General features: G+C 39.4%; 1 protein-coding gene across 2 annotated transcripts; it reads left to right on the top strand.

Moving 5' to 3' along the window:
• Window positions 1-43383: 43383 nt before the first annotated feature.
• On the top strand, window positions 43384-69310 carry PI4K2B (phosphatidylinositol 4-kinase type 2 beta). 2 transcript variants are annotated; one of them, XM_084894064.1, is made up of 10 exons: window positions 43384-43895; window positions 50914-51050; window positions 53391-53591; window positions 54177-54308; window positions 55817-55970; window positions 57363-57424; window positions 61067-61166; window positions 64560-64693; window positions 65231-65290; window positions 68792-69310. In XM_084894064.1, exons 1-10 carry the CDS (start codon window positions 43592-43594, stop codon window positions 68963-68965), a joined length of 1458 nt encoding a protein of 485 aa, XP_084750190.1. In that variant the 5' UTR covers window positions 43384-43591; the 3' UTR covers window positions 68966-69310. The 2 variants fall into 2 exon arrangements, with proteins under 2 accessions (XP_084750190.1, XP_084750191.1); XM_084894065.1 differs by lacking the exon at window positions 65231-65290.
• Window positions 69311-72089: the final 2779 nt, after the last annotated feature.

The raw sequence follows: 72089 nt of genomic DNA, 5'->3' as shown, positions 1-72089 counted from the left end.
TTGTTAGGCATCCTTGGTGGAATCATTCTATTCCTTTTCACCCTGGTTGGCTCCCTTTTGTACTTCTGTTTTGTATCGTTCTGCCTACAACTGTGGTTTGTCGTAGGAAACGGAATCACAGGGTGGAACACAGGCCCAGGCCCTTTAAGCCTGTTGCTAGAGCAGCCTTAGAGACCAATGAGTTTGCAGTTCTCTCCGGATTGGCATTCATTTGGACAAACTTTGTCAGGGTAACCCATAGCACCTTTGCCTGAACTAAAACACCTGTCGGAACATTTTGAGAGGGGTTTGGAATAAAAGTGAGAAGAATCCAAAATAAACTGTGATCATGCAGATCAAAAGTTTAAGGTGGCCCACTTCCCAAGCCACCATTTTTGACAAGGGCAGCATAGATAGTGTAAACAGAAGGGACACTGGAAAAAAGAATGTCCAGTTTTAGAAAAACCAAGACAAAGAAAAGCCCTCAATTCTGATCAATGTAGGTGCTCTGGAGAAGGAAAAAGCTCCCAGTACTCTGAGTTTTACCCTAAACACTCAAGTTTAACAAATATATATGGTGACACTCATCAATTCCTGGTAGGTAAGGGTGCTCCTCTTACTATATTAAACCTCTCATCTTTGCTCTACCTCTTCCTACCTTTCAAATCACCCACATATTTTTCCTGTCTCCCAGCTCTTAACTATAACCCTTGGACTCTTGAATGAGAAACATTTCTTCCTACTCTATGGGTCTTCACCCCTGCAGATTTAATAAAGAGAGACTTACTCTGCAAGTGGAATTGTAATATTAAATGCTCAACAGAGGAACTACTTCTTAAAGTTCCAGAGAAGTTTTCTATTCATAACCAAGTTGTGTCTGCCCTGTTATACCTTTGCCTTCCCCGTTATATTCGATACATACCCAGATGATGGTCTTAACATTGAACCTGACATTTATGACCTTCAAAGTCCACTGGCATAGGGGAAAAAAATAATTGTGGTAGAACCGAGCAAGTAGATAGATCCTATCAAACTGTTGACCAAACACCCCAATATCCCTTGAAGTCAGAAGCAAAGCAAGGGCTCCAAGCTATAGTTGAAGGCCTTATATCCTTCAACTATATGGGTTTTCTCAGACCCTGCACTAGCCCTTCTAATGCTTATCTTGCAAGGAAAGAAACCAGATGGATAAGGATATCGATTTTTTTCAAGACCTAAGGACAATTAACAAAATTTTTGTTTCTCACTTGCCGTTAGTACTGATCTTGGCATCAGTTCTACCTAAAGCTACTTGCGCCACTGTACTGGACTTTTGCTTGCTTTTTTTGATGTGCCCATCAGGATACCACATTGCTTTCAGTCATCATGTCTCCCTAGTGTCCTTGGTTTATGACAATTTCCCAGTTTCTTCTTATTTTCCATAACTATGACAATTTTGAGGCATACTGGTTAGGTATTTTCTAGAATGTTTCATCATTGATCTTACTAATGATCTTTTTGTTCTCTATTTCCCTAAATTTCCAGTCTCATTTTTATTATTTCTTTCCTTCTATTTTCCTTGGGTTTATTTTCTGTTCTTTTACTAACTCTTAAGATGAAATCTTAGCCCAGAAAGGTCTAGCAATTCTTTTCTTTTCAAGCTCCCCCCTCTCCCCACCCCATTCACCCCCCCATATACACACACTATTAGCAAAACCAATTACGGTTTCCATGAAAAAACTAAGGGTGAGGTGAGAGGGAGAATCCAAGTCCAGTGGCCAGGAAAACTGCAAGAAGGAAGGGGGATGGGTAGATATGCAGCAAGTGCCCAGGGAGGGAGAGAAGAGGCCAGATTTTCAATCGGGTTTTGAAATGAAATGTTGTACACTCTAGAGCAGGGGTCTTCAAACTACGGCCCGCGGGCCACATGCGGCCCGCAGAGGAGTCTGATCTGGCCCTCCAGGTTTTTTGGACAGTGAGCACAGCCGAGGTGTTACAGTAGGAATTAGTAGTTCATATAGTCCGGCCCTCCAGCTCTCTGAGGAACCGTGATCTGGCCCCCACTTTAAAAAGTTTGAGGACCCCTGCTCTAGAGGAAATTCCCATCCCCCATGTCCCTATGAAATACTTAGTAAAATCATTTTTTCTTGTTAACCCGCTGTGGGATTATTAGCTCTATTTGGGGGATGCCTCAAAGCACTAAATCCTGCAGTAAAGGTGGGTGTAGAAGGAAGGCAGATCAAAAGCATCTGATCCCTCTGACTTACACTAATATGAGCTAACTCTGAGCCTGTATGCCAGGTGCTGCTCTGAGGACTTTACCTGCAATAGCTCTTCCAATTCTCCCAGCCACCCTATGGGCTAAACCTGGAGAAGCCAGGTGAGATTGCACCATTAGTCAAGGGAAACAGCCAGGATTCACACCAGGCTGTCTGGCCCTGGGGGCTATGCACTTAGCCATTTCCCCCCACTGTCAGAGCCAAGAGGCATCTCGGGCTGTAGGCTCTCGGCAGGTAATTAAGCAGCCTGAAAGTTCTGTCCACTGGGATGTGGATGGACTAACAAGAATATAGCCAGAAATGTAGAGAAGACAGGTTGCCAAAAGTATATTACTACGTCAGCAAACCCACTAAATCCCGTGGGCAGAAAAGATCACTGCCATACTGGTGTCAGGATTCCTTGATTCTGAAAACCCAAAAATCATCACAGACATCTCTGCTCTGCCACCACTCAGATCTCATCTATTGGCAGTCTTGTCTGGCCTCACCTCCCCCCTTTCTCTCCATCTCCCTCACCACCACTAATCCAGGTCTCTGTCATCTCCCCAGGGCAGAGGACAACCTCAGCGGCCTGGCTGCTTCCACTTTTGGGTATCATCTTCCATCCCCCCATCCCTGTCCCATCCCACTCCGCAGAGAAAATTATCTTTTAAGTATCCATCAGATCACATCCTTCACCTGCTTAGAATCCTTCAACTCTTTCCCATCACACTGAGCATACAATCCAGACTCTGCACCTTGACTTAAAAGGCCCTGTAAGGACTGGCCCTCATTGATACTGAGCACTATCCTCCCTTGAGCTGGTGGGCTCCCAGGCATTGACCTCCTTGCAGACTATGAAAACACACCACATGTTCATTTTCCCACCTCCATGCTGTGCTTGCTGCCTTAAATGATCTTTCCCTTCTCATCTTGCATGGTGGCTCCTGCTTTTCCTGCATTGTAAATGTCACCTCCTCTGGGAAGCCTTCCCTGACCACATTATTGAAGTAGGAACCTAGTTTGAAGTAAAAACGTATTCTCCCCCAAGTTATGTTGTGAGTAGTTTACTTGTGTAAGTAACTGGATTAGAAGCTTCTGGAAGACAAAAGCTTGACTTTTTTCCTACTCTTCCTAGCACCGAGCATGTGCCTAGGACCTGGCATGCATTCAGAAACATGTTTAAGTGAATAAATGATAAGAATGGGTCCCAGTGATGGCTTATCACATAATGGTTGCTGAGTAAACCCAGATGTGGAGAGAAGAAAGAGGGCAGGAACCAGGGGCGAAGAGGTGACACCTCATATGATGAGGCTACTCTGAGGAGATGGTTTACAATGGCAGATGCAAATACACAAAGAATGACCACATGCCTTTGTCATTCCGTTCACACGTGTTCTATTATAGAATGTTTGGGGCAGGAAATGACAAGTCTTTTAAGAAGCATGGCAGGATCTGGCTGTCATCAACCTCATTAATGCGGCCGCTCAAGCAATTGGAAGCAAAATAACTTCCCAGCCAAGGCCAAGCTTCAAAGAGCAGTTGGAAGGAGGAAGTGAGGGAGCCGTAGAATCAGTAACTAGGTTGTTCAGAGAAGTCTCCTGTGATTAGGAAAAGAAAAAAATATATATAGTAATTACATTTTGCTGAGACTCAGAGAATCCCGAAAGCCTGGTCTCGCCTTCATCTTCTCTACTTCAGATGGAGAGAGATGAAATAGAGGTAGATGTGGATGTAGCAGAAAGTAATTTCAGACCTTCCCTGGGATGAGCAAAGAAATTCTCTCTCCAGTGGGAGGACAGGTAGGGAGAGAAAGCTTCCTCTAAGCAGTGAAACTGCTGAGATAGTTGCAAAGTTACAATACCCAGGGAAGAGCAGGAGCCAGAGAAAAGCTGCAGGAGACCTGTCAGGAGTCTGTGAACTGGCCCAGAGCCTAGGCTTGCTGACATCTGAAAGAGAGTGAGAAAGAGGCTTTGGACTTAGAGCGATGGCAGGTGGTAGAGCAGTGATGACAGGACGTGGTCCAGGCGTGGCGGTGATCAGGCAGGTGGAGTTCAGAGCCTGGTTCCTCTTCTTCCTCCAGCATAAATTTGCACAAATGACCCCATCTCTGTTGCCCCCAGCTCACTCCACTGTGAAAGGAGCATAGTAATGGCAAAGGGGTGGCAATGAGGGATGTTAAGGGGTCAGCGCAGCATGTGCCACAGAGGGAGCACTCAGCACGTGTGAGACCATGATCTCTGCTGTTGCAGCCGGTCGTTGCCAGGAAGGTGAGTAAGCCACTAGAGCCTGGGTGTGGAGAGTGTGGCTGCTGGGTCAGTGTCGTTCTCTGGGCCTTACCAGAGACTGGACAGCTTCAAACTACATTTCCCAAACTCCCTCCCAACTAGCAATTCTTAATTCTAGAAGCAAGTTAAGTTTGACCAATTAGATGTACTTGCATGAGACTTGGAAAGTGTCCTGTTTGTTTTGACTGTGCGTCATCATTGGTGAGCTACGCAGTAGACATGAGACATGAACAGTGGTTTCAGCCTTTTGGAGTCCATTCCCCAGCCTCCTGGTGTCCAGACAGCTTCTCAATTCCAGAAACACAGCCTCAGCAATGAATTCTGGACATCAGTGGCCCTCGTGGTGGCCCTGGTGGGTCAGTTCTGCAGAATCCTGGGAGCCATTTCTAGAAGCCAGTCTAGAGCCCACACCCCTAGACTTCCCGGGGATTTTGTACACACATTACTCCTTACAATTAGTCCCTTCTAGAGTCATATCTACTTTCAGTCCTGACTGCTACACAAGGTGTTTACCTTTAGTTCCTTCACAATCTCAATTGTGTACCATAATTTTTAATGTGAAAACAAAATCTAAAGCATTATTTGTTTCGCCTGGTAATATTACTTTTCCTGCATTATTCTCACCTACAGAAAAGACTGACCAATGATCCCATCCCTCTGTCTTTAAGCCTTAGGCATTGTCATCCCCTGGTGCCAGCTGCCCAAATGCAGCTGTGACCCTGGGAAGTGAATTATCAGTCAGAATGGAGCAGACTTCGCAATCCAAACCAAGAGAGCAAAGCCAGTCAATATTGATGTCCTCCTGCAATATTGAACTTGGAGATGTTGAGAGAAGAGAATTTCTCCAAGTCCGCCCAAGAGAGAAGGAGCATTGATGACTCAATATGACTCTTCCCGTCAGGGTGGCAGATTCAGCATCTTAATTGAGAATGACTCACCCTGCCTCAATTGTGACTGTATTACTTAAAAATAGCCACTCCCTTTGCAATGGATTCAAATCTTTTTTGGAAGGAGGCAGAACGTATACATACTCTGCATCCTTCTCGTCTTAACTTCGTTTCCCTTTCGATAAAACATTATGCTGACCAGTCTGATATCTGTGCTGATATGGTTGTCACCACTTCATCAGCCGAGACACTAATAAGTAAGCTGGCTAGATTGTTGTTTTTTGGTTTGGGGTTTTCTGTGTTGTTGTTGTTGTTGTTGTTGTTGTTGGTTTTGGGTTTTTTTCCCTTCAGTTTTCTGTGAGTCTGAAATCATTTGATCAATGATTCAGTTCTATAGAGCCTGAACCTAGACTTGAGTAAAAATCTGAGCTCATCCATGTAAGAAGCCCATTAACCCTGACACCTTCTTTTACCCCCAAAGCCTGATTTGCATTCCCAACAAGTGAAAAAAAAACATACACGTTCCTTGGTTAGTTCTTAATTATGGGCATGAGGCTTATTCAAACTGTTCTTTTTGATCAATGAGAAGATTAGTTAAAAAGGCCAGGCTCTGAGTTCAATGGATAATGGGTTCAAATCCTGACTCTGCCACTTCCTGGCTCTGTGATCTTGGACAAGTTACTTCATTTCTCTGTGTTTCATCTCCTAGTCTATAAAAAAGGAGCCAATAAGAACACTTACTTTGTATGAGATAAAATATTTATACATTAACTACACTAAAAAAAAATAGCACTTAATAAATAGTAGCAATTGGTATTATTTGCTGGGTAATATAGGAATGCAAAAAGCAAGCCCCAGTCAAGACCCTTTAGAAATATCTCATTTGTAGGGGAGAATATAACCTGTCCATTAGTCAATATAAGAGTCTGAATGAGATGTGCCATATGACTGAAGAGCCCATCCAATGTAGACACTAAGCTTAAGTAGGAGGTACCATTGGAAAGCAGCCAAGGGCTCTGTTCAAAAGTAAATAGAAAGTGGCCCAGGAGAAATGAAGTGAAAAAGCAATAGTGTGGAGAGAACACAAGGCTGGTAGACCTCTTTGGGGAAGACCTTAAAGGCCAATTTACACTTGAATATTCAGATTGCAAAAGCAGCCACAAGTGCTTCCTCCTCCTAGTAGCCACACATCCCTCCTAGTAGCCACACCCTTAGGTAACTCGGCCCTGCACTGATGCTGAATTTGGTCATGCAACTTGCTTTGGTCAGTCTGATGGATGGTAGCACATAGGATTCAGGCAGAAGAGTGAAAAGGGCTGGCTTAATGCTGCACTTAGACCCTTCATGCCACCATAAAAACAAGCCTGCTGAAGCTGGTTAGATGTTCTTGAGAAACCTGCGGTCCAGTGCTCTCCACAGCACCAGCCATCAGTCAGCATTATCAGGAGAACAGCAATTAAGTGCAGCTGACCATACCCAACCCAATCACAATCCACAGAACTGTGCACAAAAGGAATAGTTGTTGTTTTAAGTCCCTATATTTTGGGGTGGTTTGTCAATGCAGCAAAAGCTTTTCTGATAATGGGGAGCCATTAAAAGGTGGGTCAGCCCAGCCGGTGTAGCTCAGTGGAGAGCATCCACCTATGAACCAGGAGGTCACAGTTTGATTCTCTGTCAGGGTACATGTCTCAGTTGTGGGCTTGATCCCCAGTATGGGGTGTGCAGGAGGCAGCCAATCAATGATTCTCTCTTATCATTATGTTTCTATCTCTCTATATCTCTCCCTTCTTCTCTCTCTAAAAAAATCAATAAAAATATTTTTTTTAAACTTTAAAAAAATAAAAGGTGGGGGCAGGTGAGCGACATGAGCATACGTGGTATGTGTGCTATCCCGGTGGATGTGCACTTCGGAAATTAGAGGTACATCACAAATACTAGACTAGGCAAAATAATTATTAATGTAAGTTTGCTTCAAAATAAAGAAGTTGATGAGTGATTATCAAGGGCAGATATCCTATACCTTTGCTACTCAAGGTGTTGTGTGTGGACCAAAGGCATCACCTGGAGCTTATGAAAATATGGAATTTGGACTCCACTCTAAACTCAGTGAATCTATATGAATGTCAACAACACCCTCAGGTGATCTTTGGGCACTATGAAAGTTTGAGAAGCACCATGTTATCCTAAAAATGAAAACCGAATCTACAATGAGCACTCACCTCGTCTTTCAAATTCTGGTCAGATACTTTTTTTTTTTTTTTTTTTTTTTACTTCTTTGGATGCTTCAGTATAGCTTCCTTCCTTATCATTGTTTTAGTAAAACAAAAGTGAAAGTCCACCTTGATCTTTATAAGTTGTATTTCCATTAAAGCATGGATTTGGTGCACGTGCGTGCACGTGTGTGTGTGTGTGTGTGTGTGTGTGTGTTTTCTTTGAGTAGATCCATAAATGAAAATGCTTCCTCATTCAGGTTTTGAACCACTTGAAAAATAAGACAAAGTATAAGGCAGATAGAGACGAAAATTCATCTCAGTGACTGATAAAGTGCAGGCTAGAGACATTGTCAAGTGGCTTCCAGAATTCACCAGGCTTATCCATAATCAGTGCTGGCACAGGGAAGTCTGGCTGCTGCCTTCCCCAAAGACAGGGAAGAAGAAAGACCTGGATGGGGAACAGTAGGAGTAAATGAGGGGCTGGAGAGAGCCACAGTTGCCTCTACAGAAAAGGAAACAGTAGGAACGGAGGCAGATATGTGTGTGGTAGTGGTGAGGGAGACATTCTATAAAATATGGTCATCATAATTGCTTAGAAGTTTCTTAAAAGCCAAATTCTTCAGAAATGATGTTTAATGGTGACTGATTAGTGATATGGTCTTCTACTAAAATGAAATAATGAAGATTAGAATTTGTGGTATTTTTTTAAATGAGATTAGAGATTAGGCTGAATGGTATTGATAGCAAAGAACATACTTGAAAGTTTATGAACAAGAATAGTGCAAAAACTGAGGTGAACAAAAAGCAATGGAGATTTGGAGGAAGAAAGCAGGGCTGTATTTATGAAGATTTATATTTGGCCCAGGAGAGGAGAGAATGTTCAAACACTTCCATGTCACCCCATGACCTTGAACAGTATTCTATTACTGTTAATAATGATCATGATAACAATGGCTAAGCTCTTGGAGCACTTACTGCGTACCAAGTCCTAAACTAGAGGAACAATATTTTAGTTAAGCCTCATAACAAGTCAGTGAGGTCGATATTTTTATTTCCAGTGTTCTCATTTTATGGATGAGGAATTCAAGACCTGGAAAGGTTGATAACTCATCCAAAGTAAAACAAGTCATAAATTGTAGAGCAAGGATTCAAACCCAGGTCACCAATTCCTTCTTTAACCTTGTGCCTTTTATCCTTGTTTTATGGTCACCAATATTCATTGCCTTATTTTTAAATTTTTATTCCCATTTCAAGTGTGATACATTTTTTGTATTTCCAAAGTCTTAGAAACTCCACATTTAAAAAAATAAGAATCACCTATAATTTCCCAGAGGGATAACCACAGTTGAAATTGTGATATACTGAATATCCATTTAGTCTCTCTTCTGTACACATATATATTGCTTTGTTGTTGTTTTACAAAAAGGGAACATACTATATATGTTAGTTTTGTTACCTTCTTTTTTTAAACCAACAGTGCATTATAAACATTTTCATAAAAATGATATACATCATTTTTAATCATGTTTATCATTATGTTTATCATAAAAATGATATACATCATTTTTAATCATGTATTCTTCTAAAACACCATTTGTAACATTGCATTTTATTCTGTTGTATAAACCCATCATGATATATTTAACCACTCTCCGATTATGGCTTCTTTAAGCTGTTAGAATATTCTATTCACTATTATAAATAATTTGGTAATGAAAATTTTTGCAGCCTCATTTCCATACTCATTCTTATTTCAGACACTTTTTTTTTTTTTTTTGCCTCGTCCAAAGTCATGTACTTCCCCCTTTTCCCTCCTAAGGAAACCTCCATTTTTATTTACTTTTTAATATGTGTTTGTTGATTTCAGAGAGGAAGGAAGAGGGAGAGTAAGAGAGAGAAATATCAATGATGTGAGAGAATCACTAATCAGCTGCCTCCTGCATGTCCCCTGCTGGGGATCGAGCCTACAACCTCAGCATGTGTCATGACCAGGAATCAGACTGTGACCTCCTGGTTCATAAGTCGATGCTCAACCATTGAGCCATTCTGGCCAGGTAGAACCTCCACTTTTTGAAAAGAGAGATATCCTTTTATCTCAAATTTTCTCAGGCCTTTTTGCAATTAGGAGTGGCCATGTGACTGAGTTCTAAATGAAGGGGACTTAAATGAAAGTTGTGTCATTTTCTAATCAACTTGAAGGAGCAGCTATGCTTCTTCCTTTCTCTCTATTCCCATCACCTACAACTATGTCATGGCCCGAGAGGGTGGTTGTGTTGGTCAGGGTCCATTAGGAACAGAACTAACAGGATGTATACATAGAGATTTACTATAAGGAATTGGCTCGCATGACTATGGAGACTGAGAAATCTGAGCTCTGCAGCTGGCAAGCTAGAAACCCAGGAGAGCCAATGGTTTGAGTCTGGAGGCCAGAGAACCAGCATAAAGTGTAAATTCTAGTCAGAATTGAAATCCAAAGATAGAAGACTAAGGTCCCAGCTCAAAGACAGTCAGGCAGAGAGCAAGAATTCTTTCTTACTCAGCCTTCTGTTTCATTCAGCTTTTCAACAGATTGGAAGAGGCCTGACCACATTGGGGAGCAGGGGGAGTGGAAAGAAGGCAATCTCCCCTATTCAGTCTACTGATTCAAATGTTAATCTCATCCAGAAACCCCCTACAGACACACTCAGAAATAATATTTTACCAGATCTCTGGGCATCCATGTCCCAGTCTATTTGACATGTAAAATTAACCATCAAAATGGCAGAATCAGAAAATGAAAGAAATTTGGGTTACTTGATTGCCAACTGGCAGAAAAATCTTGCCAGACATAATATCTTCCTTGGATTTGTCTGTGGGTAAAAGAAAAACCCTCCTATTATGTTGGAGCCATGATGCAGTTATTTCTGCTGTGACACAGAATAGACATTGTGAGATAAGCCACACAGTCAGCAAAATTGTCCATTCAGAATAATACTTTTAGGAATATTAGGATTCTGGTCAAAGCACTAATAATTTATGTAACTTTGCAACTAGAGCACTAACAAAAACAGTAATTGGTACCTTGAGAGGCAACTTGGTTTAGTCCAGGCAGGAAGCTCAGCATGGTTGGAGGTTGCCTCAAAGCTATTAAAATGCTATTAAAAAATAATTGTGGGAAATTATAGAGATAGGAAACAGATTAGCTGTTGCTAGCGTTTAGAGATGGTGAGATGGTGGTGGAAGGGGTGGGCATGGCTCTGGAGGGATAGCACGGGGAGCCTGGGTGACAGAATAGTTTTGTTGCTTACTTGTGGTAGAGGTTGTACTAATCTACACATGTGATACGATTCCATGGAATTACACACACACACACACACACTACACGTATAACTGGTGAAATCTGAGTACGCCCTGGGAAGTGTACCAGAGACCAGTTTCAATTTCCTGGCTGTGACATTGTACGATAATTGTGCAGGATGTTACCCCTGGGGAAACTGAGTGCAGGTATATGAAACGTCCCTGCGCATTTCTTGAAATTTCCTACAATCCTATAATTATTTCAAAATCAAAAGTTAAACACACACAATTGGGTAGAAATGCTGTCTGTAGTTGTAGAAACCATCAATAGAGATGGAGCCCCTGGTGGCCAGAGGAAGAAGTGCAGTCTGCCCTGAGCAGGGCTGGAAGGATAGTTGTCTGGGGAGGAAGCCCAAAGTGTTGTTGCACTTATTTTTATTTTCTTAACCAATACCTGTGAAAGGGCTTTTTTTTTTTGCTTATGGATCAGCCAAGCTGAGGGCTGTTTCCCTTCCCGTGGGAGGTTATAATCCTACTCCTGTTCTTCAAGCTCTTCTCCTTTCAAAGTATGTGACTGTTTTGAATTTGACTTGTTTTCTGCCTGGACATTTAGAAAAGTATACTTGATTACATGGGGATATTTTCAAAATATAAGCCATAAAATCTTTCAAGGAACAGAAAGTTTTCTTGGATGATTTGAATCATTTGAATAGACCTGTCCTTTGTAATATTTCCAGGTGTCTTTCTGGGAATGAGCTTCTAAGGTTTTTGATGTCCCTGAGTGTAAAGGAATAGAGAGGCTCAAGGTTGTGGGCTTGATCCCCAGTGTGGGGCATGCAGATATATATATTAACTTAATACAAGAGTAACATGCTAATTGACCGTACCTTCATGACACCCACCAGCCAATCAGGAGTGAGTAAACAAATTAACAAATTAAGTGACTGTAAAAGTCTTCAACTCAAAGGCCTTCACCACCAGTGCATAGGAATCCCTGGGCCAAATGCAGGTTACCTGATCTCCCACCCCTAGAGTCTCTGAATCCATTGGTTTGGGAATGAGGTCCAGGAATATGCAATGTAACAACCACCCCAGGCATGTGGATGATGCCTACCTGAAGATCACTCTTTGAAAAAGACAGGATTTTATCCTCAACACAGAGGAAGCGGGCCCACTATCTTTTAAGGATTTAGCCGAGTTCCTGCTGAAATAGTGTAATTTGGCTGAACAGTGAGCTGTGGAAGAGATGAGTAGAGGCAGTGCTTCAAAGACATGCTGAGCAAACTGAAAAGCAAGTTAAAGCACCGTGACATTGCTTCCAAAGCCCGGGATTGACAGCCGCTGACAGTCGTGCTTGTACCAGTGTCACCTCTGAATACAAAGAACATTGGGTATTTTGACTTATTTCAGCAGGAATAAAATGTTAGGGAGGAAAATAGTCCCCTAACTAGTTTCCTCCTCTGAAGCCTCACTGGGGAATAATAATGCCTTATATTCATGCATCAGCTTCCCAATCACCAGCGTATTTGAAGCCATCACAGAGAGATCTTTTAAATCATCTGCCCTGAGGCAAATGGTACATTTCTTAAACTTCCTTGAATGTTGAAAAAAAATGTACTTTTGAAAAACACATTCCAAGTTCTTTATAGCTTAGAAACAGTTCCTCCTCAGGATGTTAGGAGCTGTCCAACTGAAATAAAAGTGAGCACAAACCGAGGCAGAAAGCTGGTTAGCAGATGTTAAGGACATCAAGGGAAAGTCTATGCCCATGTGTCACTGTGTAGCATTTGAATCTATAAAGATTATGAGAACTGCAATTTGCCAAACACTGTCCTGAACATTCATTGAAGATCACCCCTCTTACACTCTTGGAGACTCTGAGGTCTGTCTGGTCCATTTTTAGAATGTGGGTTTGGAACCAGGATAAGAACCATGGCCTGTTGGTTTTGTATATGCCACATTTAGTACATGGCCCAATGTGTGAAAGATATTCAATAATGTTGAAAGAATAAAATATGGTGTCTAGAATGCACCAATCAAGAGGGTTCCAGGATGGAGTGGGAGGAGGGGAAGAGAATGATATCTCTTGGCCCCATCCTTCCTTTTCGCTAATAATTCATTCAGATCCAAAGAGTTAACCAAAGTAAATGAGGATGTTTGTAGGCCAGAGGAGGCAATGGTGAGTATGAACCTCAGAAAAGCTGGAGATCTTCAACAAATAAGACCAAGTTCCAAGGCAGGCTGCTCTAATTAGGCATTTAAATCAAATATAATTTAAAGTTAGCTTGCCCAGCGTGGCTCTGGTTTTGTGTCAACCTATGAACTAAGAAATCAGTTTGATTTCTGGTCAAGCCCAGGTTGTGGGCTTGATTCCCCAGTGTGGGGCATGCAGATATATATATATTAATATATATTTGCTTAATACAAGAGTAACATGCTAATTGACCATACCTTCATGATACCCACCAGCCAATCAGGAGTGAGTAAGCAAATTAACTAAACAAAGATGGTGGGATAATTTGCATATGCAGGCGCCAAGTGACGGGCAGGGCAGGACACTTGCAGGCATTTTGTACTACCCTAGTCACTCCAGGCCACTGGGCAGCATGGAAAAGTGGAAAGATGGTTCTGGCCAGAGTGAAGGCAGTGCTGGCAGCTAGGAAAAGGAAGGCCATTCTTGCATGACTCTTTGTCCATCAGGCCTCTAAATATATATATATATATATATATATATATATATATATATATATATATATATACACACACACACACACACACACACACATATATATATTTTCTTTTTAACAAAATATGATACATTGTGGAGATATGACAAGACACCATTACCTCAAGCCCATAGTGACCATTTTCAGGCTGGGCCACATTTTTCACCATGGGGTCTTGGCAGCATCGGCTGTGATTTGGTGGGGTGTCATTCCAGGGTGGTGGTGGGGCCTGTGTTGGGGGAAGCCAAGTGTTGCTTTGTGGACGTCAGGTCAATGGTGCCGTTCCTCTGTAAATGGCCAGTGCACATCAGGGCTGCTCCTGCATTATGCATCTGCCCCCTTGTGGTCAGTGAGCATCATAGTGACTAGTCAGATGGTTGGACACTTGGCATATTACCTTTTATATATAGATTTTAATTGCTCATTTCTGCTATTCTCTTTACTTTTGTAAGCTTGGTCAAGTTTCTGTATATTCATAACACTTCCTCTTTATTTTAGTCCCTAGTTTTCTGAAAGTTTTAGGCTTTGAAATTCCTCTGGTATTTATTTTTCCCTTTTTAACCTATATTTTTATGATTAAAAATACTTATTAATAAGCTGTCATGTGCCCATCCCTTTGTTAGGGACCATAAAGGATACTAGTACAAGGGAAGGACATCTCACTTCTGTAGGCTTCAGATGTGTACAATTTCATTACTTTATGGTAGTGGCTCCCAGTCAATTGCCACTTATCTTTGTACATATTAGTTCACAAAATTAGATTCCAGTCTTCTCTTTTCTTATTCTATTTCTTCTTGTGGATTCACAATTGTTTTTAAAAGCTATTTATTGTAGTTTTTAGTGAGGTATTTGTAGAGAACAGAGTAAAATTATGTGCTCAATTTTCTATCTTTAACCAGCAACTTTTATTTTTCAACTAACAGAGAAAAATTAAATAACATTTATGCACCTCTAATAAGCTATTTTCTTGCCTGCTTTTATAGGCTTTTAAAATTTTTTTTACTTATTTAGACAAAAATTGCTCACAAACTTGTTCAGAAAGACAACATTTCTGAAATATAGTGTTTCTGTAGATCAATTTCTCTAACTGCAAGCTAATAAAATTACGTCAACAACAAAATTATATCAAAAAATCTTAAATAATTGACAATTTTAAAACTATCTTTTGAAAATAAAACAAAATTGAACAGCCTGGATCAAAAAAAGAAATCAAAACTGTAACAGTTATATGGAAATCAACAAAAAAGGAAATATCTCATACCTAAGCCTATGCATACAAGTAGCATTTTACTCAAGTGGAATTGTATAAACTTAATTCTTTTATTATTTAAAAAATCTAAAAACGTAAGTGGTCAATTTAAGAAACTAGAAAAAGAATAAATAAAGCAAAATAAGAAAGTAATGAATGAAAGCTAAAATTAACAAAATATAAGAGACAATAGAAAGGAAATTCTCTAAGCTTTTTTTCTAAAGAACATTAAATAGGTTCAGGTTGAGAGGGTGACATGGCCTCTTCACTGGTCCACCTGCTTTCATCCTTTCCCCCATTCCAGTCAAAGTGATCTTTTAAAGATATAAATCATATCCTGTTGTTCTCCTGCTTAAAACCCTTTAATGCTTCCCATTGTGTTCAAAATACAAGACCCTTGTCTGGACCTTAGATATCACCTTCTATTATTTGCCATCTTGCCCACTCCACTCTACCAGGCTGGCCTTCCTGGTAAGCCTCAAAAACCCAATGTTTGTCCCTAAACTAGGACCTGCATTTTGCATTTCAGTTGACTCCACTGGCCTGCCCCTCTCCCAAGTCCTTGCATTGTTTTATTTTTATATATTTTTAAAATACGTTTTTATTGATTTCGGAGAGGAAGGGAGAGGGAGAGAGATAGAAACATCAATGATGAGAGAATATTACTAATCGGCTGCCTCCTGTATGCCCCCCTGAAACCCTGAGCATGTGCCCTTGACTGGAATCAAACCTGGGACCCTTCAGACCAGAGGCTAACGCTCTACCCACTGAACCAAGCCAGCTAAAGCCCAAATCCTTGCATTGCTGACTTCTTTCGGGTCTCTGATCAATGTCACTGCCTCAGGAAGGCCTTCCCTATGGCAGCCCCCAACCTCAACATTCTAACCCATTACCCCGCTTTGTTTTTCTTCAACTACCGTCTTTCCCCGAAAATAAGACATCCTCCGAAAATAAGACCTAGCGCGTGGAAAGATAAAACATCGCCTGAAAATAAGACCAAGCGCAACTTTGGGAGGAAAATTAATATAAGACACTGTCTTATTTTCGGGGAAACAGGGTATATATATCTCTGCCTGAGATATTAAATGATTTGTTTTTGTCTGACTTCCACACTAGAAAGTTGTCCAAGAAGACAGACTTTTCTTATTCACTGCTCCATTCTTAGAGCCTGGAAGGTACTTGGTTCATAAAACATGCTCAAGAAATAACTGTTGGGCGAATAAGTAGAGATTGAGTTCCTTATTGTCATTTCTATAGATTGGCAGTCCCTAATGGTGGGGTCTTCGATTTTGAGGTTTGAGTGGTACCACAGGTTGGGTCTCCCAGAAATCAGACCCTGAGATGGAGATTGGCATGCGGGCAGGGTGTCAGCCTCTGTGTGAGGAAGGGAAGGAAGCAGGATTGGGCAGAGGGACAGGTGGAGCTGTAGCACAATCTTAGTAGGAGCCTCAGCCCACTCCACTGGGAATTCTGGAAACAGGTTGAGCCTTTGAAACTGTTGGAGCTTAAAATTGGAGCAGTGGGACAAGGCAGCTCTCGAATGGGTGCAATGCCTTTAGACAGCTGAGGGCTGGCTGTCAGCAGCACACCCAACAGCTGGGGAGTGAATCCTTCGCTTCTGACTAGTACAGCAAGAATCACCCACAAATGGGAAGGCATGTGGTTTAATCGTAGAAATGCTAGGGAAGTCTATAGCTCTTCACCCAGGGCCCTCATCATGTGGCATCTATTTCCTTGGCAATGTTACAACACTCCAGGGACTGGTTCTTGGTCTGCCAAATCCAAAGCTCTGATGGTGTGTGAGCACAGAGAAAATAGACCAGACTCAGTGGTGGACTCACATGAATTCAGGTTCCCAGAGAGCATGCATGCAACTGGAGGCCAATTTATTTCACAACGAGTGACATAACTATCACTAAAACTACAGGTGCTGGCAAGACTAGTTCATTCTTTCCAGAGCCACCTGCTTATACCATCCCAACATGCACATTGCAGAACCCTAGGCCTGCCATTCCTGTGGACTACAATGTGAATGGTGCACCCCTCACCCCCACAATTGTTCAGTGCACCAGCGCTGAATAACTAGCAGTTTCATTGTTGAACATGGAACCTTTCGGTAAAGGGCCAGAAGGGAGGAGAGTCAGGTAGGGAGAGTTTTAGTAGTGATCCTCGGATAATATGGCTTGAAGCATTCTTCCCCACTGCAATGATAGTCTTGCCAATAGAACCACAGTGAAATGTGGTTCTATGTGAAATGTGGTTCTATGTGAAATCTGTTGGTCCAGTTTCCATCCCATGTGTAGCTTTTGAATGAGATCTTCATTTTAGTCATGCTTTTAACCTAGAGCAGAGGGCTCACTTCACATATGAATTCATTGTCTCTTTGCATATGATAAGTTAATTAAATACTAGCTAAAATATGCTCTAGCTTATTTTTTATATTGTTCTAATAAGCCTTAAAAGCAATTTTTGCTGCCAGTGTGGCTCAGTGGTTGAACATCAACCTATGAACCAGGAGGTCACGATTTGATTACCAGTCAGGACACAAGCCTGGGTTGCAAGCTCAATCCCATTCAGGAGGCAGCCTATCAATGATTTTCTCTGTCACCATTGATATTTCTATCTCTCACTCCCTCTCCCTTCCTCTCTCTGAAATCAATGAGGGGGGGAAATTTTTAAAGCATTTTTGTATTTTCCAGAAAGCAATAACAAATATACGCCAATATATATACTATATTCTCTTTGGTTCTCTGTGCTAATTTAAGTGATTAGGAAACACAAAAGTTGGACTTAGTTTGATGAATGAAAACTCTAGTTCAGTAATAAAACAGACAGCAGTTCAAGTCCCACTGCTGTCAGTTAGCAACTTTGTAATCCAAGGCAAATTGCTTAGTCCTTTAAGCCTCAATTTTCTCATCGGTAAAAATAGAAATAATAATAACCAATTTATATAGTGCAGCTTTGAGGATGAAACAAAACTATATGGAAAAGACATTTAAAACAACATAGCATCTAGCACATGGTACATGTTCAAAAATGTTAAATATTATTGAGTAGAATCAGGGGTTGGCAATCTTTTTCAGTAAAGGGTGAGATAGTAAACGTTTTTGGCTTTGAGGACCATGATGTCCTGTCCCAACCATTCAGCTCTGTAGTGGAGTGCAAAAACAGCCATAAATAATATGTAAGCTAATGTGCATGATTATGTTTCTACTAAAGGCCTGGTGCATGAAATTTGTGCATGGGTAGGGTCTCTGGCTGGCGATCAGGGCTGATCTGTGGGGAGACCTGCAGGGCAATTGGGGCCCCCACTGGCACCTACTTTGGCTGACCTGATGCTGCCTGCTTGCCAGCCCTCCCCCCCCCACTGCTGCCCCACCCACCACTCTGATCACCCTGCTGCCCCACTGGCCAGCCCTGCCCCCCTATTGCCCTGCCACCCACCTCCCTCTGCAGGGTGACTGGTATGGCGATTGGGGTCCCCACTGGCACCCGCTGTGGCTTGCCTGGGGCCTGAGGGCTGAGGGCAGTTCCTGCACTGAGCATCTGACCTCTGTTGGTCAATATGCATCATAGCGACCGGTCATTCCACTGGTGATTCTACCATTCCGCCAATTTGCATAGTAGGCTTTTATTATATAGGATAAAATTTTATTTACAAAACAGGCAATAGACTACATTTTGCCTGAGACCAAGCATTTTGCATAGATCACTAGACTACATGAATGGACTGATTTCATGGCACTACTTTTTCCATTAATTTTATTGTAGACTCTAGAATTGATGCTTAAGGATTCCTAGAGTTAATCTGCTTCTCCTTGCTTCTTCCTTAATGAACATAAAATATCATTAGCAATAAAGGGAAAATGGTTTCTATCCCTTGAGAAAAATAAACTTTCCAACTGTTCTTACTGGACTCAACATGTCCAATGTATCTGTATAGCCATTTTATATTTTCAAATGTGCTAACAGGTACCACATAATTAGGTTTAATATCTGTGCCACCACAGTTATTCTGCATTCAATGTTTTTACTGCAGAGCTCTGCCAGTTGGGAATCTTAGCAACTGGAATCCCCATTTAATATTAATACTAAATGTTCACCCAGTTGCAGCCCCTTCCAGTTTGAGAAAATTAGACCCCTTTCAAAATAGTTAATTATATTTATTTAAGGTGAAGTCATCCCAATGGCTTTTATAAATGCATTTAAAATTACTATTTCCACTTAGTGATGGGTTGACTTGTACTCCCCCTACCCTTCCCAAAAAGGTATGTCCACGCCTGCCCTACTCTCTGGAGCCTGTGACTTTTTTTGGAAAAGGATCTTTGCACATGTAATCAAGTTAAGTATCACAGCAGAAGATCATCCTGGATTTTGAGGGTAATGCATTCAATGACAAGTGTCCTGAGAAGAGACAGAAGAAGACAGAGATAAGCCATGTGAAGATGCAGGCAGAGATGGAGTGGTGTAGCCTCATTGCCAAGGATCGCCGCCAGAAGCTGGACGAGGCAAAGAGGATTTCCCCCCCAGAGACTCGGGAGGGAGCACAGCTTGACAACACGTTGATTTTGGACTTCAGATTTCCAGAACTGTAAGAGAATACACCTTTGTTGTTTCATGACAACAAATTTGTGTCATTTGTTATACTAACCTTAGGAAACTAATACACAGTCTAAGTAAACAAAACTGAGCCCCACACAAGGCAGTTTAACAAAATCATGAAGCTTCGAAGTCAAGTAATTAATCAAAATGTTCAGCCTACTAAACTGTACATCTTCTGTGCATATATCATCTTGAGCATGAATGTTGATATCATTTGTGAGGCAGAATTCTGTTGGAGACTTGTGTTTTGATTTCCCCAAATATAACAAATATTGTCTCTTTTCTACTCCCATATGACATTCAGGAACAATGAGGCATTCCATTTTCCACAATAACATTTCCAAGTGCAATATTAGAACAAAGTAGGGGCCACATGGAGATAAACACGCTTTCCAGCATCTCAGAATGAGTCATTCTTGTCTTATTTATCATAACCTTGCATAGGCACTCGGCCAAAAACATTCAGCAAGCATTTATGGGGTACCTACCAGGTACCAGGCACACTGCTAAGTGCTAAGGAGGCAACGATGAATCAGGTAAAGTTCTTATGGTTCAGTTGAGAAAATCAAAGTTTACTGACAGAGACAAATAAGGAGGCAGATACGATACATGAGTGAGAAAGCATGGTGGTGAGGGGAGCAGAAACAGAGGCACCCCTCAACCAGGGGCAAGAGAAGGAGGAGATGGAACCAGAGCTGAATCTTGAAATCTTGGTTATCTGGACTGGAGGTCTGGACACCAGTGCAAGGTGGTAGAAGTTTGGGCATAGCGGTTTGGGGAACTGCCAGGGGGTCTGGATTGGGGGTTTCTGTTACAGAATGGCTGGAGCTGCATCAGGGCTGTGATGGTGAAGGGCCTTGGTAAGGGGTTCAGATTTCATCCTTAAAACAATAGAGGGCCATTTCCAGGGTTTGCATCAGTTATGGAGCAAACTGATTAGATTGTTTTTTGGAAACGTTCATCTGCTGATATGTGGGTACTGGCTTCGAATGAGGCAGGAGTAGCAGGGAAACCAAATCAAAAGAGGCTGCTGCAGCCATAGGGGTGAAGAAGAGGAAAAGTCTGGACAGGGTGTGTTAAGGGGCTAGTACTTTAGCACTACCGTGTTTCCCCAAAAATAAGACCTAGCGCATGGAAAAATAAGACATCCCCTGAAAATAAGACCTAGCGCATCTTTGGGAGCAAAAATTAATATAAGACACTGTCTTATTTTCGGGGAAACAGGGTAGATATAGGGGCGGGAGGAGGGAGAAATAGTATTCAAGAATCACTCTCCCGAGTTCTTGAACTCCTGACAGATTAAGGACTATCTCTTTATTCGTGTCTGTGCCAGCCCAGCCACTTGTACAAAATAAGCCTTCAATTTGTTAGTGGTTGAATCAAATTTCCCAGGTTTCTATTAGAAACTGAGGTCCCAGGTACTTTTCTACGGTGTCTGGATACCCTTCACTTTCAAGTATATAAAGCTGTTACGAGAGATAATTTACGGCTCTCAGAAGGGCCTCCTGTTTTTGTTCGTCTGCCCATTTAGCGGCTTCTTACTGGATTAATGGCCTGGTGCATGAATCACCGTGGCTACCTGTGCAGAATTAAGTGCCAGCCGGAGGTTTCAGAAGAGCCATCTCGGAAGCCGCGGGAGTCCCAGGCAAAGGTCAGCCACCGCCGAGGGCCCCCCAACCTCTCCCCAGGCTCTCACGGGGATCTGTAGCATACATATTTACACTCCGTTCTGTAGAAAGGCCCCCTGTTTGTCTCTCTAGCTACAACCCCTAAAGAAAGTCCTACAGCACTGCCACAGCAGCCTTTTTAAATCATTTTGTGACTGACCAGAAAAGCCAAGCCTGGTGCTCCTGAGCTGCTGCTGGGTACAGCTGAATGGCAGGCTGGCTTCCTGAAGCCACAGTGCCCCCAAGGTGCTTCGGCACACAGGCTTTTCTCCTGAGAAGCGAAGAAAAACAGAGAACGGAGAACTAAAGGCTTTGCAGGAACAGCAGAGGTAGCGACAGCCTGGTGTCATTGCGGAGAGGTGGGTGACTTGGCCCACACTGAGCAGAGAGAGCCTCACAGAGGTGACTTGAGTTGGGTTTCCAAAGACCGGGAGTTAGTCAAGGTTTTGGGGGGAGTGCTATAGCGCTGTTGGCGATTTGGAGCTGGATGATTCATTCATGCTTCTCGTGTGACATAATATAATATTTGGCATCCCTGACTCCTGTCCACTAAGTCCCAGTAGGTTCAAAATGCCCCCTGATACACAGGTTTCCAAATGCTCCCTAGAGGAATGTCTTTCCTGGATGTGAACCACTGATGGACAGCACCGGAGAGTGTCAAAGGGTAATCAAACGGAGGCGTGGAGGAGAGCACATGAGGCTCATTCACCGACCACTGGGGAGCATGGTGATTGTGGTAGAGAGGATGTGATAGGAAAAGTTTGAAACAGCTTAAAAGTGAGCCCAGCTGGTGTGGCTCAGGGATTGAGTATTGATCCAGGAACAAGGAGGTCCCAGTTAGATTCCTCATCAGGGCACGTGCCCGGGTTGTGGGCTCAATCCCCAGTAGGAGATCATCATTGATGTTTCTATCTCTCTCTCTCCCTTTTCCTTCCTCTCTCTTAAATCCATCTGTGTGTGTAGGTATTTTAATGAGATTTATCATTACATGCTAATGACCACAAGTTCAAATGGCCCCAAAAGACCATGCTAAATGCTAATGACGAGGAAAATAAGACATTGGGGGGAGGGGGTTCCTAGCAGCCTTTGGTGAAGGGCCTTGGTAAGGAGTTCAGATTTCATCCTTAAACCAATAGAGGGTTTACTTAATCATTATCCCTAATGCACATACTTGTTAGCCTATAATCAAGTCACTGCCCTTTCCTGAATTATCTGGTCTTGCAACACCTATTTACCTAAATACTCACTTTTTACAGAGGCCATAAATCATGAACAATACACAACCCCAGGCTGAAGGCTGTGAGCACAGTGGTGGTAACAGAAATCTCCTCCAAATAAGCCATCAGTCAGACATCCCCTGAGGGTTCCTGGGCTGCCAGAGGGATATCTGACTACCAGCTTCGGCCTGATCCCCCAGGGAGTAGGCCTAAGCCACCAGGTAGACATTCTCTGAGGGGTCCCAAACTGCGAGAGGACACAGGCCAGGCTGAGGGACCCCCAAGTGCACGAATTTTTGTGCACTGGGCCTCTAGTTTTATATAAATAGACTTATCTAGTATACAATCTTTGTGTTTTAATTTCTTTCACCTAGCATAATATTTTTTAGATGTATCTATATGGTTGTCTATATTCATATTTCTTTCCTTTTTATTGCTGAGCAGCTTTCCAGTTTTATTGATGGTTTGAGCTATTTCCAGTTTGAGGCTATTAAAAGTAACTGGAGGCCCTTGGCCTGGACTGCAGACATTGGGCCAAAACTGGCTCTTCAAATATCCCCCGAGGGGTCCCAGATTGTGAGAGGGTGGTTCTTAGGTGATGCACCCTGGAATCAGGCTCCCTCCTCTCTGGTTCCAGGTGCATCACCTGAGAAATGTAGCTGCCAAGTCACTGCAGCTTGGCAGCTCCTGCATTGAGCATCTGCCCCCTGGTGGTCACTGCGCATCATAGCTATCGGTTGGATGGTTGGTTGATCAGACATTTGCTTAGGCATATATATATATATATATATATATATATATATATATTAGAGACAGAGAGAGAGAGAGAGAGAGAGAGAGAGAGAGAGAGAGAGATATGCTGCTATAATCATTCATGTACATGTTTTCTCTGAACATATATTTCATTTCTTTGGAGTATATATCCAGAAATAGAATTTCTGGCTTGTACGGTAATGAATCTTTAAATTTATAAGGTAATGCCATACTGTTTGCCAAAGTGACTGTATTCCCACCAGCAAAGTCTGAGAGTTCCAGTTGTATCACATTCTTGCCTACACTTGGTGTTCTCAGTCTTTTTTACTTTATCCATTCTAGTATATAGTGATATCTCATTGTGATTTTAATTGATATTGTTCTGATGACCTATAAAGGTGGATATCTTTCCATGTGCTTATGAAATTTTTAATCAAAGTATTAATCTAATAAAATGCTAAAATGTAGTTATTGGAAGCAAGATTTGCAAACAGGGAGACTTGAAATTTATCCTTTCATAAGCACAAGAGATACCAAACAAATTAAACAATTAGCCCTCAAATGGTATACAATATAAATATTGAAATTCTGTAATTACATTTTGGAATATCTCAACTTGCAGGATGACTCATTTGTTGAAGCACCTATTTTTAATTAGATAAATTCATGTTCTCTACTGAAATGAAATGAAATTTAGGAGGCCTATAATTATACAGAATCATAAGTAGAAACAACTTATTTGATGAGGTTTTTCTTATGAAATATATGTTGAAGAAAGGTATTCTGAATTAAGGCCAAAAGGGCAGCATCTGTGAAAATGTTTGAGCTGAAATATTTACACATTTCAAGTTAAAATTGTGAATTAGTTTGCTAAGCTGTCTTAACAAAATACCACAGACTGGGCAGCTTAAACAACAGAAATTTATTTATTTTCTTGAAGTTCTGGAAACTGGAAGTTTAAGATCAAGGTATCTATGGGTTTGGTTTTTTCTGAGGCCTCTCTCCTTGGTTTGCAGGTAGCAACCTTCTCACCATCCTCACATGATCTTTCCTCCATACTTGCACATCCTACGTGTCTTGTGTGTGTCTGATTTCCTCTTCTTCTAAGTCCATCAATCAGGTTGGGGTAGAGCCACCATCACAGCCTTGTCTTAATAACTTCTTTAAAGACCCTACATCCAAACACAGTCTCACTTGGAGGTGCTAGGGATTAGGACTTCAACATATGCATTTTAGGAAGATGCTGGTCAGCCCAATACACTCCCCCATTTAGCAAACCAGTTTCTGACATCCCTTTTACTTGACCACCAGCATCTTGTGAGGGATATATCATGAGTCAGTGCACTTCCACAGGAAGCAAATGCCCTCTGCCTGCAATCTGGAATCACCCTTGCACTATATGCTTTTCCACATGTCATCGTTGACTTGCCAGGCTCCAAAGTCTAAATTGTTTAGGCCAATAATATTTATCAAACCCTGTTATATTGACATATTTTTTTAAAAAATAGTTTTATTTCTTTTGTTTATAAAAGTAATATGTGCTTATTGAAAAAGAAAAATATTAGACAGTGGTGAAGTATAAAGAAGGAAATAAGAATCACCTCCTAAAACACACCACCCAAAAGAAAAGATAAATAAAAATACTAAATAAAGAAAAAAATTAAAAATAAAATAATAATAATAATAATAATAATAATAGTAATAATAATAATAATTGGCCCAGCCAGCATAGCTCAGAGGTTGAGTGTCGATCCATGAACCAGAAGATGTTGGTTCGATTCCTGGTCAGAGTACATGCCTGGATTGCAGTCTTAATCCCCAAAGTGGAACCTGTAGGAGACAGCCAATCAATGATTCTCTCTCATCATTGATGTTTCTATCTCTCTCTCCCTCCCACCTTCCTCTCTGAAATCAATAAAATATTTTTAAAAATAATAATAAAGTAAATAAAAGAAAACACACCATCCAGGAATAGCCACTTGTATGTCCAGAAAAATGTTTTCTCTATGCAAATACTTGTATGCTTTTTAATATAAAAAGTAGAAATCATAACATATACAACTTTTCACCTTTATTTTTTTTCTACTTTATATATTACTAGTAGCTCTGTGCACAAATCCATGCACCAGTTGCTGCCACCCTCCTGTAGCTCTCTGCCTGCCGCCATGCCCCGTCCTGTAGCTCTCTGCTGCCCACTTGTAGTTCACTGCCCTATTCTCCTGCAGATCCGTGATCCGGTCATTACACAATCAGTTGTTACTCCTCACAGTGTAATGGATAATTTGCATATTCCTCTCTTATTATATAGGATGGTGAATGAGACATTAGGCTCTTGTCCAAGTAAAGCTGAAGTTTTGCCCAGTTTCTTCTTGAACAAAGGGATTTGTGGTAAATAAATAAATAAATAAATAAATAAATAAATAAATAAAATAGGAACTAGAATAACCAGGCTCCAATCCTCAAACACACAATCACCATCACTACAACTATATCACTCTGGGATCAAATCTTGCCCACTTACCTCTTAAGACTTTGGTGGAGCAAAGAAGGAGATAAAAGAAAAATAAAGATGGAGATAAATGAAATGAAACAAAGGCTATTTAAAAAGTACAATAGGAATAACTCCTTACTTCAAAAAAAGTTTTAACAACAGGTACAGAATAGGCACTGCCCAATCTAATGGCAACTATAAACTGCTGTCCCACCTGTATGGCTGCTATCTGGCTCAGTATCAGCCTGGTTCTTACCCCTCATTCTCCACAATGGACACCTTTTCCTGGAAGTAGTGAGGAAAGAATGTATTTTATTTTCTGCTGAGAAGACCAATGTTGGAAACCACCCTCTCACCACTAGAGACCAGCCTATCTGAAAAAGGAACCACCGTAAAGGAAATCAGAGGAGACACAAGACATGTAAAGCAATCCTTTGACAACATTCGAGCACCTGGATCCAGCCATACCTGAGGTCAGCAAGGCCTAGACTTTTCAGTTATATGAGCCAATCAGTATTCCTTTTTAGCTAAGAAGTAAGCTCAATTTCTGATATTAAAACCAAAGAATCTTATCACACTTATATATTCTTCTCCCTGTTAAAGTTACATGACAAAGAAGCCACTATATGCCTTACATAGTAACGGAAAAAGGTTTATATCTAAGAATTGAGAATAAACCTGAGGAATGCAAAAGAAGTTCATACCAATTTCCTAGGCACCAACTCCTGAAATTATCAACCCTTATACCCATATTCACAGCCTACAATTTTTAGAAAAGCATGATAACAAAGAGGAATTGGCCACAGAATGCATGGAGAGACACCAGTATACTCAGTATCTTACCTCTCCACTAAAAAAGATTTAGTACTAGTTGCATGAAGTTTCATATTTCTAAAATTCATTACAGCTATAAAAAAAAACAGCACCATTTTTTCATGAGCTATTAAAACAAACAGTTAAAAAATAAAGCCCATTTGCTATCCAATATCCTTTGGATGATCATATTTTTCCTTGTATTTGTGAATCAACAAAATTTGGTTAACTGCAATACATCTTGTAACTGATGCAGATGTCCACGTTCTCCTTTACCCCCTAAAATAATAAGCTACAATTTCTCTAGCTATATAATTTGTAAATTACATAGACATATAACATGAAATACATTCTCTTTGTTTCTCTTCTTTGTCTTTCTCAACTGGCCTTTCATTTTAACAATTTTCTATGAATTCTCCACAAACATTGAATGGCATGGGCATAAGAATAATATAAAGAGAGCATATTAACATTTATTTGGCACATGTTATGTGCCTATTACATCACATGCTATTTTATTTAATACTGATCCTAGCTTTTAAAGCAGGTGTGATTGCCCCCATTTTTCTAATAGGAAAGCCTTTACCAAGTTGAGACAGCTATAAAGCAGCTATAGTGGACACTGTTGGTTGCTCATTCATAATTATTTTCCTTCTTCTTCTTTGCTGGTTGAATGTGCTTCTCACTAAAGAAGTTGAAAACACCGAACACACTTTATCCCAGAGTTCTTTGCTGCTAGAGCACAAGCATATGACCCAAGCTAGCCAATGGGTCCTGAGGGAAAGTCTGCTGGATTTTTGGGAAAGTTTTCTCCCTGATTAAAAAATAAAATAAAATATACCCACATAAGAAGGGCCTTCTTTCTCCCTATGTTTTGTTGTTGGATGAAGTCTTATAATGATGTCATATCTGGAGCTGCAGTAGCCTTCTTGAGGGTACAAACCTAAAGATGAAATTAAATACTCAAAAACTCTAGAAATGGTGAAAAAGAAAAGTGGTCTTTAATGACATCTGAACTTCTCATTTAATTAACCCTGGAAGTCCTCAAGACTTAGGACAGTGCCTGGTGATTATTAGACACTTAACAAATATCTATTAAATGAATAAATGAATGATTTTAACTTTCTAAATTTGGCATCATAGAAAATGAGAAAAATATCTATCAAAGCTATATGACCCAGCAATTCCACTCCTAGGAATGTTACAAGAGAAATGCGTGTTATGTGTGCCAACATTGGTATTCTCAGCACACATTTTTATAGTAGCTCCAAACTGGAAACAACTCAAATGTCCATAAACTGGATAATGAATAAATAAGTGTAGGAATATTCACATATCACAATTCTACATAACAATACAAAAGAACAGTCTGTTCATGTTCACATTAGTAATTGAGGTCTATCCCAATGAGTTTTTTTCTGTAGACCTACACCTTGGAAATACCTCAGAATAAATATGTAGCTTTCTTTATTCACAGAACTATGTGTTAGATCTGTGGAAAGCAACTACAAGACAGCTGCTAAAACTGTGAAAGACCTAATAATTAATTTTTTTAATCTTAGGTATTTGTATATCCTGAAGATCTGTTATTTTATTCTAGGGAGTGATAGCTTAGGAGTGAAGATGATTTGAACTTATTCATGTTTAGAGGGTGTCTGAAACTTAAAAACACGCAGATCCATTTACTCAGACCCTAACCATGGCCCTGAAGTAAATTGCTTGAAAAAATAGGGTCCCAACAGTTATAGGTGGAGTGTTTTTGAAGTATGTCCGTATTCAAGTGTAGATCAAAGAAACTCAATTAAAATAATTGTGGACTGACTGAAATGACAACTGGATTGGGCAAAAAGGGGATTAAGACTCAAACTTGGGAGAAAGTAAGGCAGTAAAAGAACTCAGAGCATGTGAAATTTCTTAAATAAAAATTTATTAACTTTAAATAATTGTGCCTTTACATTTTAATTTTTTGCACTAAAATATGTCATTACATGTTATGCAACTTTACCATGAGATTAACTACCAATAAAAATTTTAGTTAACACTTTAGGAACAGCTTTTTGTCCAGTACAATTGATTTTTCTAAAATATTCACTTATTTCAATTAGCCAATTTAAATTAGCCTGAAAACCTGACTACTATTTTACTGTCAAATTTAAAAGCTATCAAAATTACATTATAAAATTTCCAAAAGCCTCCTAATATTTAAATAAAAAGGGGAGGATAGTAGAAGAATATCATATAAGGAAAAATACCCTGTAAGTAAATTACATCTAGAAAATTTTTACTTTAGAAAATTAACTTTCATTTTATAATGCTAACAACAAGACACCCATGTAAAACATACATGGTGTCAAAACAAGCCAAAGGAAAATCATTTGGGCAAAAAATGAAAAAGGATCACAAGTCAAATTTATAGAAAAGATTCCTTTATTAACTTTTGATCGAGAATATGTTTGTATATTTTCAGAAAACAACTCCAAGACCATATGTATTCCTGCAACAGAAAGGAATTGACATGAGTGCTCCAGCCATAAAGACAAAAGAGAAACAGTCCAGAGATGGAAGACACTGATGATGCCTTGCCATACTAGCAGTCAGCAGCAGTGCATTGCTGCTGGTTGCCCAGGACCAAACCAGAGAGGGTCGGACCTGCATTACCACCATTTGTCCACCATCCAGAACTGAAATATCATTGCTGACATGTAAACATAAGGAACTGTTTGACAGAAATTGGGACTCAAAAGAACTGTTGGTCCAGAAAGAAACTCACTATAGACTGATTCATTTGCCTCTCAGTATAACCATTATGGCTTGGCTCATTTTCAGTTTTTATAAGTGTATTTCTAGTATTACATGAGCTCCCTCATCTAGGGGAAATGAAGAACATAGACTGATGAACAAAAACAACATTGATCAGACTGTTGGACCTCAGAAGGAATGTAGGGGAGGGTGGGGATAAGGAAGAGAGATCAACCAAAGGACTTGTACACATCATTTGAGCCTAACCAGTGGTCACTGACAACAGGGAGGTGGGGATATGCGTGGGGAGGGGTTTGGGATAGGAATAGGGGGATGAGGACAAATATGTGATACCTTAATCAATAAATAAATAAATAAATAAATAAATAAATAAATAAATAAATTGTGCCTGTTACAAATAATAAAAACCCTTTATACTTAAAAAATATATATATTCACATTAGCATAGACAAATCTCACAGACATGATATGGGGGGGGGGGAAACATGCACACAAGACTACATACTATTTTATTTCATTAAATAAAATTCAAGAATAGAAAAAATGAATCCATGGTGATACAAGTCAGTGGTGGCCTTTGTGACAGGGGGATGGTTATTGAAGGGATAGGGCTTGAGAGACTCTCCTGGAATGTGGATTTTTCTATCAAAAGTGCCTAAATAGAGCAGAAAAGACTTTATGTATAAGGATAGTCCTTGCAGAATTTAAATTAGTGAAAAACTGGAAATAACCTAATTATTCAACAGCATATACATTAATTAAGCACATTCTAATACACATACATTAAAAAGTATGCTCAGGAAAGCTGATGATATAATGTTAAATGAGGTAAAATGGAATTAAAATTGCAAATACTTTAAGAATACAACCATGAAAAAAAATTAAGCCTGTAGAAAGAAAAAGCCTGGAAGTGTTTGTAGTTAAAAAATTTTCGGTGTCTGCTCCTGAAGAATGTGGTTCGGCAAGTGGTTGTAGGAGTTGGGGTATATGTGTGGGATTGGGGAGCAGGGAAGTGGGCCAGTAGAAAGCAGACAGGGACTTTCATTTTTTGCTTTATGACCTCTGTATTTGACTTTTTCTTTTTACAATGAATATGCACAATTATATGATTAAAATTTTAATTCATTAAAAGCAACTGGAAGGAAATTTATAAAATGTTAACAATGCTTATCTTTGGATAATGGGATTTGGAAGATTTTTTAAATGATTTCTTTCACTTTTCTATAATTTCAGATTCCTATGATGAGAACATGTCTTTTAAAATTTTATATATATATATATATATATATATATATATATATATATATATATTTGTTAATCCTCACCCAAGGGTATTTTTCCATTGATTTTTAGGGAGAGTAGAAGGAAGAGGGAGAGACAGAGAGAAACATTGATGTGAGAAAGACACATCAATAGGTTGCCTCCTACACCTACCCCAACCAAAGTACATTCCCTTGACCAGAATCAAACCTGGGACCCTTCAGTCTGAGGACCAACCAAACTGGCTAAGGCTTAATATATTTCTATTGATTTCAGAGAGGAAGAGAGAGATAGAATCATCAATGATGAGAGAGAATCGTTGATCAGCTGCTTCCTGCACACCCCTTACTGGGGATCAAGCCTGCAACTCAGGCATATGCCCTGATCGAGAATCGAACCGTGACCTCCTGGTTCATAGGTCGATGCTCAACCACTGAGCCATGATGGCCAGGCAGCACATGACTTTTTTTTCAAATATATGTTTTATTGTTGATAGTATTACAAATATCTCCCATCCCACCCACTCTTTACCCTCCTCTTTCAAAACCCCCCAGCCAGGTCTTCACTACCCTATGCCCCTTGTCCATGGGTTATGTATATCCTATATAATAAAGAGGTAATATGCAAATTATCCTCACACCTTCACAAGATGGCTGCCTATGACCAGGCCAGTGAAGGGGGGGGGGGGGGATTACTGAGGGATGACCAAATAACTGAACAGCAGGCTGTGTGGGGCAACCAGGCTAGTGGGGGGGAGGTAGGTCATGAGTGGTAACCAGGCCAGCAGGGGGAGCAGTTGAGGGCAACCAGGCCAGCAGTGGGGGCAGCTGGGGGTGACCAGCCTGGCAGAGGGGGGCAGTAAGAGGAGACCAGGACAGCAGATGGGGCAGTTAGGGGTGACCAGGCTGGTAAAGGAGTACAGCTCGGGGCAACCAGGCCAGCAAAGGGGGACAGTTGGGGGTGACCAGGCCGGCAGAGGGGGAAATTAGAGGTAACCAGGTTGGCAGAGGGGGGCAGTTGAGGGCAACCAGATGGCAGGGAGGGGACAATTGGAGGAGACTTGGCTGGCAGTGGGGGGTGGTTAGAAGCAACCAGGCTGGCAGGGAGGGCATTTGGGGGGATCAGGCCGGCATGCAGAGGCAGTGAGGGGTGGTCAGGCTGGCAAGGGGGACAGTTAGGGGCAACCAGGCAGGCAAGCAGGTGAGTAGTTAGGAGCCAGCAGTCCAGGATTGTGGGAGGGATATCCAGCCCACAATCAGACAGTCAGACATCCCCAGAGGGGTCCCAGATTGTAGATGGTACAGGATGGGCTGAGGGGACACCCCCCCCCCAATCCCCCTCCACCCCCCCCCCCATGCATGAATTTCGTGTACCAGGCCTCTATCTAGTAAGTATAGCAATTCTTTGGTTTATCTCTTGTTGTCCCCACAACCTCACATCAAGGTATGTCAGTCTGCTCCATGCCTCCATATCTTTATATCTGAAAAACACTTTCTTTGATGAGATGATACATTTGAAAGCACACTATAACCTGTGAAGTGCTTCCGTTATAAAAGTGGTTGTATTACTGTTGTGCAACAGTGGATGCTGGCAATGCCATTTGTCAGGGCAGAGGGCAGATCCTCTATCCAGCCACCCAAGGGCTCAAGTTTTGCCTTGGCTGCCACCTTTGGAAGGTGTGAGGAAAGCTAAGCAAACACCAACCACCCACTCAGTACAAGTGTAAGTACTTGAGAGTTTTCTGGTGAAACTGCAGATGTTAGATTCGAAAAGTATTTCTTGGGGCAGTGCTTCATAGCCCAGGCTAACACATTAGAATCACCTGGGAGTTATACTCTACTACCTCCAGAGGTCAGAATCAATTGCTTGGGGTGAGGCCTAGGCAGGAGTATTTTTAAGACATTTCCCAACAACTTAAGGGTGATAGAGTGTAGAGTGATGCCTTTGAGTGATGCTGTGGATGAATTCTCTATGTCACATACAGGCAAAAGTTCCAAAACTCCTCTAGAAAGTTTAACTCTCTAACCCAGTGGTCAGCAAACTCATTAGTCAACAGAGCCAAATATCAACAGTTCAACGACTGAAATTTCTTTTGAGAGCCAAATTTTTAAAAATTATACTATATAGGTAGGTACATTGTTATTAACTTAATCAGGGTACTTCCAAGCTGGCCTTTGCTAAAAACTCAAGGGGCCAAAGAGCCACAGGTGGCTCGAGAGCCACCATTTGCCGACCACTGCTCTAATCAAAAAACAGAAAAAACACCATTTTCTTCAAACCAACCTGACTTTTTGGTGTGGTCTTTTTAAGTCAGAATTTTTTTTAAATGTCTTTTTATTGGTTTTAGAGAGAGATAGACACAACAATGATGAGATCACTGTTTGGCTGCATCCTGGATGCTCCCTATTGGGGATCAAGCCCACAACTCAGGCATGTGCCCTGCCCAAATTGAACCACTGAGCCACACTAGCTGGGCTTAAGTAAGAATTTTAATCACCACTCCTATATTTGCAGTTTACACAGGGTACTGGTGGAGATGATCTCATTTGATGATCTCATTGAACTGTATGTACACTGCTAAGAGGTGTGACCACCAAGACACTTCTGGGAGGTAAGTAGGCAGAAATCATTATTTACATTTTTCTCAGGAGAGAATTGAGATAAAAGAGTTCAGTTGTTGCCCAAGACCAAATAACAGCAAACTTGAACTCAAGTACTCCTTTCTCCAACTATAAAGTTCTCATTATGAGAATTGGCTTATATCTTTGAGTCACCAATGATACTACACTAGGACAAAAGATTTTAAAAATATCTTTTCTGCCTTTTTTCCCATTGCACCTTCAGAACCTAGAAAGCAAAGTGAACATATTTTGTGTCTGTATCAGGCATGACATTATGCCATCCAATAATAATGCCGAGGACAGACCTGGACACATAAGTAGATATTTATTGAAAGAATGAATGACTGTATCCTCCAAGATAACATTACCCCCATTTGTCTAAGTCCTTTCAGGCTGCTATAATAAAATACTGCAGCCTGAATAGCTTATAAACAACAGGCATTTATTTCTCACAGTTCTGGAGGCTGGGAAGTTCAAGATCAAGGCGCCTGCAAATTCAATGTCTGCCAAAGGCCCACGTCCTGGTTCATAGACAAAAGTCTTCTCCATGTTACCTCACAGGACAGAAGGGATGATGGATCTCTCTGGAGTCTCATTTATAAGGACACTAATCCCATTCATGAGGATTCTACCCTTGGACCCTAATCACCCCCTAAAGACCCCACTTCCTAATACCATCACATTAATGGTTGAGATTTAACATATGAATTTGGGGGTGCGAGGAGACACAAAAATTCAGTCTATAGCACCATTTTACAGAATAGGTAACTGAGACTCCAAGGGGAAAATACATGCCCAAGGTAAGAGAACTTGTAAGGGACAAAACTGGAAAGAAAGACAACTCAGTACAACCAACCTTGTACTCCTACCCACCATACTAAACTACCAACTAGTTGTAGTTTTTAAAGACCAAGCCCTAAGAATGACAGCCTTAGAGATAGATAATTTATGAGAAAACCTTCTCTAGATATGGCATGCAGAGAGTATAATAGGAGGGATATTGAAGAGGAGTTGGCAGCAGTGATTTGCTATTATAGTGTTCTATCGAAACAATTCATTTTACTTAAGATTGATATTTCCAAAATCCTTAGTCTGACTAATGACAACCTTCTGAAATGATTATAAAAAAGCAAAATCATTTTGCTTCCTGAAAAATTCATATAATATAGTATATGACAGATTACCATAGTCATATATTTAGATCCAAAATTACTAGATACAAATAAAGAAGAGCTGTAGAGAAGATACCATACATGCTTTTAATCAGGAAAGAAAAAGATCTCTCTAATCAGTGTCTTGAAAAAGCCATTAACCAAAGTCCTAAACTGAAGCTCAAATAATTGAAAAATGAAAATGATCCATCTACTCATGACAGGAAGATTGCAGTCCTATAAAAATGTTGAATGCACATATGGATGAAGAGGGTTGACATTGCCATTTGGTAATTGGCTAAATAGCCGTCATAAACAAATGGAAGAAATAACTAAGTTGAGAGAAGAATTCAGAATTTTCCCCATCAGTATCAGGAAACTATGACACATTCATCCAGAATTTTGAAGCTTAAGTCATTAGTTATGAGGATTAGAACTGACAATGGTAAAAGTCATTACAATCCATCCATTCATTGTCTATCTGTCCATCTATCTGTCCACTGGGTTTAACCACATGAAAATGCCAACATTTGCTTACTTTTGACTTAGGAAAAAGGCAGCTTTATATACTTTAATATAAAATATTCAATGAATACTTACTGAACATGGTATCATGTTCAACACACTATGTGATGGTGGGAAAAGGGTTGAATAAGGAATACTCTCCATCTCTTCTGTGGGAAAACACATACCAACAACTATTTATAAGAGAACTTTGAATGTACAAAGTGGTATAGGGTTACATTGATAAGTATGCATAGAAAAAACATGCAACAAATTGTCAGTAGAAATGGGTCAGTGGGCGTTTATTATTTTTCCTTTTGCTTGGCTCTATTTTAACACTTTTTTATCAATAAAAAATGTATTATTTTTCTAGTTATATGGGTTTTGAAAATATACCATGGATTTTTCAGAATTGATAGCTTTTAATATACATGATTAAGATAAAGGATTTAAAAGTTAAAATAGATGAAGCAACATGGGTAAAATAAGAAGTGAGAGACTGAACATACAAACAGACAATGGCTAGACCACTTATAAAAATAGAACTCAGACCCCAAACCTACAGCAACCAGCCTGGGAAACCAACCTATGTTCTCAGTCATCCAACCCAGGAAGCTAAACAATAATCTCAATAACAATTGACCCCAAACAGCCAAGACTTGATGAGTAACTGAGCTTCCCTAACTTTTGTCCCCACTTCATACTTAGGACCAACCAGACAGAGCCCAATATGCACCTCTAATCAATCACATAACATAACGCACTTCCAGTTAGCCCACCTCCAGCTTCCCTAGGCCAATAACCTCTTATCAGGGCTCATCCGAAGATTTCCCTTTGTTCCCCTCTAAAACTCTTCCAACTCCTCTCCTTTGAGTCTCTGCCAAAACACAAGTGATGGTGATTGACTCCCTTACCATACATAGCAAGCTCTAAATAAAAACACCTTGCCCATTCTCATTTGGTTGGTCTTCATTTATTTCTACAGAAGAGAAAGAGAAATGACTCAGGAATTAGCTTAGTACACAGAATGCCAGAATGCAATGACAAAGACATATACATTCATGAAAAATAAGCATTATAGCAACTCTCCATACCCTACTGATCACAGGAACTAGCTGAGTTCTGAGTAAGCCCCAGGAAATGAGGTTGTTTTACTTCTGTTTGTTTCCTTCTTCACATCCCCTTCCAGAGTACTTTATCCACCTTCCCCTTTCCCCCTCCCAGCCCCTTAACCTGAAAAGAAAATCTAGAGCCACATATGCTTCTGTTTGACCTTTGAAGGTTGAGTCCGAATCAGGAACACCTGGAAACCAGATTTCATCACAAGAATACCAACTCCATGAGAGAAGGGAATATGGCTATTCAGACCCTCTCCATGTGCCCAGTTGAATGACTGACATAAACACATGGGTGCATCCAGGACATAAGCACCACGGAGTACCTGCAAGAAGACAATCTATCTTGCTTCCCTGAAGCTCCTGAGCCAAGGCACAATCAGAGAAAACCTGATTCAACATACCAAATGTGGCCCAAATAGAGGAACCAAAGATCGGGGTCATCGCTCTCTAGTAATTCGTCCTATGATGCTCAGTGCTTACTTGGATACAGCTGCATTTCTAAACTCCATCTTCCTCTTGTGCTCACTGGATAGTAAACATGAATCGCTATTAATAATAATTTTCCACTGCACGTCCAGAACAATCCATCCAGAGAAAATTGGAACTTCTTCTTTGCTGAGGTCCGGTCCCATCAATTTGATGCTCATTTTATAGAAAGGCCATTGAGCAAAATTAATGTACCCAAACAAATAGAGTTTGTCCTTGTAACTGATTCAGAGTATGACAGGAAACAAGAGGGCTGCCGTAATAGCTTCCTCTGGGAAATTTATTTTCAGAACATTGAGTTATTTTCTTCTACTCTACCAGATCTCATTAAAGTCTTTTTTTTTTAAAGAGAGAAGGAAGAAAAATAAAACTTAGTTGTCTGTTTTCATAGAAATCACTTTGAGATCTAGCTTCATTTAAATTCATTGTTATTGTCCAAGTCAAAGACTGTTATAATATCAGGGTTATTTTACTTCTTTCCATTATTAATTTTCCCCCATTTTCTTCACACTATCCCCAGAATGTTTTACTTCCACCCTTTTAACCTGAAAAGGAAAACCTAAGGCCAGCACATGCCGGAAATGAAGGTGCCTGACTGAGCCTCTTTAAAATACTACTACACCTTGCCATGAAATAACACTTTGGACTGCTATCCAAAAACTCTAGTCATCTTTTTCCTGCATGTAGACAGATCAATGATGGTACCTGCCTCCCTCTCAGTCACAGAAGGGAAAATAAATGCTTCCTCTATGTGATCTGTCTGCCTCTTGGCCCCCCTCTGTCACATCCGATTGGACCTAAAAACAGCCAGTTCATGGGCTTACCTGTGAAGGCATGAAAACCAGGCATGAAAAAAAGGGTACAGACTGTGTGATTCCTTCTATATGACATCTGAAAAAGGCAAAACTATGCAGACAGTAAAAGAACCAGTGGTTGCCAAGAAGAAGGGATGAACAGATAGAGTACAGAGAATTTTTAGGGCAGTGAAAATACTCTGTATACCAGATGGTGGATACATATCATTATACATTTGTCCAAGCCCATTGAACATGCAACACCAAGAGTGAACTTTAGCGTAAACTATGGACTTTGGGTAATAATGGAAAGTCAATGTAAATTCAGGGATTATAATAAATGTACCACCTAGGTGTGGGATATTGATAGTGGGGAGGCATGCATGTGCACAGACAGGTGGTATATAAGAAACCTCTGGCCAAAACTGGTTTGGCTCGGTGGATGGAGCATTGGTCTGAGTACTGAGGGGTCCCGGTTCAATTCCAGTCAAGAGCGTGTGCCTTGGTTGTGGGCACATCCCCAGTGGGGGGGGGAGGGGGTGGGCGTGCAGGAGGCAGCTGATCGATGACTCTCATCGATGTTTCTGGCTTTCTGTCTCTCTCCCTTCCTCTCTGTAAAAAAATCAATAAAATATATTTAAAGAAAAAAAAAAGAAATCTCTGTATCTTCTGATCAATATTGCTATGAACTTAAAACTTCTCTAAAAAAATCAAGTCTAGCCCTAACCGGTTTGGCTCAGTGGATAGAGCATCATTCTGCCAACTGAAGGGTCCCAGGTTCGATTCTGGTCAAGGGCATGTATCTTGGTTGCTAGCACATCTCCAGTAGAGGGTGTGCAGGAGGCAGCTGATTGATGTTTCTCTCCCATCGATGTTTCTAACTCTCTATCCCTCTCCCTTTCTCTCTGTAAAAAAAAAAAAAAAAAAAAAAAAAAAAATCAATAAAATATATTTTAAAAATAAAGTCTATTTAAAAACAAAACAAACAAACAAAAAACAAACAAGGCATGAAAAGCTGTATCCAAACAGGAAAAATAGTAACAAAAGAAGCCAACCAGAGTGCCTTGGTCAGAGAGTGGATTTGGAAAATACGAAGAGTCGGTTAGGTGGCAGAAAGAGACACTGAAAGTTTTGAAAGAGCAGGTATGAGTCTACATTACTCCTAAGCAGTAAGGAAGGCAGGAACAGACCAGTCAATGGTAGGTAGCAGCAGGAAAAGAAGAGCAGAAAAGAATGGAGCAGAGCTGAGTTAGCAGCATGGCAGGAAACTGTGGTCACTGGCTGCTGAGAGGCAAGGTGAGACCCTACTTCCTGGTCAGTTTCCCCCAGGCTCTGCAGGAGGGCAGTTCCGGTACATGAGTTTCCTATCATCCTGTGCATATTTAAAAAACACAAACCCTATTGCAGGAACCCAAGTCTGGCTCTCTTTTTAATAGAAAAGTGCTGAATATACACAATTTGAAAACTCAACCTCATCACATCTGGGGGATCTTAACCTTCCTGCACAAAAGGGAGCAGCGAAGTGGAGAGGAGCCTGAAGGTCACAGGCAGGAGCCTTGAGTTCTAATCCAGCCCTGCTACTAATCTGCATGGTAATCTTCAGTAAGGAGCTCGTTATCTCTAAACCTATTACTACTTCAACCAGGGAGTCCAGTTGGACCAGACGCATTCACTTGGGAACTATTAATCTAGTGCCTGCTATGTGGCAGGTCCAGTGCTGGCTGACGAGCATAACAGTGAACTAAGCAGAGTTTTTGCTTTTCAGGCTTATGTTCTAGTTGGTGAAGAGGTAAAAAAAAAAAAAAAAAAAAAATTATCACTAAATTGTATAATGTTACTGCTACCTTTAGAGAATTCAATTGGGGTTAATGAGGAGGGACACAGAATCTGGTTGGTGAAGGCGGCCTCACAGAAACCTTGCTGGGGACATGGAGTCCCTCTCCAGATGAAGCAAGGGCATGAAATGGCCAGGCAAGGAAAGAAAAGAATGGCCCATGTGATGGTAATTTTATGTATCTACCTGATTAAACTATATTCCCAGTTATTTGATCAAACACTAATTCAGGTGTTGCTGTAAAGTATTTTGGAGATGTGGTTAACATCTATACTCCGTTAATGTTCAATAGCAGCCTGTACGTCCTCCACACAGTTCTCAGCATGCTGTATTGTCTACCAGTTCCATGTCATCATGATCTCTTCATGAGGTTAAGAACCTTGAGATCTTTGCTATTGTAATTTCTGTAAGTTGTTCTAGCAAGTTAGAGAACAAGAGGGCCCCCAAATTTATAGCCTGTTGGTCATAAATGGGGGTGGCCTGGGGACCACCAAAATGAGGACAGTCTTTTGGAGGATGGACCCCTTAACTTGCGGGATTTGTGCTAACTCTGGTGGTTAGTGCCAGAATTGAATTGTAATACCCTAGTTGGTATTGGAATGCCTATCCTGACTCTTCCAGTGGAGCCTGCTTCATGGTGCCAAAAACCTGGGGCCCCAACAAAGACTGGATCTGAAATACAGTTGGCAAAGCCTCCTCTAACGGAGGTCCATAAGGTAGCAGCAGTGCTTCATGTCTTTTCTCATGAAAGGAGCATTATTTTAAAAGTGATGGTGATACTGGACATGTACTTTTAGGCCTGTGTTAGGAAGTTCTGAATACATAGGTATGGTAGAATGAGGTTGTGTGAGTGAGGACAAGTTTCATTTAAAGATGTTGCCTTTTTAAAACCTTGATAACTATCAAAGAATACATTCCTAAGGACTATTCCATGGGAACAAATTAAAGAAAATATCTGTGAGAAATGCTCAAGGCAACAGAGCCTTAGAATTCAAAACCGAGATGTTGACATAGGGGTATATTTTAACATGTTCTTGTGAATTTTTAAAAGTCTGTTTTGGCCGGTTGGTTTGATAACGAAGGCTGGCTTTGCCAGTTAACTTTTAAGTTCTAGAGTACATCCAGTGATTGAGCTAAATCTGTAGTTCCAAGGTTTTAAAATTATATACTTAAAGCTCATGATAAAATAAATAATTTTAATAAATAATATTGTATTGATATTAGCAAAAGGTTTGTAGAAATGTTAATATCTTTATTTTCTCAACTCTCAGTTAAAAAAATAAGGTGCCTTGAAATGAAAGAGTTACAGAATAATTATTAATAATTAGAGATCTTTAAAAAGCCTTTTTGGTATACTTCCAAGAAATTGAGAAAGTGAATAACTCAAACAAAGAAGAATGTGCCTGATGATAAATCATAAAAAATAATGTTTAGTAATAGAAGACTATGTGATTTTTAGCATTTATCTTGGAAGGAGATTAAAATTTTGAGTGACACTGCTATTAGAAAATGTTTTCCACATTTACCTATTTATTTGGACAGATTTTCTCAGGGTTTATGACTATAAAAACAAGCTATGAATAAAACTGATGATGAATCTTATCTTATCTAGCAATAACTAATATTCCTCTGCTAACATGTGAACTATTGACAAAAATATAGCACCATTCATCTCACCAAAAGATGCATAATAAAATATGTCATAGAAGGTTATATAGGACTAACATTTTTATGGATAAAACTAAAGGCCCAGTGCATGAAATTAGTGCATGGGAGGAGAGGAGCCTGAGATCACAGGCAGGAGCCATGAGTTCTAATTCAGCTCAGCCTGCTCCCTCTCCAATCCAGGATCCCTCTCACAATCCTGGACAGTTGGCTCCTAATCGCTCACCTGCCTGCCTGGTCACCCCTAACTGCCCCCCTCTGCTGACCTGGTCGCCTCCAACTGCTCCCTCCCACCGACCTAGTCACTTGTCACTGCTCCCCCCCCCCCCCAGCAGCCTAATCACCCCCAACTGCAACCCCCCACTGGTCTGGTTGTCCCCAATTGCCCCCCCCCCCCATCAGCCTAGTCACTGCTCATAGCCACCCTGCTGGTCTGGTCACCCCATGCAGCCTGCTTGTTCAGTCATTTGGTTGTCCCTCAGGCTGGCCCTAGGTGGCTGGGCAGTCGACATCCGAGGCTTACCTGTACCTCGGGATGGCCTTGAGTGGCTGGGAGGCTGAGGGGACTGGGCACTGCCATCTTGTGGCTGTGGATGCCACCATATTTGTGAGTGTGTTGGTCAATTAGCATATTTTCTCTTTATTAGATAGGATTATAAACTTTGGACAAAATATAAGAACAGTTCCAGTCATATACCACATAAACCATGTTTTGGTCAGTGATGGATCACATATATCACAGTGGTCACATCTCTCTATATAAAAGCCTAAGCGACCATCCAACCATTCAACTGGTAGCTTGAAGCACACTAACCACCAGGGGGCAGACTCTCAACACAGGAGCTGCTGAGCTCAGTGACTTGGGAACTGCCATTGTCAGGTGATGCACCCAGAACCAGAGAAGAGGGAGCCTGATTCCAGGGTGTGTCACCCGAGAACCACCCTCTCGCAATCCAGGATCCCCCAGTGGATGTCAGAGAGCCGATTTAGGCCCAATCTCCGCAAGCCAGGTCAAGGGACCCCACCAGGCCTCTAGTAAGATTATAATGGAGCTGAAAAATGCGATCACCTAGTGATGCCATATCTGTTATAACAATAGTGCAATGTGTTATAGTTGCCTACAGTATTCAATACAGTAACATGTTGTACAGGTATATAGCCTTGTTGCAATAGGATATGTCATTTAACCTAGGTGTGTAGTAGGCTATACCATCTAGGTTTGTGTAAGTGTATACTCTGTGATGTTTGCACAACAATAAAATTGCCTAATGAGCCATAGCCAGTTTGGCTCAGTGGATAGAGTGTCGGCCTGTGGACTGAAGGGTCCTAGGTTTGATTCTGACCAAGGGCATATGTCCAGGTGGTAGGCTTGATCCCCAGTGGGGGGCATGCCTAAGGTAGCCAATCAATGATTCTCTCTCATCATTGATGTTTCTCTCTCTCTCTCCCCCTCTCCCTTCCTCTCTAAAATCAATAAAAATATATTAAAAAAATAAATAAAATTGCCTAATGATGCATTTGTCAGAGCATATCCCCATCGGTAAGTGATGCATACTTATACTTGAAGACATGAGAAAGTAATCAAAAGCCATCTGGCAATAACTGAAGAGATGGCCACTCTTCAAAGAATTGAAATATAATGAGTATAATTTATGCTCATACATCTTTTCATCGGAAAGTATTACTCAGTTTGCACTGTAAAAGGCAGCTGGAACTCAATAAAAAAGCCACTGTCTTAATGGCTTAAGCCTTAAGGAATTAACAGATGAAGTAGGGGCTTCCAGAGCAGCTAGAAATTGAAGGGGGGGAAGGGAGGAACAAGGGGAGAGCGTTCCAAAATTTATACGTGCGCTCTGCCCAAATCCTTGGCTGACCAATTAATGGGATGATACAAATTAATAAAAAGCAAAAGTTGAGGAACTAGAAAACAGAAAATCAATGGTACAAGAGATAGGTTTATTTGAAGATTAAAAAATGTGATAAACTTTTAGCTAGATTAGTCAGGGGGGAAAAAAGAAAGAAAATGCCAACTACCAATATCGGAGTGTCTGAATAAAAGACAAGGTATAACCATTATGGCTTGTCTCAGTTTTGGTTCTTATAAGGGTATTGCTTGTATCACATGATTTCACACATCTAGGGGACATGATGAACAACATAAACTGATGAATAAAAACAGAGCGGGAGCCAGAGAAGCAATGATCGGACTGTCAAACCTCAGAGGGAAGGTAGGGGAGGGTGGGGGCGAGAGGGAGAGATCAACAACTGGATTTGTATGCATCCATATAAGCCTAACAGTGGTCATGGACAAAAGGGAAGTGGGGCATACGTGGGGAGAGGTTTGGGATGGGAATGAGGGGATGAGGACAATTATGTAATACCATAATCAATAAAGAAATTTTAAAAATTAAAAAAAAATTAACATAGTTAAAAAAAAAAAAGACAAAGTCCTTTCGTGAATTTCTAAGGGCCAAATGTTAGCAGAAATGTACAGGTGGACTGAGGCAAACGCTGTGAGGGAAATCTACAGTGGAAACAGGACGACATAGAATGGAGGGAGTACGCTAAGGAAGTAACGGAACTCTGCCCCAACAGCTCCGCGAGGTGCACCTTCAGCCTTCCCCACCCGCCTTCCCCAACGCTCAAAGCAGGGGAGGTTTCTAGTCACGTGCCGTGCCCCGCCCACCGACGCCCGCGCCCCGCCCACCAACGCTCGCGTCCCGCCCACCGACGCCCGCGCCCCGCCCACTAACGCCTGCGCCCGCCCACCGACGCCCGGGCTCTTCCGCGGCAGGCGCAGGCGCGCGGCGGGACAAGGTGGGGCGCGGCGAGCGGCGGGGCGGGACCTCCGCTGGGCGGGAACCTGCCCCGCCGCAAGGTAGTGAGGTGGCTTCGTCTAAGCCAGCTGCCCCGGTGTCCCCGCGATGCCGAGTCCAGACCCGGACACCCCGCCTCTCTGAGCCCCACCGGTCTCGGTGCGGAAAGCACAGAGCGGGACCCATGGAGGAGTCCCCCGAGCCCGAGCGGCGGGCGGCCGCGGGCGGCGCTCTCCTGGACGGGGAGGACGAGGAGCGCGAGCCGCTGCTGCCGCGGATCGCCTGGGCCCAGCCGCGGAGGAGCGCCCCGGGCACCGCCGTGAGGATGGTGGAGGCCGCCCAGAAGGAGGGCTTGGCCTCCCTCAGCGCGGTCGACGACAAACTGCTGTTCGGGCCCAAGGACTCGCCCCGCTGCCCCTCCCTGGATTTGGGGCTCCCGAGGAGCTCGCCCACCCACGGGGGGGACTGCGACCATTCCCTGAGTTCAGGTGGGACTCGGCTCTCCCGTCCTCCCCGCGACCCTCCCAGGCCGGCCGGCCGCCGCTCAGCTCCCCTCCCCTCCCCGGGTCCCCGCTCCGGGCCTCCCGCCGGCCCCGGCCCCCTTCTCCGGGTCTCACACCCACACTTGTGTGGTAGGAAAGGCAGGTCGCCGAGCTTCCCGGCCGGGACACCAGCCGGGGACCCTCCGCTGCTCAGACCCGGACACCTCCCCGGCCTCTCTCTCCTGCTCCCGGGTGTTCCGCCCCATCTCCAGGGGCTGCTTCACCTAAGGGCTGTGGCTGTCCCAAACCCTGACCCCCCAGCCCTCCCTGGAGCGGGAGCCTCAACTTTTAGCATCACACACCGAAGGAAGCGTAACACTGTAAAGTGCCGTTACGTTATTGGCCCAAGTTTGGCGTTGAGTTTTGGGTTAAGAACCCTGAGCCATCAAAAAAAAAAAAAAAGTTCCCCGAATTTTGAGCTTGCAACACGGTGCAGTAACGAATGTCCAGTCGCCGCTGGGATACGTTTCGAAAACTTTTTTTTTGCTGTTAAATGTTATTGTGATTGTGACGTTGGCCAGAGGGGGCAGAGGCAGTTGAATTTCTGTACCTATTTTCTCTCCTGCAGTGTGTTTGTTTTGTTTTTTCTTGCTTCATTTCTATTTACCTTAAGAAGAAGAAGAAGAAGAAGAAGAAGAAAAATTGTTATTATTAAGCGGACTGATAGCCTCAGGTGAAAAAGAAGGTAACTGAAATGATGTTGAAAGTTAGTAAAGTTTAGGGACACTCCTGCAGGCATGGATATTAAGAAAGCAAGTTTTTTGACATGCCAAGAGTAGACTTGTGAGAGTCCTAGCTAAAGACGAGACAAGCTAGTTTGTAAAATTGTGCTAACACCTGTGTGCTAGTGGTTTGGAGGGTTTAAATGAGATGGTTGGTGTGTGCCCTGTGCCATAGCTTAAAAAAACACCTGGTTTTCATTAATACTTTCCGGAATCGTTAGATTTTACCTCTGCTGCTGCTAGTACATTAACAGGCCTTCTACATTATGAAGACTTTTAGAGAGATTAGGTTATTTAAATTGTAGGTGAACTTAAGAGTCAACATATTCTAGAGTAAATAAATCAGAGAGGCCTACGGGAAGCAGACTTTCCAACTCAAGGGTTTCACTAATAATTAAGCTTTAGCAAACTGGTTCGGAGGTGCAGGTCTGCCATCATTATAATGTCAGCTAATGGATGCATCGACAGGACAACATTTAACAGAACAAGCATGAAGTTGGAACCACATCGCAAATGGACCCACATTCCCCTAGCTACATTGATAATTTGGGTATATATTACGTAGAATCCAGTCTGTGAAGTAACTTAAGATCCTTGTGGTTAGCTTGCCTTTTTCTACCCCAAAGTTAATCTGTGTAGCTATATTTTAAGAGCCTAAAACCTTAAAAGGGTGTTTATTCTGTGAAAGTGAGGTTTTCTAAATAATATGAAGGCTAGAAAAAGTAAAAAGAGGGATAATGTACTCAGAATACTAGGACAAATGGATTAATAAAGAGAATTCCTACCTTTTTAAATAACTTCTGTCACAGTTTATGGTTTAAGGTCTTTTTTTGTAAACTTCATAAAATCTTACTACAGCACTGCAAGTAGATATCCCGCCCCCACTCCCTGTTGTGAGGATTGAAAATGAATAAAACTGTAATGACTAGTAGTTGGAGAACCTCAGAGGTCAGCCAAAGTATCCAGGAAGTGGTAAAGCCAGGCCTACATTTTTTTTTTTTCCATTTTGCTGTGCATCCCCAAGTGTTATAAAATAGTTGTTACTTTTGATGGTTTATTATGGCGGTCTTATTTTGATGTATTTAAAAGTAATTCTGAATTGTAAATGTTATTTTACAAATTTTAAACCAGTCTTCTAAAAATTTATGATTGAGTAATTTAACTAGATTTTTAAGTTTAGTTATTTTTCAGTGAGGACATTAACTTCCTTTGTCCTTTCCATCCATTTTCCACAAAGCCACCTCTCTAGTTTCAATAAATTCTTGCCTGTAGTTTAATAGTAGCATAATTTGTGACTATCCTGTTTATGTAATTTGTGTACTTTAACTAGTGATGGGTGTCATGTGTCTCATCTTTAACAAGGCATTTGACAAAGACTAGAACCAGCATAAACCAGAGTCGTTGGATCAGTGTCAAAGTAGAAGGATTAGTGGCACTCCCTGTCCTGTCATTTTAATCAGTGAATTGGAGAATAATAAAGGTGGTAATAACTAATACCTACATAACAGTAAATGCAGGGTATCCTATAAAATAAAAGGGTAATATGCAAGTTGACCCTAACGGCAGAATGACCGCTCTCGACCAGTCACTATGAGACCTACTGACCATCTCTTGGTCCCTTTCCTTGCAGGCTCCCATCGGCTGATAGCGAACAGGGAAACCAGAGGTGGGTGGTGGGGAACACTAGTGGCGCCAGGCCGAGGCCCGCACCCCACCAGTCACCCCACACACACAGGGCAATCCGCAGCGGGGCCACCAAGTGGATGGAAACAGCCAATCTCTCAGTTCCTCCCCCAGCTGGCAGGCTCCAATCACCTGATGGCGAATGCGGAACTGGGGGTGGGTGGCAGCGGGGTGGGGCCGACTGCAGGCAGCTGAGAAAGATGGTTCTGATCTAAGGCTATGCCTAGGGACCATACCTATGCACCAGGCCTCTAATAGTTCTATGTGCATCATTTATTACTCATAACTGACCCTATGAAGTGAGTACTATTTTTTATTCTCATTTTAAGGAAGCAGAGACAGATGAAGTGACTGATATGAGCACATATCAGTTTTGTTAAGAGAGCCTAACAAGAGAACAGAGGTAGAATTCACAAAGAGCTACTAAAGTAAAAGGAAATGTGTTTTTATAAGCCATTTAGTGATTCATGGTGGCTTATAAATGTTGGAACAAAATAAAATCACTTAAAAGTAAAGATACATTTTTATATATTATAGAAGTGTACACTTGAAACCTATATGATCTTACCAACCAATGTTGCCCCAATAAGTTTAATAAAAAATAAATAAAAGTAAGGAGAAAAGATGAGAATGGGGAATAAGGATAATAAATTACATAAAATGAAGGCTGGATAAGTACATAAATTGCACATCAGATACTTGATGCAGGCAGCCAAAAAATTTGATTTTAAGATTACTGAGCAGCCAGCTTGAGAGAAATATAATCACTGAGCCCATACAAGTTAAAACAAACATTATTTGAAAAAAAAAAAAAAAAAAAAAAAACACGCAGAACTGACAAATGATAGCCTATCATGTATTCTCTTGGAGAAGAGACTATATGTTGAATAATACCTTTGTCATAAAAGTGATTGATTTTATACTATTCCTTGTAACTTCCCTGAAGCCCATTTCAATAGAAGTAATTCTACTGGGTGGTGCTATCAGCATTTCTGGATCTAGATTCAAGATGCTGATAATTTGGCTTAATTTAGAAGAAGTTATTAGAAGAGTAGAAGTTCTATGTGTCTGAACAATTCTCCATAATAGCTTTTGAAAGGTAGTAAGCAATTGTGTGTTGGAGATTCCAGTAATAAGAATAAATCTATTATTTATTTTCCATTTATTGCAGAGATTCAGCATTCATGAAATGTTTGAGTGCCTTCTGGGTATTAGTAGAAACGGAGGTCTTGGGAAATCAAATGGAATCTGGTCATCAGCCTTGTCCCCACATAGCTTTGTAGCCTAATGGAGGAATTGGTCAATTAAAACAAACAGTTCTAATAGATTGAAATAAGTGCTTGATGGGGCAAGCTGAGGGTTCCATTAAGCTATGCCCTACATTTTTAGGGGCCTGGGAAGACTTAGCTGAGGAAGTTGCATCCAATATGAGAACTAAAGGATGAATAGCACTGAGGCAGGGTTCAGGTCAAGAAACTTATGAACCTAATAATGATTACTCTAGCACTTAAATAATACACTTATTCAATTCATTATTAAATATCACCTCTTCAGGGATACACAGTGAACAATAAAGACAAAGTTCCTTTTTAGTGATTTTCATGTGGTAGATTAGAATTATTTGGAATTAGCATATCAATTGTATAGCCATGACTAAAATCCTTAGATTACTTTTTTAAAATATGGAATTAAGTGTTTATTTAGTGCCTGATATGTTCCAGGAACTTCAAAAGTGCTGGCCATCAGTGGTGAAAGAAATTCTTGTCTTCTTGGAGCTCACAAAATAAGTAAATTATATGTTAAGTGAAAAGAAAATTAAAGTGGAGGCTAAGGGAGATTGGGCAGCATCTTGGAGACCATTATAAGGACTCGTACTTTTTCTTTAAATGAGACAGGAAACCATTGTGCTGTTTCGTACAAAGGAATGGTATGATCTGATTTATTTTAAAAGGATTACTATAATTTCTCTGTTGAATATAGAAAGGGCATGGGTGAAAGGAAGACCAGTTAGGAGACTTGTAATAACATAGGTGAGAGTTGATAATGACTTGATTCACGTGGTGGAAATGGAGATGGTGAGAGGTGGTTGGATCCTGGATATTTATTTAAGGCAGAGCCATGCAACTTGCTGATGGGTTGGATGTGGGGAATGAGGGAAATTTTATGCAGAGATGAATTACTGAAGAAATGTTCTGGAGTAGTCTCTAAGATAAGGTCTAGTACACAAAGTAGAAGAGTTGATCTTAGAGCTTGGACAGTTCACTGTAGTGATAGATGAATGGATAGGATGTGGGCGGTATATGTGGTGCTGAGGGCTAATGATAATTTTTCTGATTGCTTCTCTTTTCTTAGTGAAATAGGAAGGTAGGTGTTGGGAATCTGAGGAGAGGACAGAGTATGAGGTAGTTATACAGAAGAGTAGGAGAGTCTATAGACCAGGGGAGTTGCCTTAGTTCAGGCTGCTATAACAAAATACCATAAACTGGTGGCTTACCCTACAGACATTTACTTCTCTCAGTTCTGGAATCTGGGAAGTCCAAAATTAGGGAGACAGCATAGTCATATTCTGGTGAAGGCTCTCTCCCTCTCTTGCAAATAGTCACCTTCTCATTGTATTCTTACATGGCAGAGGGAGAGGGAGAGAGTTCTAGGCACTAATCTCTTTATGAAGGCCCTTCCTCATGACCTAATCTAAGCACAATTACCTCTGAAAGGCCCATCTTCCGGTACAATAACAAAGGAAATTAGGGTTTCCTAAGTAGCATGATGCCCACCTGAGGTTTGTGATGATGGGTTTAAAGTGAGCTCAGGCATTGTGTTTGTGTGTGTTTCTCTTGTCAAGTTTAGCCATCTGAGCCTAGTCATGGTGAGCTGATAGTTGGGTTTAACTATGATTGGGGTTTTCCAGGTGACCTGATGAAAGCAGAGAGGAAGAGAGTGATTGTATGATGATTGACCCTAATTTAAGCTGACCAAGGAGGGAAATAAGGGCACAAAGGCGGTGAAGATCAGTGGCAACATGATCACTGCTTTGTAGGTCTCAGTGGGGTGGATGAATTTAGGGGTTCAGGGTACTAGAGAGAGTGATTAGGAAGATATAAGGTGCTTGAAATTCTGAGTATGGAGAGATTATAAATATCCTATATAATAAAGAGGAAATATGCAAATTGACCCTCACGCCCTCACACAAGATGGCTGCCCCCATGTGATCAAAGATAGCTGGCAGGGGAGGATAATTGTTGGCAATCAGGCCAGCAGGGGAGAGCAGTTGGCGGGGGGCGGGGGGGGGGGGGGTTGGGGGGTTGGGGGTTGGGGGACACACACACACACAACGGCGACCATGCCTGCAGGGGAAGGCAGTTAGGGGTGACCGGGCTGGCAGGGGAGGTAAGTTGGGAGCAACCAGGTCTGCAGAGAGGGGCAGTTGGGGGTTACTGGGCCAGCAGGGGAGGGCAGTTGGGAGCGATTGGGCTGGCAGGGGAGCAGTTATGCGTTGATCGGGCTGGCAGGGGAGCAGTTACGCATTGAACGGGCTGGCAGAGGAGTGGTTAAGGAGTGATCAGGCTGGCAGGCAGGTGAGCAGTTAAGAGCCAGCAGTCCTGGATTGAGAGGGATGTCCAACTACTGGTAATCAAACATCCCCTGAGGGATCCCAGATTGGAGAGGGTGTAGGCTAAGCTGAGGAACACCCCCCTCCCCAGTGCATGAATTTCATGCACTGGGCCTCTAGTCTATAATAATCTATAATAATAAAAGCGTAATATGCTGATTAGACCAGACAGCTGAACAACCTTCTGGACATCATTCTGGATGTCCTTCCAGACAACCTTCTGGACAAAGCCGTGGAGGCAAAACAGGTGTTCTCCATAGCAGTCAGAGGCCAAGGCAGAGGCGTGATCAGGCAGGCAGGTGAGCAGTTAGGGGCAATCAGGCAGGCAGAGAGAGGAGTTAGGGGCGATCAGGCAGGCCAACATGCAAGTGGTTAGGAGCCAGTGAAGTGGTCTCGGATTGTGAGAGGGATGTCAGACTCTTGGTTTAGGCCCGATCCCGCAGGGATTCCTAGAAGATCATGCCTAAACCTGCAGTTGATCATCCCCCAAGTTTGTCCTGAATTTCCAGAGGGTACAGACTGAGCTGAGGGACCCTTCCCCCAATCCTGTTCTGTGCATGAATTTCGTGCACTAGGCCTCTAGTTGGTAATAACAGATCTGGGGTGTGACCTTGCAGTTGGAGACTTTGGTAGAATGGAAAACAAAATCACTGGAAGAGAGGAGTTCAAAGTATTGTGTGTAGTAGTGTGATTATTTCATAGGGATCTTGTGTTCTATATGTCATTACCTGAAGCTTAAAGAGATGTGGGGGTAGTGTGGGGGAAAAGGGAGGATCAAAGCAACCTATGTAACATTTAATTATATTTTTATACTTTCATGTCCTAATGTTATTAGCCTGATCCAATATTACAGGTTCACATCATGAGCATTTTCATAGCTGGTCTTTCTTTTTCTTCATGTGCTATATTAACATTGATTTTCTCAATGCAATAATTGTTGGTTCTTCAGAGTTGAATTCATTCGTGGATGATCCAGGGTTTGCTGATGCTATATTGAAAGCGGAGCAAGCAATAGAATTTGGAGTTTTTCCAGAAAGAATCCCTCAAGGTTCAAGTGGAAGTTACTTTGTAAAGGATCCTAAGAGGGTGAGAATTTCACAGACCTACTACCTATAACAGAAATTAGAAAACACTAAATGTGAAGTGATTGTGAGTTTATAAAGATATTTTCTTAATCTGATTGCACCTTCTTTTTAGAAATAAAGGTCAGGTTGTGTGTGTGTGTGTGGGGGGGGTTCCTATTATTTTAATATTTGGTTTCAATCATTTATTGAAATGATTTCAATCTATTCACTTTCAGCTGTAGATTTGTTGTGTTTATCATAAGTCCTTACCTTATAGTAGTCTATAACCCTATTAGCCAAGCAAAGTAGAAGCTTAAACTTTTAAAATCTGTTTAATGTCTTTTCCAAGTTGCTTGATTTTTTTTTTTCAAAGGTTTATTTTATGCTAGGAATATTTTTTCCTGTTATTACAACCAGAGAAGGAGCCTGGGCAGTTTGAAGTTTGAAAGCATTAGAAAGGGAAATGAACCAAAGTGTAATTCTATGGCAGAAAAGAGAAGCTGATATGGGACTTCGTTCTACTTAGTCTAGAATTTTTCTAGTATCTATGTTATCATTTATAAAAACTTTCTGAATGATGCATAGCCAGCAGTTCTTTTTTTTTTTTTTAAGGAGGAACAGAGATTATAATTTCATCCAGATGTGTATTTTTTTTGCATAGATTGAAGTTATATTTTAAAATAAAGTATTTTTTTTTTAGCTTTAAGTATACGTATAAGTAATGTCAGTCTCAGTCTTTATTCTAAATCTTTATTGATTTCTCATTTTGTTCTTGTTGACTTTCTTTTCTTTCTTTTTTTTTTGTAATATATTTTATTGATTTTTAGAGAGGGAGAGGGAATGAGAGATAGAAACATCAATGATAAGAGAGAATCATTGATTGGCTGCCTCCATGCCCCCCTACTGGGGGTCGAGCCCCCAACCCAGGCATATGCCCTTGGCTGGAATCGAACTTGGGACCTTTCAGTCCACAAGCTGACGCTCTATCCATTGAGCCAAACCAGCTAGAGCATCTTGTTAACTTTCTTACTAGTGGTTTAGACTTTTTACATTATAAAGCAATTGCATACTTAAAATAATAGTAAGATTTTTACTTCTTATCTAAGGGTAATTCAGCCCCTAACTTTTTTTTTTTTTTTTAAGTGTACTCTACTGATTTTTTACAGAGAGGAAGAGAGAGGGATAGAGTTAGAAACATCGACCAGCTGCCCCCTGCACAACCCTCACTGGGGATGTGCCTGCAACCAATGTACATGCCCTTAACCGGAATCAAACCTGGGACTCCTCAGTCCGCAGACCGACGCTCCATCCACTGAGCCAAACTGGTTTGGCCAGCCCCTAAATTTAATATGAGTATATGTTATCAGACCAGTAATAAAGATTATAGACTATAAGATATCCATGAGCAAATTTTTTTAAACTAGAAACTTTATTTAAAATTGGTTCATAGCCGAGGCTGGTTTGGCTCAATGGATAGAGCGTTGGCTTGGGGACTGAAAGGTCCTGGGTTTGATTCCGGTCAAGGGCATGTACCTTGGTTGCGGGCATATCCCCAGTAGGGGGTGTGCAAGAGGCAGCTGATCGATGACTCTCTCGCATCGATGTTTCTAACTCTCTATCTCTCTCCCTTCCTCTCTGTACAAAATCAATAAAATATTAAAAAATAAATAAATAAAATTGGTTCATAAAAAAATAATTGGAAAAAAGATTAGGGTCAGAGAATCTGACAACATAAATGTTTACGATAGCCTATTATTACTTTCATATTTTATGTTTGTCACCTGTGTAGAGAACACATGTTGTCATTAGATTTATTAATTTAACATGATTGAATGCCTGCCGTGTGTCAAGTACTGTTCTGAGTTTTTGGGATACAGTTCTAAGACAGTTCCTGCCCTTTTAGAATGTACATTGAGTGAGGAAAGTAGATAATAAGCAAAATAACTTATACTTTGGATATTTAACAGATACTGAATAATAAATATTTGATCTAGATCAGTAGTGTTTACACATTTTAAAATCAGTGGGATCCTTTAATAAGTTGGAAGTCCAGTAATATAAAGCAGGTGGCATAGAAGTCTATCTGGTTAAGTGTCATGAGGTCTTAGAGCCCTGGCCTCACCTTCCCTCTCGCCTTCTCCAGGGTTTCTCAGAGCACAACTTGAAAACCACTAGCCCCAAGGATTACTGATTTTAGACTGTTAAATGAGAATGAATGTAAAAATGGAATTGGAATTAAATCCTTTGATATTTAAGGGTTTTATGCCCAAGTCTGTGGTGGGAAGATTTATCAGAATGAACTTTACGGATGATTACTTCTATATTAGAAGTCTAATAAAATTTTCTACTTTTTTCCCTATAGAGAATTATTGGTGTGTTTAAACCCAAATCGGAAGAGCCTTATAGTCAACTGAATCCAAAATGGACCAAATATATTCATAAGGTCTGCTGCCCTTGCTGCTTTGGCAGAGGCTGCTTGGTTCCTAACCAGGGATACCTTTCTGAAGCCGCTGCCTCCCTAGTGGATGAAAAGCTTCATCTGGGCATCGTACCAAAAACAAGGGTAAAGGAGAATTTGTTTTTAAGCATGGACTTTGGTTTACAGCCTACTTCTCTGAACATATTTCTAACGACAGAGCCTAAAATTGAGCTCCCTTTTTTGTTAATTCAGAGTCATGAGGGATTAACAAATCGATTCCAGTGTAGAGCCACTAAGTACTCAAGGGAATGTCTCTTGCATATATGAGCTGAGGTGATGTTAACAAAAGAGGAAAAAGAACTAGTTTTTAAAAAGCAGGTAAAGATCAGGGATCTAGAAATTCTGTTGAAGGTAGAGATAACTAATGTGCTCAAAAGACTGTTTTTACTTGGAAAACTTCCTCAAAATATTCATTCCTAATTGTACATTTCAAGACTGTTCCTTCCTTCCTCTACTGGTTAATTTTAGGCTGCTTCTTTCAGAGAGAAAGATGTGTCATTTCATTGACTGCAAATTCCCTTAGCCTTTCCATTTTAGATCCTCTCTGAGGCATTTCTTGTAGGATTAAAATTTGCTAATTTATAGTATTCAATTGAGTTTCATAGTGTATATGAATATAAATAATATTATGCAAAGTCTAATAACTTTTTCTAAACCATATGTTTCTAGGTGGTTTGGCTTGTCAGTGAGACATTTAACTACAGTACAATTGACCGTGCAAAAGCTAGAGGCAAAAAGTATGCTTTAGAGAAAGTGCCAAAAGTAGGGAGAAAATTTCACCGAATAGGACTGCCTCCTAAGGTAAGTTACTGTGATAAGCTTTATTTGGGGGCCAATTCAGCACCTATTACCTGAGCTCCATGTGCTGGGTATTATAGTAAAGAAAACACTTTTTTCATCTGCAAAAGCTTTATAGTAAAGAAGCAGTCTCAATGCAAAATAGTAAGTGCCAGGAACTCAAAATAGAGGAGGGATATATAACCCATTTTTGAGGACTAGGAAATGTTTACAAGACATTATAACTTTATAAAATAATGGCTAAAAGCACAGATCCAGAGTCAAACTTCGATTTCACTCCCAGCCTCTCTACCAGTTAGCTCTGAGACCTGAGGCTAGTTCCTTACTATCCAAGCCCCAGATTTTATTAAATGAGGGAATGATCGAACCTACTTCTTAGGGTTGTGAGGGTAAAATGAAGAAATTTCTGTCAAGTACTTGATATAGTTCTAGTCGCACATACAAAAGTAAATAGTAGTAACTATGTTTACTCACTACATGTTAGCTTTTGTTTTTTCTTACCACTTTTAAATAAAATTAAGGGATGATTAGCAGCTAGCTAAGCAAGGATGGGAAGGGTTAATGGGAAAGGTATATTAGAAAAAGATCTAAGGTTTGTTGTTGTTGTTGTTGTTTGACCTGCAGTTTTGTTGTTACAGCTGTGCATTTATCTAGATAAAAGAATTTGAATAGAAATTCATGGTCAGTCTAACTCATTTTTAAAATTGTACTCAAAGTAAGCAAGGAGTTGGAAAATTTTTACAAGGCCTGCTACTCCTTGGATATGCTGAAATAGTATGACTAAAAAAGAATATTATTTACATATTTATGACTACTAGGACTTAATTATCAGTGCTTTAGAGAAAACCTTTAGGGAATCATTAAAAGTTTATGCCAACAAGAAGAACATAAATTGTTAAGAAAGGGTAAGAAATACATTTTCTTTGTGATGATTTGTTTGTATTTATGAGGCCAACTAGGTTACCCCTTATCTGTGTGTTGTGTGCTGTTTATTTATTAAATACTATTTTATTGATTTCTGAAATAGGAAGGGAAAGGAAGAGAGAGAGAGAAAGAGAGAAGCATCAATGTTTGAGAAACACCGATTGGCTGCCTTCCACATGCTCCCACTGGGATTGAGCCTGCAACCTGGACATGTTCCCTGACTGGGGATGGAGCCAGTGACCTCCTGGTGCATGGGTGGATGCTCAACCACTAAGCCACACACAGGCTGGGCTGTTGTGTACTATTTAAATTTGTATTTCCTTTAAGAGTAACAACAATAATTTAGTGGTAGAAATGCTTTTATTCTAAAATAGCTGCTATGCCTTAAACATTTTTTATTAGCTATATATTTATGTGATTGTTTAACATTAGTGTGTAAAAATAGTATTCTTGATAAATATGGCTTATCTAAATTAGTGTTAAACCTTCTATTTTTCTTGTGTATTTTATCATACTGCTGAGAAATGTAAAAAATAATTTCTTTGCTCTTGTACTTTCTTTTCTAACTGTAGTTCTTAAAATTATAGATTGGTTCCTTTCAGTTATTTGTTGACGGTTACAAGGAAGCTGAATTTTGGCTTAGGAAATTTGAAGCTAACCCTTTGCCTGAGAATACTAGAAAACAATTCCAGTCGCAATTTGAGAGATTAGTGGTTTTGGATTACATCATCAGAAATACAGGTATTAAAGTTCTCTCGTTTGTTCACTCAAATCTTGTTAACTTTCCAACTATATTCAATTCCTGTCATCCAAATCAAAGACATAAGGTTTTGATGCAGAAGTCTTGAGACCACTTTTTCTTTACCTGCCTTAGGAAAGAGAGATGCAGTGGTTCCTGATCTGTTTGGCAGAATTGGAGATACTGATTCATAGCAGGCTCCTGTCTTGGTGATCATGATCAGTTCCTATCCATAGAGTTGTGTTTCTTGGCAGCCAGGACAAAGCCAGTTAGAAATGATGTCTGCATCATATGAATAATTAAAACTTGATTATATAAATTATTTTAGATGCTCATGTTGACTATAGATAACTTAGTATAGCCTATAAATACATTAAACTCTTAATTTTTTATGCACTGAAGGGAACAGTGATGTAGGTAATGTAGCATAGTGGTTTCCAAATGTGGTTTTTGGCCTATCAAGGTCAGGGTTATGTGAGGACTTGTTACATCTTCTAGTAGCCCACCCTAGACCTGGCACAGAATCTGCATGTGGGGGCCAGAAGTTTGGGTTTTAACAAGTCCTCCAGGTAATTCTGCTGCACTCTGAAGTTTGGGAACCACAGGTTCAAATAATCGCTCATTTATATTGGTTTCTAAACAAATAATATATACTTTTCTAGATTTAAAATCTTAATTAATATGGTTTTTGGTTAAAGTTAAAATTAGTATAGAGTCTAGACTACTCCTTTATGACATTAGGTGAGAGTGTTACCATATTTCTGGTAATAGGGTTAGATGCTTTTTCTTTCTAAGGCAAAGAAAAATTATCCCCGATTTTAATAACCTTGATTTAATAGCTTTGACAATCATTGTATCTACCTCATAGAGTTGTTATGAGGATTAAATGAATTAATATATGTTGCCCAGCATGTGTGGTTCAGTGGTTGAGTGTATGAATCAAGAGGTCATAGTTCATTTCCTTGTCAGGGCACATGCCTAGATTTAAGGCTTAATCCCCAATAGGGGGTGTGCAGGAGGCAGCCAATCGATTCTCTCTCATCATTGATGTTTCTATCTCTCTCACTCACTTCCTCTCTGAAGTCAATAAAATATACACTGAGTGGCCAGATTATTATGATCTCTCAACGTATAATAATCTGGCCACTCAGTGTATAGGTATGTTAAGCACTGGCAAAATGTCTTGCACAGGTAAATGTCAGCTAACATTTTTTAATTTGTAACATTTTTGTTGTGTTAAATTGTAGCTTTAATGTGTAAATATATGTCAGATAACCAATGACAGTTGAAAATCAAGAAGTGACTATATTTTCCCCTTTGATATTAAGCTATGATATCCATAGAAAAACAAAAGTAACAGATTTTTGTTTTATTTTGTTTTGCTATTTTGAAAGACAGGGGAAATGATAATTGGTTAATCAAATATGAAAAGCAGAAAGATGGAAAGGAAATTAAGGTAAGGAGATTTAAAAAGAATACATATCTATATATGTGTACATACACACACAATTTCTGCAAAAGATTCCTTGAAGCTATTCTTCATAATTTTCTCATTTCCTTCACTTAGATCCTTGGTTTTTATCTCTTTTTTCTGTGTGGTTTTTTTTCCCTTCATCTTTTTTCTTTTTTTTCCCTTCTTTATACTAGTATTTTTTAATTCAATTCTTTTTAAACATCTCATTACAACTTTATTTTTTATGTTGCATTAGAATACAATGATTCCAAATTGGTACCATACTTTTTATAGAGCTTGAGAAATTTTTGTAGGACCAGTTTTATTTTGCTTTTATGTAATAAAGGCTTCTGGCATTTTGGGTCATGTTTTCATATTACTAATTCACTTCTTTCTCTGAGTCTTATGAATCAGTATTAGGACATATAGTACTATGGAATATGTGTGCTTTACCTGTGCATCATATACATTGTACTTAAAAAAATGTACTACTTATATATGAAGCTGGGTTTAGTGTACACATAATGGACTGCATAGATCCATAATACTACCAATAGGATAGAATTTAGATCATTTTTTGTTGACTTTGACAAAAATTTTAAATATTTACATAATTTTAAATATTTGGATAAAAGATATTTTCAGAATAGTTTTACTGGTTTAAAGCAATCTAAACATTTTAGAAAGTTCTAACTAGTTAAAAAAAGTTATTCCTCCAATACTTACAATCTGTGTTATCATCACTTAAAGCTATGGCATCACTCTAGAAAGTTTCTATATTTTTCAGTGTTTATCAAAGAAATTTAAACTTCATAGTCATAGTACTTAGCAATAAAAAGAACAAACTCAGGCGTAATGTGGATGAATCTCAAAATCCTGCTGAATGAAAGCATCAGTGAAAGAAGCTGCACACAAAGATAACATACTGTCTGATTCCAGTTTATAAAACTCCAAAGAGTACAAACTAATTCCTATGGCAGAAAGCAGTCTGTAATTGCCTGGGGGTCAGGTGGAGGGAGGGAGGGACTGCAAAGGGACACAAGGAACTTTTGGGTAAAGGTTTAACCTCTATTAGTGCTTATCAAATTGTACACTTAATATGTGAAGTTTATATTATGTTTGAATTATACCTCAATAGAGTTGTAAGCAGAAAAAAATGATAGATATAAAAATAAATGCCAGTTATAGCAGAAATGGGTTTAAAGTACAGACTTAAATATACATATTTATATTGGTATATCTTGAGCAATTAGATTTTACTGAAGACTTCATTATTTTGCTTTTAAGTATTTTGTGCATTTTCATTGAGATAGTTGATATAAACTAAAGGAAATAAACATGACATATATCACACAAACCTTTACTCTAATACTTTTAAATTTAAATTTGTTTAATTTATTGGGGTGACACCCTATCTAATAAAAGAGTAATATGCAAATTGACCATCACTCCAACACATAAGATGGCTGCCCCGATGTGGTCAAAGATGGCTGTCCCCATGTGGACACAAGATGGCCACCACAAGATGGCCAGCAGGGGAGGGCAGTTGGGAGGGACCAGGCCTGCAATGGAGGTCAGTTGTGGGTGATCAGGCCAGCAGGGGAGGGCAGTTGGGAAGGATCATGCCTGCAAGGGAGGGCAGTTGGGGGCAATCAAGCCTGTAGGGGAGGGCAATTAGGGGTGATCAGGCCTGTAGAGGAGGGCAGTTGGGGGCAATCAGGCTGGCAGGGAAGTGGTTAGCGGGTAATCAGGTTGGCAGGCCAAAGCAGTTCGGGGCAATCAGGAAGGCAGGCAGGTGAGCAGTTGGGAGTCAGCAGTCCTGAATTGTGAGAGGAATCTCAGATTGGAGAGGGTGCAGGCTGGGCTGAGGGACACCACCACCACCACCACCCCATGCACAAATTTCATGTACTGGGCCTCTAGTTAGTTAATAAAATTATATAGGTTTCAGGTATACAATTCTATAATCATCTGTATATTGTATTGTGTGTTTACCACCCCACTTCAAGAATCCTTTCATCACCATTTATTCTCCCTTTACCCTCTTTACCTACTGCTAACTCCTTTTTCCTCTGGTAATCACCATACTGTTGTCTGTGTCTATGAAGTTATTCTTTTTGTTGGTTTGGATTTTGTTTTGTTTATTTGTTTGTTTGCTTAATCCCTTCACCTTTTATACCCAGTCCCCCAAACCCCTCCTCTCTTGATAGCTGTTAGTTTGTTATCTATGAGTTGGTTTCTTTTTGTTTATTATTTTATTTTGTTCATATTCCACATATAAGTAAAATCATATGGTGACTGGCTTATTTCACTTAGCATAATACTCTCCAGGTCCATCCCTGCTCTTGCAAAAGGTAAGATGTCCTTCCTTTCACAGCCAGGAAGTAACCCATTGTGTTAATGTACCACAGCATTTTTCTCACTCATTTACTTTTAATTTTAAAATTATCAAGTTTACCTTTTATTATTTTTCCTAGGCTACTTGATAATAACAACTGTCTGTCTTTAAATAATAGGAAATACTCTTTAACACATAAACCTTCTTGCTCCTGAGATCTTTGTTTCTGCTATAGAAGAATATAGATGCTAGGAATGGCCTAGGTCTAATCAAGAGTTTCTTGAGGTTCCTTTTTATTAGCTATAATAAGGTCCAGTAGAAGATCTTTGGGCAGTTCTGTTTAGAAACATTTTGTATTTTTTTTTTATATAATATAATTTTTTGAATGTGGCAATTTAGATTTAAATTCCATAGGGTAGGATTTATATATATATATTATTGATTTTTTTTACAGAGAGGAAGGGAGAGAGATAGAGAGCTAGAAACATCGACCAGTTGCCTCCTGCACACCCCCTACCGGGGATGTGCCCGCAACCAACGTACATGCCCTTGACCGGAATCGAACCCGGGACCCTTCAGTCCGCGGACCGACGCTCTACCACTGAGCCAAACCAGTTTCGGCAGAAACATTTTGTATTTTAAACGAATTATTTCTATGGGCCCCTAAGAAAAGGCTAGATTTTTAATAAGGTAACTTATTGAGTTGTTTAAAATGTCTTATTTTGTAACTTTCATACATTTAAGCAATGCATTGAGCAATAATTATCCAGAAAAATACATCTTTTTTAAAAATATATTTTTATTGATTTCAGAGAGGAAGGAAGAGAGTGAGAGATAGAAACATCAATTATGAGAGAGAATCATTGATCTGCTGCCTCCTCCACGCCCCCTACTGGGGATGGAGCCTGCATCCTTACCATGAGCTCTTGACCAGAATTGAACCCAGGAACTTTCAGTCCACAGGCCAATCCTCTATCCACTGAGCCAAACCAGCTGGGGCCAGAATAATACTTTATGTCTTAATGATTCCAAGCCCTCTTTCCTAAAGATGGGGGAAAAAACAAACCATTACTACCTAAATTTATATTATAAAATTTTTTTTACTAGTTATTTGAAATTCTTACTGATTTTTAAGACAGTCTCTGCCTTTTAATGGTGAAATTGAACTTTCTGGGGACTTATTTTTTATATAGACTCTTCAGATAAAGTGTATTTAAACCTCAATAATTTCTATAAGTACTTTATCTGTTGAAAATGTTTATATACTTTTTTTTATCAACAGACCATTTTATTTTTTTTATTTTTAGGAAGCAAAATGTGTTGATGAGAAAGAATCGCTCATTAAAGTAGCTGCAATTGATAATGGTCTAGCATTTCCTTTTAAACATCCTGATGAATGGAGAGCATGTGAGTATTTAGAACCTTCTGTAGGTTCTCTAATTACCCTTTTACCAGAAAAGGAAGGGAACAAAATTTATGATAATTAAACTGGCAGAATAAAAACCATTCATTTTAGGCACTAGATGCAGAGATGTGTGCTACTTGGGACTTACTGTATGTTCGCTTATCTTTGGATAACTGTCTATTTTTGATTTTTTTTGGCTTGTGTTAGCCTTGTAAAGTAACTTTGATAGCTTTCCTAATTTAAATATATACATGTACATATAATATATAAATAACATGGTAATTATCTGTTTAATATTTTTGGTAGAACTTTATTTTAATGTTTTGGAGAACATTCATTGATTAAAAACAATTTAAGTCTTATCCCTCTCCCCCTTTTTTAAAAAGTGATTGATGCTTTAACTGTCTCACCAGTCTCTACTGATTTGGTTTCTATGTTTCAAAAGTCTGGTTTCTGTGTCTTCTTAAGCCAGTTTTAGACATTTTTATTTTGCTTAAAATTGTCCATATCTAGATTTATGGGTATGAAGTTTTTTATATAATTATTTTATAAATAAGAAAATTTCTTCTGTGTTTATTAAGTATTTAAGGGTAAATTGTTGTCTGGAATTTGCCTTAAAATACCTGAGGATAGATGAAACCAATTTTATAAAAATCTGGGAATAATTGAATGAGATTATTTAGAATAGGGGAGCTCATAGTACTAGTTTTTTGGTTTTTTTTTCTTTCTATTTTCGTATATGTTTAATATATGTGTAATAAATTTTAAAAGTAATCTCTGTATCTATGACTATGTCTCTCTTAAATTCCTACTGTTCAATAGGAGCCCTTTTTTCTTCATTAAAAGTTACCAAAGATTTGCCTATTATAAAACACTGATCAGATTTTCAGTTTATTTGCTTTTCCTTTTTTGTTGATAATTTATGTTTTTCATCATCATTATTTGCTTCTGCCTTTATCCTATATTGCTTTCCTATGTGTTTTCCTCTAGATATCATTTTGACTAAGTCATAGATTGGGCATGCTGCTCTATTATTCTGCTTTATAGATTCCTACTTTCAGATTTTCTTTTATATATTGATATATATAAAATATATATTGTATATATTTAGAGAGAGGAAGGAGAGGGAGAGAGAGAAACATCAATGATGAGAATCATTGATTGGCTGCCTTCTTCACTCCCCACACTGGGGATTGAGCGCACAATCCAGGCACGTGCCCTTGACTGGAATTGAACCCGGGACCCTTCATACCTCAGGCCGATGCTTTGTCCACGGAGCCAAACCAGCTAGATTTTCTTTTTGACAGGAGTGATTTAGGAAGTATTTTGTTTGATTTTAAATTTCTAGATCAGTTGATTTTTTTTAAACTGTCCATTGTTATTTTCAAGTTTTCTTACTTTTTGATCTGTGAATGTGTCTGTGTGAAATCTGCTTTTTGACATTTATTAATAATTTCTGTTATTAACAAATAATCTAATATATGACCAATTTGAAGGACTGTATTTGAAAAGAATGTGTTTGGGCACATTAAAGCTTGTTAGTTGTTAGTCAAAATACTCTTGACTTATTTTTTGACTATTTGATATGTTAATTTTGGAGAGAAAGTTAAAGTTCATTGTGATTGCAATTTTGTCAATTTCTTACATTTCTATACAGGTTTTGCGTTGTATTTCACATTCCTAATGGCCCAGCATTTTATTTTGCCTGTGGTTTGTTTTTTTATCAGTGTGAAATATATCCCGCTTTATCCCTCTTAATTTTTTTTCCTTTTTTTTTTTTTTTTTTTTGTCTATTACAACAGTGGTATACTTTATTATTTTTTTTATTAGCATTTACCTGGTATTATTCTATACTTCTATTTTTAACTTCCATCATTTTGTTTTAAGTATATGACTCATTAACATCACTTAGCCAGATTATTTTTTAACCCAGCCTGGGATTCTTATAATAGGTACACTTAATTCTGTAGCTTATCTCAATAAACTATTGATATTTTGAACTTTTATTGCCATCTTTTTTTTTTTTTTTTTACCTTAAATCCCAATTATTTCTCCTTTTTTTCCTACTTTTATTGAACCGACTTGAGATGTCTTTGTTTCATTTCTTTTTCCTCTCATGATTTGGAATTTGTATACATATTGCACTTTAAAGGTGTTAAGTTGAAGTTGCCTGCAATACATGTCGAAATTTTATCAAACACACAGTTAGGAATTGAGGATCTTTGAACTTGAAAGAGGAAAGAAATGGTATTGAGAATATAGTTTTTAAACTGTCATCTTGGTAGTGGGAGCCATGGTGTTGTTTGCTATTACCCAGGGAAATCATGCTGAACAAACCATTACTAGGATAATTCAAAGTACATAAGTACTCAGTGTTTTATGAATGTTTAGTAAATGAATGAGAAAAAAAGGAGTAAGGATAGATTCTGAGGGAGTGACATTGAAGAAGTGGCTTAAAAGACAGAAGGTAAACTTTGAGAGTGGTATCTCCAAAGGAGATAAGGAGATGATAGAAAACAATGTACTGTGATACAAAGACATTAAGTAGGTGAGGACTGCAAATGGACCTTAGGAGACTCCAATGCAATGACTGGTGGTCATAGGGGAGAGAGTGACAGTAAAATTGTGGTTAGGGATTGGAAGTAGAGTCAGGAGTTAGAATAAAGGTTTTTCTTTTTATGTAACTGATTAGGGAAAGGTAAAAAGGAAATTGGATATAACTTCAATTTCCCATGAAGAAACGGAGGAAACTGAATATGCACTCTCACTACTTTACAAATCTCTTAGTCCTGGCTCTGTGGAGATAATGGTCCTCTTGGAAGAGAACTGCAGTTAGCTAGGAATGGTGGGTCTTTTATCCCTGAAAGCCACTCACCTATTTACCTCCTAATGACTTAAAATTTTAGATCATGTGTGTGTGTGTGTGTGTGTGTGTGTGTGTGTGTGTGTGTGTGTCCAAATCCTGATGATTTGTGGCTGGAAGAGCAGGGAGATCTCAGCCAATGAGTTTTTGCTCTAAACAGCTTATAGCTATCTCTTAATTTCCAAACTTAGGAAGCAGAGACTCAGCTATATGTATCTATATTCGGCTGTTTGAAATAGACTCATATCAAAAACTCTTACTCTTTAAAACTCAGAAACCTAACTACTTCAGGTAAAACCTTGTGTTTTGATGTCTGAATTGAAAATCCAAACTTGGAATCTGAGTAATCTAGATAGCAAAGGATAATTGTTCTCTGATAACGTCTCTCTCCTGTCTGTTTTTTGTTTGTTTGTTTTTGAGAACCTGGTTATTGTAGGAAAAGAAGTAGGATATACAAAATTTAAAAAACACACACAAAAGAACAATGACAAATGTGGGTCAAAATATACCCTTCACTCCTTTTTTCTGTTAGATCCATTTCACTGGGCTTGGCTTCCTCAAGCAAAAGTTCCTTTTTCTGAAGAAACAAGAAACTTGATTCTACCAAATATTTCTGACATGAATTTTGTGCAAGATTTATGTGAAGATCTCTATGAACTTTTTAAGGTAAATAATTTTTTAGTTTTAATTATTACAGAAAATGAAATCTTAAAATAGAAGAGGTTTTCTCGACAGAGTTAATTTGCAGTTTACTGTTTTTTGGTATCACTTCTTGCAGTAGAACTTGACATAGCAGAAAGAAATTAGCAGTTTTATTCTTACTCTGCAGGATTTTGAATTTACACTTACTGTGAGTATTCTCTGAAGTGAATCTTAAAACTTGAGAAGTTGTTTTCTTCAAAAGTTTAATATTTAAGTAATGACTAAGAATTATTACAAATGTTTGGTAACCTGTAATAATTTACTTCTTTCTAAAAAACCTAAACTCATTGGCTAGAGTGTCATCTTAAATTATTTCTGGAACAAGTTGGAGCATAAATGAACTATTCTTATGATTCTAGGGGTATACAAAAATACCTCAGGTAAACTCTTTCTATGACCTTAGAGGCCAAGTTGAAAGAGTTCATTTGTTTTTAAATATTTGATTCAAAGATCTTGAATTTGGGAATTATAATAATTTTTTTTTTTCCCTTTCTGTGATAGACTGATAAAAGATTTAACAAAGCCACTTTTGAAAGTCAGATGTCTGTGATGAGGGGCCAGGTAGGTCACTTTTTTTTTTTATTATTGATTATGGTTTCACATAATTGTCCTCATCCCTCCATTTCCACTCCAAATCCCTCCCCACATATGCCCCCACCCCCCTGTTGTTTGTGAGGCAGGTCACTTTTTTTACGCACTTGCTAAGAAAAGAATTCCTCTTTGAAATACTAATCAACTTTTTTCTCCATTGTGACCCAAATACTGTTTTATACTGAACCAAAATAGATAAGATGACTAGAAATGAAGTTGATTTCAATAGTATCTTTCCTTTATCGTCTTATAAATTAGATATCACTGACTTTGTTGTATTTTGTTAGTTACCCATTTTCCCTCCTACTGTGACTTCATTGTCTTTATTTTGGTAACAAGTATTTTCCTGATTATTATGGTTTCCCTCCCAATTCCACTTGATTCTGTTGCCTTTTGATTATTTGTCTTGTAATAATAGAACGTGTTTGGCCTTTGCAAGAGCAATCAGTAAATAACCATGTCACCAAGGTTGAGCACTGATTGGGGCATAAAAGTACTAATTGTACCTCAGTCCTCTCACCCCTTCTCACCTTCTCTAAGTAGCGATACAAGATATTAAGTCCGCTGCTGTGGACCTGCAGGCTGGGCTGACTGACAGATGACAATTGGTCTTCTGCTCTGTTAGTAGTATTTAGATTCCAAAAGGAAGACTTGAAATGAAAATAAATTATATTGTTAACACTGTCTTTTGGTGACTTGTTAATTTTTTCTTCCTAAAATGTACATTTAAGGTGGCTGTTTGCTGCATCCCTGAGGCAATAAAATGATGGGTCTAGATTTTGCACTGACTGTTATATATAACTTTAACAAATAAATATAATTAGTCCTAGCTGGTTTGGCTCAGTGGTTGATCGTGGCCTGTGGATTGAAGGGTCCCAGGTTTACCTACATTGCGGACTCGATCCCCAGTAGAGGGCGTGCAGGAGGCAGCTGATGATTCTCTCTCATCATTAATGTTCTATCTCTCTCTCTGAGATCAACAAAAATATATTTTAAAAAGTAAAAATAAAGAAATAAATATAATTAAATTAGATAATCATTTACTCACCAGTTGGTTGAGCCTGTTTGATTCCTGATGAGGGTGCATGCCCAGGTTGCTGGTTTAAGTTGGTGTACTTACCAGAGGCAACTAATTTATGTATCCTGCTCCTTCTCCTTCTTTCAAGCATTAATAATTAATATTTTGACCTTTTATCAGTCAAATTAATTTATCAGCATGCTCCATCTCCTGGAATTATTATATCCTTAAATATATATATCTTTATCATAGGAATAATTTTAAAAAATAAAAGTTGAAAATAATTTTGTAAGCTTTAAGTGTTGATTAAAGTTGGTACATGAGGAATTTAAATTTTAAAATACTTATCTGAAAAGATGTGGAGATATTCCATTACTGAATGTGGTCTATTACAAAGATATACCAGTCTCTATATGGTATTTTAGCTTTATTTATTCATATCCTATCACATTCAGAAAGGAGTTCTAGTATTAAACAGATGTGTATAATAAAATAGAAAAATCATAGTATCAAGATATGGGGCAAGAGCCTGACCGGTGTGGTTCAGTGGTTGAGCTTCAGTTGACCTATGAACCAGGAGGTTGAGGTTTGATTCTTGGCCAAGGCGCATGATATCTCTCTCCCTTTTCCTTCCTCTCTGAAATTATATATATATATATATATATATATATATATATATATATATATATATGAATGATATGGGGAAATAAAAAATAAAATGATGTCTTTATATGTGTTAATTTTTTTATTTGATTTTGACTTCTCTGAAACGAGAAAGAGTAGGGTACCTGACCATGTACCTCATTATGTAGCTCTGTAGTTTTAACTGAATTTTTAAAAATCTGATGTGAAAAATCAGGTAGTATTTTTTATATTCTAAAATAAATCAGTGCTTAATGAAACAGACTTAACAAACAAAAACAAATTACACTGACCTATGTTCCAAACAACAGAATCATCATTTAACTCTTTCCTTAATTGAGTCAAATTACTTGTGTTATTTCTATCATTTGTAATTATCCCTTAAATCCCTCTTCTCTTCAGTTTTGCCAATTAACTTTATGATTTTTGCTTTGTACAACCAAGTCTTTTGCCCTCATTTATACTAACTCTTTAGTTTTATACGCATAATCAGTGACATGCTCTAATTCTTCACATAAAGATGTGGAATGGAACTCAAAACTAGTATGAAGAAATTTCTTTTAAAATCTGGGCTAGTAATGTTTATGAAAGTAAAAGATAAACTATGTTTTGAATTTTATATTAAATAGCAGTAGGGCAAAATTAGGTTTATTTTTCCCTTTTTCCCTGTGTCAATATGGAACACTAGACCTCAGAAAATATGAGGGAAAAAAGCTGAACAGCAAAATAATGTTTCTCTCAAGTCAATCATTAACTTGAAAAGTTATTAATTAATTTATTTATTTCAACCCTGCTCCCAGTACAAGTGTACTTTCCATAAAACATGAGCTTTTCAAGAGAAAGCTCAGTGGATAGAGCGTTGGCCTCTGGACCACAGGAGCCAGGGTTCGATTCCAGTCAAGGGGTGCATGGTTTGGTTTCAGGCTCCTCCCTGGCCTGTGCCCGGGTCAGGTCGCATGCAAGACGCAACCAGTCGATATGTTTTCTCACACATCGATGTATTTCTCTACCTTTCCCTCTCTCTTCCACTCTCCCTAAACATCAATAGAAGAATATCCTTGAGATTAACAAACAAAAAATAAAAATAAAAGAGAGAAAGCACTTCTTTTCCCATGCTCCTATTGTTTGCTTGAAAACACGTGTAAACTTCTTCCTTTTCCTAGTTTATGTTCCCTACTTAAGAGTTAGCTCTGAAATCTTTATTTTAAATGGCTGTCTTCCCAAATTCTGTAACCCACTTGCCTACTGGCCATCCATCTTGCTTTTTCATGGCACTTTTGTCTTCTGGTACATGGTATAATTTTCTTATTCATAATGTTTATCGATTCTTTCTCCTGCTAAAATGTAAGGTATGTGAAGGCAGAGGTTTGGTTTGCTTTTTTAGTGTTGTATCCCAACACTAGAATTGAATCTCCCATGTAGTTTGCTTGCAATAAATATATTTATTGAATTAATGAGAAAGGCAAGAATTTAGTTTTAAAACTGGACTATTTATACCAATATTTGTTTAGGTTCTATGCCAAGAATGTGTTTATTCAGTCTCTGATTTCATTTCTCTTGGACACAGGTGCATTCTAGAATATTTTAAAGATACCAGTTGGCAAAAGTTATTTAATTTCAAATTTGTGCACTTGTGCTTATATGTATGTGTTTATGTACAAAATAAATTTGTGGCAGTTATCCTCACAATCTATTGAGCATAAACAGATGAAATAAAAATTATAATTATGAATAAATGGTTAAACTAATGTCAGTAAACTGAAGGGTTTTTACCTTGTTTGAACTGGTGGAAATATCTCTTCTTTTCACAGATCTTAAATCTGACCCAGGCTTTGAGGGATGGGAAGAGTCCTGTCCAGCTGGTACAGATGCCTTGTGTGCTTGTGGAGCACAGTCCAGGGAGAGCGAAGGGTCGGATTTCCCATCTCAACTCTTCCTTCACCCAGACTTTCCACTGCAGGAAGCCTTTTTTTACCTCCTGGTAGCAGACATAAGGGAGCAAACTGTGTTGGCATCATTGTGCTGTTAAAATGCTTCAGTTGCCAAAGCCTCAAGTAATACAAGTCTTTAAAAGGTTATGTTTTGAATGTAATCAAAAGTTTACAGTTTTCTGTCCAAATATTAAATTTTTACTTCAGGGAAGAAGTGCTGTATCTCCTGTGTAGTTTTTTTGTAGGAAAACTTGTACTTTGTTGTTGATGTTAGTTTAAAAGGTAATTTCATGGTTTACACATTCTGAAATGACTGTAATTACTTTAGAATTCCAAATAGAAAAATAAGGTACTTGTTGACTTTGAATAAAATAACTTTTTATATACTTTCTAAACATAGCGAAGAATATTCGCGTTAACTCTTCTTACATTAAAAAGGCCTTTGAGTGTAAAACTGCTCTTCTGAACTCTAATCAGTTAGTTAATAGAAAAACAGGTAAGAATAAAACAATGCTGCCTTAATTAAAAAGCTGCTATTTTAGAACTTGAATAAGTGCCCCTAAAGTGACCAATGTGAGGGACCAGAAAAGTATATCTTGGTTAAGTAATAAATGACCATTTTCTTTTTTGTACTTAAGAATATTTTTGCTCAATTATTTTACTATAATGAGAAAAAGTTCTAAAGATGTCACCTTTAGCCCTAGCCCATTTGGCTCAGAGGATAGAGCATTGACCTGTGGACTGAAGGGTCCTACGTTCTATTCTGGTTAAGGGCACATACCTCAATTGCAGGCTCCTCCCAAGCCTGGGCCCTGGTAGGGGTGCATGCAGGAGGCAACCAATCGATGTGTTTCTCTCACATCGTTATTTCTCTGTCTTTTCCTCTCTTTGCCACTCTCTCTAAAAATCAATGGAAAAATATCTTCAAGTGAGGAATTAAATGAAAATAAAGTGGCTGTACCATATTAAAAAAATTAAAAAGTGGTACATTAAAAAAAAAAAGATATCACCTTTAAAAAATGGAAACACTCAACTGAGACTTGAGGGAAATTTATAAAATTGTAGTATTTCATAATGTTTTTGAAATTCCAAAGTAGCATTAAAATTTCTTTTTCTTTGCATCAGATCAATTACATAATAAATTAGTACTACCCCAAAATATTAATCTTGTTCAATTAGTACTTTAGTTAGTACTAAACTTCACAGAAAGTTAAATCATCCCACAAATTGTGTATCGGATTGTATTTTAGAGTCCTAGGACATAAACTATTAAAAAATGATAGTAGTGTGCTCAGTGTATTGAATACTGACCTATGAACCAGGTGGACAAGGTTCGATTCCTGGTCAGGGCACATGCCCCGGATTACAGGCTCGATCCCCAGTGGAGGGCATGCAGGAGGCAGCTGATCAGTGATTCTCTCTCACCATTGATGTTTCTATCTCTTTCTTCTCCCTGCCTCTCTGAAATCAATAAAAAATATATTTTTTTAAATAACAGTAGTGTTTTAAGGGACTTGAAAATCCCAATGTCATAATTACAGTCACATTTAGAATATCAGCCCTAATTAAAGTGGACCATAACAGGTAATCACAAAATCATTTCTGTTTGATTTTACATATCTATATGTCTATGACATCTTGGGAATTTGTCGCACTTATAGCTCACCAAGTGATCTCAATTAAGATGAACCCAATGTGAAGATGTAATTCCAAAGAAGCAGAAGTTTCATTCTCTTCTTCAGGCTCCAAACAATAACTCCACTTCTTGGGAAAAACTGGGTGGTTTGTGGTCGTGGCCATGATGAGTGAGAGAACTGCTGTCCAAGTAGAAGTGTTCTCCTACCTCTCCCCACCCTTCATCATTGAAAGGGTGAGGTGACGGAAAACTGGAAGCTTAAAGCTCAAGCTACTCTCTTTAGATAAATACTACTAATTGAAATGTGCCTTTGAAGATGTGTTCTAAAAGAACTAAGTTGTTATGATGTAGGTACTGCCTTCATAGCACGGTTGTTTTCAATATTTTGAGAATTGCTATATTAATTTTTATAATGGAAACTTTAGTAAATTGCTACAGTTTTATATCCTAAAATTAAAACAGTGTGTAAATATTTTTTAATGGTCTGATCAGGCCAGAAAAGTTAAGTTGAAATATTTAAGATGTGATTATAAGTCAGAGTATACATGGGTTATATTTTGTGAATTTTCATGAACTTAATTGTTATTTAAATATTGTGTTAATTTTTTCAGTGAGTATGTTATAGTGTCAAATGGTAAACTAAAGGGAATAAAAACCATCATTGTCTTAAGGTGAGATTTCTCCTGGTTTATATATTGAATATTTAGCAAGTTTGTGAACATATTTATGTTTATAAATGATGGCAAACGACCATTTTCTTGCTTTATATCATAGTGGTATAGTTTAATTCTTTATAATTTCAAAAGGTATACTTAACTGGAACCTTTATAATTAGAGACATTTTAATTTTTATTTAATTGTATGCTGCCTTTTTCTCCTCCAAATTTGTCAGCAATTGAAGACTGTGGAAGCATGGTGTTTTACAGACTTGAAAACAATTTGATTCACAATTTATTTTTAAACATTTAAAACTATACTAATCGAATTAAAACTTTTATTTTAAAATGCTGGTGCCATGTTGCTTGATCAGATTACGTCGAAAGTCCTTTACAGATATGTGAAGGGACAGGCAGCGTCTACCTTCTCTCCCAGGGTGCTGGGCGCCTGTGCAGAGTGGTGGCGAAGACTCTCAGTGTCCTCTGTTTTCAGGCCTACGGCGCAGTTAGTTTGGGGCCATGTGACTTACTTCTGACTGACCAGTGAGCTGTGGGGACAAGTGATGTGTGGCTTCAGATTCGGCAGTAAAACTCACTGCCATCACAATCCATGGTCATGACTGATCAGTCTCCCAGCTTCCTGCTTGGCTGTAAAAACACAGCAAAATGGAAGCAGCCAGGACCCCGTGAGGCACTTAGAGAGGAGAACCTGCTGACTTCATTGGACTGACATGAACAAGAAATAAATGTATATATTTAGTTACTAAAGCATAATAGTCTGTCCTGTCTTGGGCATTATAATATAAACAGAAAAATAAAATCATTTTAAAAATCAGTTATAGGAGACAGGATGACAGCAGCAGTAGGTCTTTTTTCAGTCTCCTAA

The sequence above is a fragment of the Pipistrellus hanaki genome, assembly GCF_964339955.1.
Source record: "Pipistrellus hanaki genome assembly, chromosome: 1".
NCBI classification, from domain to species: domain Eukaryota; kingdom Metazoa; phylum Chordata; class Mammalia; order Chiroptera; family Vespertilionidae; genus Pipistrellus; species Pipistrellus hanaki.
The sequence above is the reverse complement of the archived record's forward strand: the minus strand, read 5'-3'. Positions and strand labels throughout refer to the sequence as shown.

Bases quoted from the DNA above. Each gene is read 5' to 3' on its own strand.
- PI4K2B (XM_084894064.1), top strand. From the start codon at position 43,592: ATGGAGGAGTCCCCCGAGCCCGAGCGGCGGGCGGCCGCGGGCGGCGCT. The intron at 53,592-54,176 runs GTAAAGGAGAAT...ATATGTTTCTAG, and splicing joins GCATCGTACCAAAAACAAGG to GTGGTTTGGCTTGTCAGTGA. The intron at 54,309-55,816 runs GTAAGTTACTGT...TTAAAATTATAG, and splicing joins GAATAGGACTGCCTCCTAAG to ATTGGTTCCTTTCAGTTATT.